Consider the following 69,638-nt stretch of genomic DNA (forward strand, 5'->3'; position numbering starts at 1 on the left):
GATTGCATATTTTGGATTGGATATTCGGACCAATGTGGTGCTCCATTCCAAACCATAAGTAGTATTTTATTGCTTTCCTTTATACATATTCATCATTACATTACTCATTTCCCCATAAACCCTTCACAAATACCTCATTATTATTGCATATTCAGATTCTACGCCAAATTTTACCTATAGTCACTCATACATATTACCCCCTTATCTTCAATGGTTCAATAGTTATAGAGGACATAAGAGTTACAGAAAACCTACAGTCTTCATTAGTTACAATACTCATTTCATTATTAACTTACTTGAATCATTACATTACATTCATTTTACATATATATTCTCACATACTAAACCCTTTACATACATTACTCATTATGTACTATGCCTATTGTACACATTACATCATTGGATCTGTGTGTACCTCCTTCAGTAGTGCTCATCATTACAAGTTGTTACTATGTTCACATCACCTTCCCCATTTTTACAACCTTCCTTCCCATAGCCAGGAACATTTCCCCATTTTTACAACCTTCCTTCCCATAGCCAGAACTCCTCATTGTCTGTGCTCATTCTCCTTTCATATAAGAACTGTCCTTCCCCCCTCACTTGTACCTGATGCAGAATTTTAGATACAGAAATTATAGTGCCCATTCTCATCAACCCATTGCCATTGAATCATTGCCCTTGCTTTACCCCTTCCTCCATTGCCCCAACCCTCTCATCCTCAGTAGTCAGTAGTCAGCTCATAGTACTAGCTCCTAAGATCAAGTAGAAATCAGCCACACCTTTTCTTCTTTTTCTTAGTGTTACTCTCATCCCCTTAGCATTAGTCAGGAAGGCAGCCTCATCAGCACCCTTGCATAGCTTACATTAGTACTAGTGTTGCTATCCATTTCCCTTCCAAGCTCTATTCTGCCCTTAGAGTAGTTCCACACCGGAGCGGATAGACAGGGCTGGACTGCGGTGGACTAAACTTGTGGACTGATAGCAGCGGTGCATCAGCAGGTGAGCCAATGCAGGCAAAGCGGGTTCCACCAGCAGGTTGAGCTGGGGCGGAGGCGTTGGCAAGAGACTGACTGACGGGGGCTAGACAGAGGGCATGGGAGGTCAAGTGTTGGAGAGGGGCAGAGTCTGGGATAATGATGTTGTGGTGGTAAATCCAGGTCAGGGACCCAAATTTACCGCACAGGTTTGCGGAGGCTGCAGACTGCGGATTCCGCAAGGCTGGTGTGGAGCGGTGTAGGGACTCTTGTGGGACACTAAATGTTTTTATTTGGTGAAAATATCCTCTGAGGGGGAAATAAATTGCTAATAGGTTGAAAGGCTATTGCAACTTACAGGTGGTTTGAAAGACCTGCCCCTCTAATGGTACTATGCAAATAACTAAGAGTCTTGTAATCAATTTTTATAAAGATGTGGCTGATTCCAAGATAGGTCTTAATTTTGTGTAGTAATCTCTATCAGACTTAGATACCTCAAATCACTATTCTTGCAGATTTTTTACAACTTCTGATGATGGGGAATAATATAATCCAGTGGTATTAATTATGTAAGATACAATTGTTGTTGATGATGGGTTGTTGATGAGAAGGTTGGTAATGATCTCTTCCTTAAACAATCTCTTGATAAGGCACTTTAATCAATACTAGAGCTCCTGGTTGCTACCACACTACTACTAGTAGTTTTTATAATTGTTGTTGATGAAGTTGGTAATAATCTCTTCCTGAAAATCTCTTGATAAGGCACTTTAATTACTACTAGAGCTCCTGACTACTACTACCACTACTACTAATTCAAACTTGACACTACCACTACTACTACCACTACCACTAAACTACCACTACCACTAACCTACCACTACCACTAAACTACCACTGTAACTAAACTAACCACTGTGACCAAACCTCTGTAGGCTGATGGGGAGAAAGGAAAAATTATAGTGGGGAGAGGCCCTCCTTTTATGTTTGAGGATGAGGGATTTCTGCTGCAGGAAGCTCCTTGTGAGAGATTTCTGCTGCAGGGGTTCTCACCTACACAGCCACAAATACAAATAACACAGCTTTTCTGTGCTAGATACACTTCAAATCCATAGCCAAACATCTATGATATACAAACTAACAAACAAATACACAGCCTTCATAAGTAGATTCCTGTGAAGGCTGGACCAGATACAACCTATCTCCACCTCCAAACAACACAAACTCCTGATAGATACCTTCTAACCCCACCTCCAAAAAACGCAGCCTCCTGATAGGATCTTCCCTGAACAAACAAATACAAAGACTCCAGCCAAAGATGCTGTGCAGCCTGTGTTAGATACCTTCTAACTCCACCTCCCTAATAAAGCAGCCTCCTGATAGACAGTTCCATGACCAAACACCTGCCTAAAATGCAAGTAACCTTGCCTGTCCAGAATTATGGGGGTCTGGGGCTCTCCTCCTCTGCCGCCTGTTCCTTCCTTCCTTCCTTCCCTTTTGAGACAAGTTACTATAAATCTTTTAATAAAATAATTCCACCTCCCTGCCATCTTACCTTTTCATGGTCCTCTGTTCAATCCCTGGTGAAAACATCCATCATATGTAATCCTGGTCTGCTGTTCCATCTGTGATAAAACCACCTATCCTAAACCACCCTAGTCCTCCATTCCATCTATAATACTCCATCCCTTCCATGTACACATACACTGCTTGCATGTTATATTACTTCCTCCTCTTATAATGAATGATAGCTGTGTCTGTGCTGTCACAATACCTCTTCAATGTGCTTTTTGGCATTGCCACGCCAATGGAGCACCACAGCGGCACAGCGCAGAGGATTTCTACAAGGCAGTGCACGGGTTTATGTACACGGTGCAGTGGCGGGAGAGCTGGAATCAACTTACGCAGGCCGGCGCGGACTGGCTAGTATAGGCTGTGACCTGAGGAAGCCGTGGCAGCCAAGCGGGCTACCTCAGCGGGCGTAGCTGGGGGGGAAAGTTACAATAGGGGAGGAGAGCCTCCTTTTATAGACAACAGTGAGGGATTTTAGCTCCAGAGGAGCTCCACATGGGATATTTTGGCTAGGTACATGATGGTTTTTGACTAGTACATATACTGAATGTGTGAATGTGATTGGTCAAGACTGTACATGTGATCATGGGTTGTGATCTGTAGGCTGAATCAGGGGATGTGATTGGTCAGTACAGGATGCTAGTGTAGTCATGCTGTAACCAGGTCACCTTCTGTTGTCATGCAGGAAAAGCGCATGCAGCTATCACATGCAGCTAGCACCTGCATGAGTGCCTGCATGTGTACACTGTATGTATGTAAGTGATGATGCAGCTGTATGTAAATATGTGTGTAGCTATGTATGTAACTGTGTGTGTATACTAAGTATTGTAAATTTAGTTTTTGTAACTGATTGAGGTTGTAAGGGGTGTTGTGAGTGTATAAGAGTATGTAAATTCTGAGTGAGTGCCCTTATGAGTGTTCTGTAAGGCAAGACTGGTGAATTTGTCCCTAGAAGCTGAATCTTGAGGAGTATTAAGTGATTTATAAGAGGATTAAAAGGGAGATTAAGAGTGAAACTAATAGAAATAAGAAAGAAAATCAGGAAATTTTGATTTTGGTATATGGGGTACCATAAAGCATACCACAACGGCATGGAGCAGAGTTTTCTCCAGATCACCCGACTTTACCCAGGAATCATTTTGGAGCGGTGGTGTCCTGCCATTTCTACGCAGCAACCACTTTTGTTCATCACAACATGCGGGAAAACGGGGGGAGCTGATGGACTAGTGCCGGAAAGTGTTGGATCTGCAGGATTGGGTGGGAACAGAGATGCGTGTGGAGGCTGAAGGTTTCTCTTCTTTTTGTCCTTTTTCAATTATCTTACTTCCTACTCATCACTGTACTTACAGCTGACAGACGTACTAGAGTATTACAAAAGTTTCTCTTTCCCTTTTGCTTACGGGACTACTATTGCGGACTTGTGCTTGTGAAGTGCGGAGCTTTACCTCTTGCGGATTATTACACCATAGATCAGGCTCAACAAGGAGCGCTGAAGGCTAGCAGAAAGTAGCAGTGCATAGCCGAGACACCAATAATCACTCAGCCCAGAAACACATATTCTTGAAGAAGAGGGATAGTGTTGATTTCTACCCACTAAAATTCTTGAAGAAGGCGGATAGTATTCATTTCTACCCACTAACCATCCTTTATTCTCACACCACCTGCAAAGATGCTTTGCCAAGTGAGTGTTTGAGAAGACAGCTTGATTTTGATTTTTCTTACCTTCAATGTTTTTTTTTGTGAAACGGTGGAGACAAACTGGTTCGCTTAGGTATTAAGTGTGCAATTTCACTTGATTGGTATAACTAGTGTTGTGTAGTGTAACTGGGGAGAAGCTCCTGGGAAGAATTGGCTGTGGTTTTGAGCCTGCAGGAGTTCCTTCTGCCAATCAGCACCTACAGGATTGACCTGTTGCCAACCACTACAATCATTATGTACTTTACATGCATGTATAGCAGTTCAAAGTCATGGTATAGCGGTTGTGTTTTTTTAAAGTAATACAGATTGTATTATTGAATTGAAGAAGCAAGTGACTTGGTATAGTTTCAAATTTACATCTTTGTGTCAAAATTTGTCTTTGAAAATGGCCCATTAGCAAGAGTTTGCACCATTATCTGGAATATAAGTTGGTTTGCATCAGTGTGTAATGCCACAATCAGTGAGGAGAGTGTTTTTTATGAGAGAATATTCAATGGAGAACAATTGGGCACCATTAGATTTACAATCTTGGCATTTTTCCACCCCAATGTGCATGCTTGCAGCCTAAATAGCAGGATTTTCACCTGGTTTTGCTGTTTTGCACCAGTGTGTAAAGCCACAATCAGTCAGGAGAGCATTTATTATGGAAGATTATTCAATTACAAACATTTGGGGACCATTCAATTTACATTTGCGGCATTTTTCCACCCCAATGTGCATGCTCGCAGCCTAAATAGCTGGATTTTCACCTCACCAGGAAAAAACAATGATCACTTGTCTGTAAATGAAATAAAAAAGTTCAAAGGGGCCTTTGTATTTTGCTATGTCACTTGTTGACAAGTGATAATTGTTTTTTCTTTTTTCCTGGTGCCTGTTTTTGCTGTTTTGCACCAGTGTGTAATGCCACAATCAGTGAGGAGAGCATTTTTTATGGAGGATTATTCAATGGAGAATATTTGGGAACCATTCAATTTACATTTGCGCCATTTTTCCACACCAAGTGCATCCTTGCAGCCCCAATAGCAAGATTTTCGCCTGTTTTTGCTGTTTTGCACCAGCGTGTAATGCCACAATCAGTGAGAAGAGTATTTATTATGGAAGATTATTCAATGGAAAACATTTGGGCACCATTTGATTCACAGTTGCAGAATTTGTCCACCCCAACATGCATGCTACTAGCTACTTCTATTCCAGATGATGAGGGAAAATGCTGCTAATGAGCCATTTTCAAAGATGCATTTTCACATGAAGATGTAAATTTGAAACTATACAAATTCAGTTGCTTCTTCAATTCAATAATACAATCTGGATTACTTTAAAAAAAATGCAACCGCTATATGTCAAACAACTATACCATGACTTTGAATCGCTATACATGCATGTAAAGTACATAATGTTTGTAGTGAACATTGAGGGCTTGACCCCTTGACGCGCTTCTAGAGCACTGTGGTGTGCCAAATCTGTTTCAAGTATCAAATTACATGAAGTGATGGTTGAATACAGGAGAAGGAGGTCTATTCTTAGATTTATTATTGCATAATTAGATTCTACAGGTCATTTAACCCCTAGTCACTCACTTGAACCACTAGGATAGCTCCACTCAGTCAAAAGTTATTTTGGTTAGATGTTTTTGATCCAACATAAGTATAGTACATTGGTAGTACACAATATGGTATTAGAGCCAACCACACCTGGGTCATATTTTTTGTGCATATTCAATTAGATTTAAGGCTAGAACCACAAGTTGGCCATATTTGTATGCATATTCAATTAGACTTAGGGCTAGAACCACAATTTGGCCGCCTTGTAGATAGACTATATAAGGAGCCCTTCCTCCCCTCTCATCTGAATTCAGCATGTGAATAGCAGCCACCAACCAACCAGTCACTCATTCATTTAACAGTGTGATCTCAAACATCCACTCACCCAACACCTGTGATCATAATCAGGTTCTTAAATAGCTTGTGTCATTGCACATCATCTACATTGTTTGATCTAAGTCTGATAGAGACTACTGCACATAGTGATCTCTATCAAGGTTTTGCCACCACAATAAATAAATTTTGTTGTCAGAATCCTTGTGTAGTACAATAGAGGGGCAGGTCCTTCAAACCACCCGTAACATAAATATTGCTTAACTGCAATATCATATTTGTTATCTCCCCCTCACAGAACTGCCACCCATCTCAAAGGAGTTCTCACAGCGCAGAGGGAAAGGCGTCAACTTAACATTGCTGGAGTGGTTGGCAAACAAAGGTGCAGGACCCTTGTTGGTCCAACAACGTTGGCGCGCCCGCCCCTCTTCACCAGGATGCTGTTGTGACAACCAATTGGTGTACTGATGGGCCTCAATCCGGCAAAGATTCCAAGAGAAGTGTGTCTTGAAGCAAATCTGACAAGCCCCAACGCAAATGCATGCATAAAACTGTTCAAACAACACCTTTCTGCATGGATGCTGACACCTTTCTGTTTCATTTTAGCTGCAGCATATGTGGCAAAGATTTAATTGACCCAGCGCATTGGCATTTCATAAAACCATTCATATATTGGTGGTGAAAGATGTAAGCGCCCGTTTTCTCCATTAGCTAACCTACTATGCACCAATGTTGAGCTCAGTCAGGACGCTGATTGCTTGATCTTTTGGAACTGTAGCCAACTTTTGTAACTTCTGCGGCAGGTCTTTCTCCAATCTTTCCAATCTGAGAAGGTTAGTGAAATCCATGTGATGAAGAAAAACTTCCGGATTCAATACTGATGATCATTTGTTGCACAAATCACTCCTACCCCAGGCATCAATGACAGCTTCATGTATTGGAATCTCAAATGCGGTTACCAGAAATACCCGGTCCCACCAGTGAACTCAATGCTTACAACTTTGGCTTGCAAATTCGGTTTTAAATTGTATTGAGGATGCAGAGACAAAAAATCCTTGATTGGCATTGCACTCCACCTTTCACCTCTTGACTCCTCTGGCTCTCCAGATTTGGAGTTTGCACACTCCACAACAAATTGGAAAATCAGTTTATGAATTGTGTTTTTGACAAGGAATCAGTTATAACGAGATGCCAGGAAACATAAACCCCAACAGCCCTCCCATCACACAAATAATGTTGGGAAAGTTCCATGATATTGTATACTATCACCAGAAAATTACTTCTATCTTTTTTATTGCCGCTCTTTTCATATCTTTTTCCATCTTTCACACTCATGGTATCGTCTTGTTTGATGAATCAGTCATCTCACCTAGGAGTTCTTCTACATTGTTTGATCCAATTTCTCTGTCTTTCAGGTATTGTGCACACCCTGTACATACCTCACTTCCATCATTAGAAAACCCGGTTTCACATAAACAACTCTTCCTCTTTACGATCCAGTTCTATTACCCTGGCAATTTCTTGAGCTTTGAACTTTGTTATTTTTTCACTCTTTTGACAAAATGACCAACTTGTGATATAAACCTGCTTTGCGGAACAATGTTATGATGAAGAATTTGGGGAAAATTCAATAGATTACTGCCTGGGTTTGTGGTTCGGAGTGGCTCCATTGCCTTGGTGCGGGACTCCAATCCGCCCATGAAGGCAACTGTCAAGGGTCGTTTGGGCTGACACTAAGTCTTGACATATTTCGCCAATCCGTGCTGTGATCCGACGCTTGCTGCGGACAAGCATGGCTTCAATTTCCGCTAGCTCTTTTGCAGACAGCTGTGTTGGGCGCTCTATCAATCATTCAAAGAAAGCAAAGTGTAAAAAGCTGACATTCAATATGAATATGCGCATCAAAAAAACTCATGATGTGCTTACTGATACTCCAAGTTGCGTGTTGTTGAGTTCCAGCTTGGACGGGGGCAAGTTGCCCATTTCCAGCTGAGGAATCAGAAAGGGGCTTGTCGGTTTGAGCTGTGTAAGGTAGGGAAGTCAGAAACAATTTGAATTGAAATAAAAGACACAAGTTTTGCTAACATTGTTGAGCGGCCATTTTGGACGGTGTGGGTGTGGCAGTTAAGTGGGGAAGGGCAGGGCACAGGAATATGGACACCCGGTAAAATATGCAAACTTTGGGACTGTTGCAAAGATATGAAAGGAGGATGAATCCACCTGAAATCACAAATTTAACCAAAAATGGGCGACCGGATGCGGTGAAACAGTGAGAAGTACGGAAGCCCTAGAGGGACACGCATCCGGCCACTGTTTTGAAAAATCAAAAAATGTGATTTTACAAAATACAGATGCATGAAACGTGTACCACATGTACACACCTTCCAACTTTGGGATTCCATGAAACCAGAAGTTGGATTCTTGAATCAATGGCCGGTGGAGATTGGTCATCGATAGGAGTCCACACCTCCGTTGATGCCCGGCCCGTACCGGCCGTCAATAGTCACTCGCCACATTCTTGATGACCGGTTTGTTCCGGTCGTCGAGAAGAAGATGTACTTCTCAAGATGACTGGTTTGTTCCGGTCATCGAGAGGAGTTATGTACTTCCCAAGATCCGGAACGAACCGGTCATCAAGAGAAAGATGTACTCCTCAAAACGACCGGAATGAACCGGTCATCGAGAGAGTGATGTACTCCTCACAACGACCGGAACAAACCGGTCATCTTGAGGAGTAGATTGATGGCCGGTTTGTTCCGATCATCGAGGGAGTATGCACTCCTCCCAATGACCGGTTCATTCCGGTCATCTAGAGGAGTACATACTCCTCCCGAAGACCGGTTCATTCCGGCCATCTAGAGGAGTACATACTCCTCCCAATGACCGGTTCATTCCGGCCATCTAGAGGAGTACATACTCCTCCCGATGACCGGTTCGTTCCGGTCATCCTGAGGAGTACATACTCCTCTCGATGACCGGTTTGTTCTGGTCATCTACAGGAGCGTATACTCATCTCGATGACCAAGAGGACAGCCCATTGAGGGGAGCCCTCAATGACCAAACGGACCTGCCATCGAGGGGAATACATTCCCAATGGCCGGTGTGTACCGCTCTGGCTGACCGGTCAGTACCGGTGACCAAGGAGTTGTTGATGAATCCGCGGTCCCATGGTACGCCTTCTCAAGCTCTCACATGAAAACATGAGCTCTGAGATTCATGGAATCCCAAAGTTGGAAGGTTTATACATGTGGTACATGTTTCATGCATCTGTATTTTGTGAAATAGCATTTTGTTGATTTTTCCAAACAGTGGCCGGATGCGTGTCCCTCTAGGGCTTCCATAGAGAAGTGAAATGTGACTGAAACACGGGTCAACCTGAGCTGGATACAGAAGCCCTGGACCGACACTAAAGATCGCCGTCAGGACCCGCGGGCGGGTACCTGGCACCCGTGCGCGGGTACCCGCGACCTAGTGTCGGGTACCCGCCCGCGGGTGCCGTGTACGGGTCCGGGTGCGGGATTTCTGGCAAAAAAGCACAAGGTACCCGGATACCCGCCAAAAATACCCGCGCCAGGCGGGTCTTCATGGCACCCGGGTACCCGCTTTTACGGTCACCGAGGGGGTTGATTCCTCGAGATGACCGGGACAGATTCTGGTCATCAAGGGGAATCAGCCCTCTCGATGACATCGAGAGGAATAGTACAGCCCTCTCGATGACCGCATCAAGAAGAATCAGCCCTCCCGATGACCGGGATCTGTCCTGGTCATCGGGAGGGTTGTTTTCCCTCGATGACCGGGACAGATCCTGGTCATCGGGAGGAATCAACCCCCTCGATGACCGGGACAGACCCCGGTCATTGAGAGGAATTGAACCCTCTAGGTGACCCGGACAGATCTCGGTCATCAAGGGGAATTAGCCCTCTCGATGACCGGGACAGATCCCGGTCATCGAGAGGAAACAACCCTCTCGATGACGGGGACAGAACCCGGTCATCGAGAGAAAACAACACTCTTGATGACCGGGACAGGACCCGGTCATCGAGAGGAAACAACCCTCTCGATGACCGTGACAGAACCCGGTCATCGTGAGGAACCAACCCTCTCGATGACCGGGAAAGAACCCGCTCATCGAGAGGGTTGTTTCCTCTCAATGACTGGGACAGACCCCGGTCATCAAGAGGAAACAAGCCTCTCGATGAGCGGGATCTATCCCGGTCATCGAGAGGAAACAAGCCTCTCGATCAAGCCTCTCGATGAGCGGGGTCTATCCCGGTCATCGAGAGGAACCATCACTCCTGATGACCAGGATCTGCCCCGGTCATCGAGAGTAGCGCTGGAACTCGCGGGGTACCCGAGCATTTTACCCCATCCCGGGCCCCGCCCGGCGGGTATGATCGAATGCCGGGTACTCAAATGATACCAACCGGACCCTACCCGCGGGTATTCGGAGAGTCCCGAGGGTACCCGGGTGGCTGTACGGTCCACGAGTATACCCGGCTGACCGAGGCTATACCCGACGGGATGGCGGGTATACCCGCCACCCGGTGAAAAATTCAGAGATCCGCCGCGGGAAGACAACGATCCACCCCCACCCAGTTGATCTATCCTCTACATGTGCTCGGAAAAACCTTGAACTCTCTATTTTTGTCAATCAATTAAATAGATTCTACTTTCTACCATAGTTACATCAAGAATGTTCTTGCTAATGACGGTGGTCGTTGCTATAAATAGAGCCTTATTTCTCCAGGTTGTACCAAAATTCAAAGATTATAACCCACGAGCATCAAAAGAAAAGTCGAAGAATAAATTTTAAATAATAACCTCGCAATCTATCTCCGCTCTTGTCTCTGTTTTCTCCGCTTAGTAATATTTATCATCATGAGTGATATTGAAGTTATTGGCTCCAATGATGCAATCCAAACCCCCGGTACTGCCACCGCCCCCTCTTCATCATCACCAACTCCAAACCAGGCGCCAGTTCAGAGAAGTTGGGTTTGGGCCCACTTCAAGCTCTTAAATGACGAAGGCAAGGTTGAATGCCAGGTTCCTGAAAAGAAGAAAAACGGTAAACCCTGCAAGCAACGATTGACTCAAGACGCGACCGCAAGTACGAAATCGATGAGTGAGCACTTGAAGCGTATGCATCACATCCTGCCGCCCGGACAAGAGAAGACGAATCAGTTGCTCCTTCCCAATCTTTTAAAGCGGCAGAGGGTTGAACAACGGGTCAGTTATCCATTTTTCTTTTTCTTTCTTGTAATTTTATCTTAGCTGACTTTGTGTTTTGACCAAAGCCTGTTCTGACGGCTAGTTTGCTCAAGCAGGCCATCGGTTATTTCATTGCTGAAGCTGACTTACCATACTCGATTGTGCAACGCAAATCCTTTGTTCACTTATTGGAATTGCTCAATCCCAGCACTGTCAACATGGAGTACGGCCGAAAGACCATGGCAGACAAGATCGAAAAACTGTATATTGCCCACCACAATCACATTGAGGGAATCCTCAAGGATATGAAACATCTATCATTCACTCTTGATGCGTGGACCTCACCCAACCAGAAGGCCTTCATGGCGGTCACGGCACACGGAATTACATCGGATTGGAAGGTGTTGGATGTTGTTATTGGGATGCCAACGGTCCAAGGTAAACCCATTTTTGACCGTTGATTCTAATATTTGTGACTATTCTGATCAGTTTCTAAAATTAAATCCACAGGTCAACACACCGGTGTAAACTTCGGAAACCTTTTTGTGGATCTAATAAGTGATATGGAAATATCTGATTTCATTGTCAGTGTCACGGCAGACAATGCTTCAAATAACTCGACACTGGCTCGGCAGGTTGAGCATCGATTAGGCACTTCAATTTTCGATGCTGATACACAACTCTTGGGCTGCATGGCCCATGTGATCAACCTCGCTGCCCACGATGGCCTCAAAGCCTTTGGTGCCAATCTTTCTGCTGAAGATACTGTTGAGAAAGAGGTATCGTTGGATCACATGGATCAGACTGATCAACACGATGAAACAAGCGGCACACTTATCAATCTTCAGACAGTTGTTAGTCGCATCCACGGGCTAGCAACCTTTGTTCGTGGCTCCCCTCAACGCCGAGAAGCCTTCTTTAAGGCTATGGATTTTGTTAATAGCCAAGGAGCAAATGAAGTTGCCTTCAACAGCAATGGAAAACGGAAAACCTTGATCCTCGATGTTCGCACTCGATGGAACTCGACCTACTTGATGCTGAAGCGGGCACTTGATCTCAAACTAGTCTGTACAACATTTTGTAGTTCTAATATCTCCCAAGTCGATGCATCCAAATTTTCCCTTCTGGATGCCGAGTGGGCTAAGGTGGCTCAAATCACCACCTTCTTGGAACCACTTTACGAAGTCACCAAAATCCTCTGTCGATCTAAATATCCCACTATCAGCATGGCACTTCCAATCTATATCTCTCTCATCAGAACGATCTACGGAATTTGAGGAACGTACGATGCTTTCGAGCTCATCCCGGCAGCCACTGAAATGATTGAAAAACTCAAGAAATACCTTACGCTTGCTTTAGAAAAGACTGCTCCAATCTGTGCCATGATTCTTGACCCGCGAATCAAGCTGAGTTACTTCAAAAAAACCCATTCGTTCTTGGTTGAACATTGTATCTCAACCATAAAACCGTCCGATATATTGAAAAACTTCAAATATGAGGCCCGTTCTTTTGATCGAAGTCCCAGCAAGATGAGACAAGGTAAAGCCTCAGAAAAGAAAACAAAGGCTGTCAAGAAGATTTCTATAATCGAGGCCGACATCTTTGGTCAAGGCCCTGTTGCAGACGACTTGATGGGGGAGATTCAGCAATATCTATCGGAGCCGAACGAGAAACAAAACACCGATATACTCTACTATTGGTCACGTCACAAGAACGTGTATCCATCTCTAGCAGCCATGGCAAAGTGTTACCTCGGAATCCCAGCCACAAGTGCACCATCCGAGCGCATATTTTCCCGTTCGAAAACCATAATAGGCTCGCAGCGTCACAGCCTTGGAACTTCTTCTATCAAACACCTCCTTTGTGTAAAGGAGTGGTACCAAAAATTTGATGAGATGATGGACACTAATTCAGTTACACTCAAAAAAGCCAAACTTGATGTCTCCGATAATGAGGACTCTGACGATGATTAAGACTCCATTGCTACTCTTCTGTTTTTATTACATTACTACTCTTCTGTTTCTATTACATTACTACTCAACTTCTATATGAACGTAAATAAAAACATTGCTTGTCCACTCGTGCCAACTTCCAGACCTTCTCACCCAAAACATTCGGGTATCCGCGGGTACATGTGAGGTCGCCCGTGGCTCGTACCCGCTGTACTCGACCCCATAATCGAGCATCAGGAGCCATCCCGTAGCCCGTACCCGCCGGTTCGGGACAGGTTATACCCGCTGGGTCCGGGTACGGGTTCCAGCGCTAATCGAGAGGAAACAACCCTCCCGATGACTGGGACAGAGCCCGGTCATCGGGAGGAACCATCACTCCCGATGAACAGTCTGTAGCTGTCATCGAGTGAGGGTGTTGGATAAAAAAAAGCAGAAGTACCCGCGGTACCCGCAAAAAGTACCGCCGGTACCCGCCCGCGGGTGCCGTGTACGGGTACGGGTGTCTGAATATCACAAAAAACACCGCGGGTACCCGGACACGCGGCGGGTACCCGGGTCCACTTGGCGATCTCTAACCGACACCAATTGCGCCAACAATTTCTGACATCCAATCCGTTTTCTGACTTTGAGTTTTAGTTTTTGGGATCCGAAGATGCCAGTTGCACTTCCCAAAATGGTATCTGTACAAATTATATAGAACATTTTGGGCATATCATAGATGCATACATATGTACATACCCAACCCCCAAAAACATTGCAGCACCGAGCTGGTCATCTTTCTTGGGGTAAGCCCACCTAATTCCAACCCTCAAGGCCCGGCATGGGATGAACAACCACCATCACTATCATGTACGGTTGTTGCGCCAAATTGCCGCTGAGGGCGCACCCGGCCAAACAAGGCTGAAACGCTGCGCTGCGCTACAAAAAAGTGGTCTTTTAGCGCAGCGCAGCGGGGAACCCCGGTGCGGTCAGCCCAAAAATTGGTAGCGCAGCGCGAATCCCGCTGCGCTACCGCTGCAAATAGCGGGCCCCCGCTTTTTCCCCGACCCAAAAAGTGGTAGCGCAGCGGGCAGGGCCGCTCCTTTCAGCGCCGCGCAACGGCCACCAAAGCAGCTGCACTGCGCTTTTTGGCTGGCAGCGGGGGAGCGCTACGTGGCCAGCTCAAAAAGCGGTAGCGCAGCGATGGTTTCGCTGCGCTACCGCTGAAAGTAGCGGGTCCCCGCTTCTTGCCAGACCCAAAAAGCGGTAGCGCAGTGGGCGGGGCCGCTACTTTCAGCGCAGCGCAGCGGCCACCAAAACCGCCTTTTTGAAGCGCAGCGCTTTCACCCTTGAGCCAAATATGAAGTCTTGGCACAAAAGGCTGGTCGCGCACTTGGCACTAATTTGGCACCAACACCCTTACCACCATGGCTAACCTATGTTGGCAGGGGAGTGCCAGTCAAACTGCCCAGATGATGTGAGGCCTTTCTGTCTGGATTAGAACATCATCACTGCAGCCAGGCACTGCTAGTTGTTTATTGCCCCGCATCTGCTGGTCCTGGTTCAAAAATCAGGCCACACGCAGTCACATCTACTTGACGCTGTCAGAATTCTGAATTCATCTTCCGCTCACATTATCTGTCTGGCAAAGTGGCCCCTGTTTGCTGTCCGCCCAAGTGGTTGAATCCTGTCCTGTCCTGTTGTCACCTGTTCAGTTACCTCAGTTACCTGTTCAGTACCCTGTCCCTGTCCCCTGTTCCTGTTCCCTGTCACCTGTCCTGATTTGTATGGCTGAGTGGCTATGACTTATCTCCTGTTCTGTCCCCTGTTATTGCTTTTAGGCCCCCCTTTGGATCTTGCTGGGGGGCTCTCTAGTTGTTTGGTTAAAGTCCGCTCCTTGGACATGAAATAAAAATCATCAAGTCTGAGCAAAACCACACAAGCCCCACCTGTGTCAACCATCTTGAGGAAAGCTCCTTGTTCATCAATCCCATCACCTTGCAACTCGCCTCTCAGTCAAGAGCTGAAATCTTAACAGACACTCGCTTTCACTGCTTTTTACCATATGTCATTGTATTGCTTTGCTACCCAAAATTCTACCCTCACTGCCTTCACAGTCTTTTTCAACACTTTGAATGAAGATATCACTACAACCAATTACAGTGAGCATTCTGGAGTCGATGATCCCATATCCCTGGGCCTAAGGGGCTTACAATCACCAAAGGTGTCTCAACAGACATCTTCTTAGTTACTGCAGGGGTCAAGATGCTCTTTGCCCTTGGACTCAGCTACCACCAATGAACATTTGCTATGTATAATTAATGGAATACAACAGCTAACCCACTCTGATGTCATTCCCTTCAGCAAGAACGGGAAATGAAATACAACAGCCAAGTTCTATTTCACTCTGTTGCCATTCCCTTCATCAAGGAAGGTGAGAAGGTGCAAGGCTTTTCTTCTCAACAAAGAATGTACGGCTGGCAAGGGGTGACACCTTTTTACATTGTGTACCTGCTTGCGGGGGCCAATGGCCTTCAGCCTCAAGGAAGGGGTACGGTGTCTTCTTGAGGTAGAGGACTTCTTTGGCAAGTGGATTGCCTGCGAGTGAGTTTGGTGGGCTATTAGGAAGATATGTCAGCTTACCGGCAATGCGGCATGGTTATCTGTGGTGAGAATGTATGAGGTCCCTGTTTGAATTCTTGCCACAGAGGACCTGCCAAGAGGCTGACTTCAATGCGGGTTGACATGGTGGGCGGAGAGCCATGAGCTCAAAGGTAACACCCCAAAGTTTTTTAGTTTTGGGTTATGTGTTGAGAAAATCTGTACAGATGCCAGCATGGGAAGTCCAACTGGCATCTTTGGATACCAAAGGTAAAGCTCAAAGTCAGAAACCAAATTGGATGGTAGAAATTGTTGGTCCAGGGCTTCTGTAGCTGGACCATATTTGTGGAGAAATACAAGTGAGGTGTATGGCATTCTGATGCCAGCACACTACATAGTGGTGGAGCTCAACGGTCTTTGGACAAGAGAAGCTCCGGTGAAAGAACTCATGCAGATTTCTTGGGATCATGCATGTTCGGCTTGTTGTGACTGTTTCAGCTGGACATAACCAAGGCATTCTTTGGTGGCGCATTTCAAAAGAGCTCAATGCCCAATGCCTTTTGCAGAAGCACATCATAGGGTGTCAAGGCTTCCTTAGCTTGGGTCCAACTCAGGTACATATGTTGAAGTAGTGAGCTTTTCCATGTCCTGAATGTTGCGTGCGGGAGGGTGCTTGCGCCCCAGATCGCTGTGCTTCCCCAAAGAGGGACTTGCGTTAAGTTTGGAGTGGGAGTTGTGTTCAGCTTGTGTTGGGAATAAGACACATGCTCTCTAGCCCCAAACTTAAAAAAAGTCCCAGCCTCTGTGTGGGCGTGCAGCATTTGGCTGGTCGCAAAGTGACCCCGACTGGAGGGAGGGCCTTGCGTACCAAAACAATTTTCTTGTGTGAGCCAATTCCAAGGTTTGGCTGGGAGCAGCCTTGTTTGCATCACCACACTCTCAACACTCAACATAATCTTTTTAGGTTTTGATATGTCATACTTCTACATGTTTGATACAATCCAATGAATTTTTTTTATCCAAGTTCAAGATTTTTAACTTTGATTTGGCTTGTGCCCCATACCGCAAAGACTGTGCGCAGTCATACTACTTCTTGTGGTCAAATTTGAAATATGAAGCGGGGAGAATACAACAATAAAAAAAAAGATTTACTTTGCGCACGGAGGGAAACTCATTGCGCATGGGAATTTCCGTTGACTCAATGTCACGTGACGTCGAGCCCCCCTCTGTGCGCGCTACCAGTTCCCCCCAAAAAACAATCCACACACAGGGGTGCTGCTAGCTTAACTAAGCCTCTCAAATGGAGGGTCCCAAAGGGACCCCGCGTCCCCGCGGGACGCTCTCCGCAGGAGAGGCATCTGAGTTATCTCCCAATCTGCGCGGTATCAGTTTGAGTTCTCAAGCGCCAAAATCTTTTGGTTTTTTTTTAAAAAAAAAAAAACAGCAGTTAGGTTTATTGAAAATTGGCTGTCTACAGATTTTAGGGCAGACAATGGCGCACATTATCCATCCCTCACACTCCCTCCAACAGATCAGCCTGATTTTATAAAAAAAATGGAAGAACAGGATAATAATTGTTTTTTTTTGTAGGATGGGACTGAAAATCCATCTGCATGATTTTCTGTGTTGGAAGGATATTCCATTTGTGCAAATTGGTATGTCCTTCCACTGTTACGCAAGTACGTAGTGGGAAAGCGAGTATAAATTATGGACACCCAGCCCCATCCCTTCAGTTGTTTCTCAAGGTCCTTGAGATGGGTGGAGACAAGGATACACTCTAAAAAAATACATCAACACTGGCGTCTAATAATTCTATGTATAGATACATTTGGACACAAAGGACCAAATACATGTGGGGGAAGGCAGCTGGACCCAATTATGGTTGGATTGCAAGGAGGGGTTGATTTACTGATGGTTGTTGAAGGTGACCAGACAGGCATAACAGAGCTGGTTCCGGGGCTAATCTTGCTTGAGCTGTTGGGTGACCGTTGGATTGTTCAAGTACTTGGCTGGCCCCTAGCTTAACTAAGCCTCTCAAACGGAGGGTCCGGGGGACCCCGCCCAGACGGCTCTCCGCAGGAGAGGCTTATGGATAATGTCTGCAGGATGGCAGGGAAAGGAAGGATATTCAGTCCCAAAATCACTAGAAAGTTGTTTAAAAATAAACCAAATATTTACAAAGAAAACTGAATAAACAGATTTCAGGGCAGTACTGATGCGCACCCTCACCCAACTTTCTGAGGGAAACACTCAAAAACTTATGGAAGGAATCTGTTTTGATGGTCAAAGGAATCATGTAGGATGTTTCATTGCTCTGAAGATCCATTCTTGGTTTTTCTGCAAATCTGCAAGAGTGAATATCATATCTGCAAGAAAATGTTACAATTGGGTGGCTACAGGTGCAAGATCTGCAGATATCTGTGGGTTTGTGAATCCAAGATCCACAAGCCATGAGCGTTGTGTGTCCTTGTTTTACATTTCTTCAACTTTTTATTTATTTTTGAAATACTAGTAGCAGGAAAACAGTTGGGATTGAGGAGATGAGACCAGCGCCAAATGAAAGCTGAGGTCCAGAAGTGTCATTTGGCTCTGGGGTAGGTCCGCAGGAGCTGAGGGGGAGGCTGGCTGAGGCTTAATATTTTCCCTCCAGCCATTGGCCATTTGTTTCCCAGCCAACATTTTGACATTACACACAAGTCCCTCCCTGCAGGAGGGGCCGCTTTGCAGCCAGCCACAGCTCCTCCCACCAGGGGGGGCTTGCTTTAAGTTAGGCCAGCCCCGCCTTTTTGGAGGATGAGGTGATCAAGCGCTTCCATTATTATTCATTTGTGTTTAGGGATGGCACTTTGCACCCGAGTACCCGCACCCGCGGAGCGGGTCCCCGGGTGCAAGAGGCAAGTACCCGCGGCCTGCGGGTACAATTGGGTCCTGAGATCCAATGATTGGGTTCTGAGACCCAATGATTGGGTCCTGAGACTCAATGATTGGGTCCTGAGACTCAATGATTGGGTCCCAAGACCAATTGATTGGGTCATGAGACCCATTGATTGGGTCTGAAGATGCATTAAATGGGTTCTGAGACCCAATGATGGGGTCCCAAGACTCAATGATGGGGTTGAAACTGTTTACACAACATTCAGGCAGGCGGGTACCCGGTTACCTGCCGTTTTTTTAGCAAAACTGAACACCCGCACCAGCAGGGGGGTACCCGCGGCCATCTCTAAGTAAGCTGGTCATTTCCATTGCATTTCTTAAAACTGGAGGGTGGTGGGAAATACATGCTCAAAGCAGTAAAATACCTGGAAAATACATAATCATACTCAGATGTTTTTCTTGAAGATCCAACTGTCAATGTGAATAATGGATCTGCAAGGATGTTTATCCCCTCAGGGGCCTTCTTCAAAAACTTCATATTTCAAAAATTTCTTGTCAGTTGGTTATGGACATTGAAGCCATGAAACCAGCACCATTTTAAAGAGAATATTCAGGTCTTTAACATTCCTCTGCGGTGAGAGGAAAGGTGCAGTGAGGTGGGAATAAGAGGGAATTGAAAAAAGCTCCCAGCCAAATGTGTTGAACTGACACAGCCAAAAAGTGGGGATAATTCACAAGTTCCTCTTTCAGAGGGCGCCCGCGCTGCCCAGGCGCCCGCGCTGCCCAGGCGCTTTAGGCTTAGATGCTTGCCCTCTGAAACGCGGGACTTGTGTTAAGTTAGGGGGTGCCGTGCGGTGACAGGTGGCCGGGTTGAGACACTCCGGCCATCCGGAGGAAACAATCCCCTCAATGACCGGCACAGACCGGTCATCAAGAGGAGACATCTCTCTCAATGACAGGCATTCTGGTCATCGAGAGGACACATCCCCCTTGATGACCGGTACAGATCTACTCCAGTCATCGGGAGGGATGTAGCCTCTCAATGACCAATCTATGCCGGCCATCAAGAGGGATGTAGCCTCTCAATGACCAATCTGTGCCGGTCATTGAGAGGGATGTAGCCTCTCAATGACTGGTCTATTCCGGTCATTGAGAGGGATGTGTCCTCTTGATGACCGGTCTATTCCGGTCATCGAGGGGATTGTTTCCTCCTGGATGAGCTGGTGGCGCGCACGGAGGGGGGCCCGAACTTAACACAAGTCCCCTGCTGCGGGGTGCGCCAGCCATTTGGCTGGCTGGTTGGTTCGCGAAGCGAACCCCCCTGCAGGGGGGACTTGCGCCTTAGGTCGGCAAACCCGCGTGATGAGTTTCCCACCTTTTGGTGGGAGGAAACTTCATCCTCAAGTTGCTCACTTTCCTTAAACATTTGAGGATGTTTGGGCAGGGTTTGTGGAAGAGCTGCATCTTCCTGTTCATCCCACCCAAACTCAGAATAAGTACACAATCTTGTGATTTTATAATGATTTTTATAAAATCACACTTTGAACTTTTTTTTGCTCCAACGAGCGGTTTGAGCACCCCGCGCACACCAAAACAAGTCCTTGGGAGCTGAAAACAGGCAGTATTCAAAAATCATTATAAAATCTGTGAGGACCAGTACAACAGGATACATAACACCAAAAGAAAGACAAGAAGCAGGCCTTCATTGTCTGCTAAGGAAATTAGGTGGATATGATCAAGGAAGCGGGTACAGGAGGAGGAAGTCAAAAAAGAGGGTTTTCCTGCGAAATCAAAAAACTCATCACGCGGGAATCCCGACTTACAGTATAGGCCTCCACTGGCGTGGACAGCTCTGCTGCTCGCTCCCGCTCCTGCCTGGAGGCCTAGTTGAGCTCAAGGGGGGCCCAACTTCACGTGACATTGAGTCAACGGAAATTCCCGTGCGCAACGAGTTTCCCTCCGTGCGCAAAGTGAAGCCAATAAAAAAATACTGAAAAATCAAGTAGATGGTAACCTGTCAGAAAAACCAAAAAAGAAAAAAAAATCCAAAGTGGAGTAGAAACCAGGAGAGAAATAATGGTGTGTATATCACGTACGGCTCACGCAAACTTTGTGTCTTGGTGCATAAGCCTCTCTGGTGAGACTGGGCTGCCGCCCAGACCAAACTTAACCCAAGTCCCTCGCTGCTGCGGGCGTCTGGTCTTGCAAAGCAAGCCTCTGATAGCCCTTGGCAGGAGGTACTTGCGCGTTATTGACCCGTTTTGCGGGGGCTAGATTTTAAATTTAGGTGGCAGGAATTTTCAAACCTTTATAATTCCTTGCTTCTGTAACATTTTGTGGAATAAATTACCTTGGGTGATAGCCCTGCTTCTTGCCATCCTCTCCACCAAAGCTGTGCTCAATCATGATGATCCTTCCTCTCCAAATAAATTTCCCCATTAAATACAAACTTGAAATCCATTGGACTTTGTTTACAGAGGGGGTCCGTGAATATCTAAGCAGGTCCAAGCGCACAAGCATATATACATACCGGTCATCTAGCAATCTAAATGTGAAACCAAGATCACATAATTCTGAGGGTCTGTGCGCTGCGGAAATGAAAGAAATTACAGAATTGGCTAAGATTCTTGGTGACTCTATACATTGCATTTTTCTTATTTTAATTGTAGTAAAATACTGGTATGGAAAAAGATAGAAAAAAAATACCAAAATTTTGCTCAGCATGTTGGGTCTTGAAGGAAGTAAAATAGGAGCAAAATTTGAGCAATACGTGATCAGTGGAATTAAAAAAAGGAAAAGTGGTGTGAAAATTTCATTCTAGCCACGCGAGCTTGGGTCGATATGGTGTAAGCCCCTCCTGACGGAGGCTCGCTTCGCGAGTTCAGCCTACCCCCCGGGGGCCCGAAGTCTCGAGGGACTTTGTTAGGTTCGCGCCCAGACCCGCTCACCACAAGTGGCTTAGCTCGCTCTAGCCTCAGTTTTCTTGGTGGCGGTGGCACAGACTAACCGACCGCGAAGACGAATTCAAAAGAATTACACCCTTGGTTGATTAGTGGGAATCGATGCCAATTTGGGCCGTGTCCTCCGGCCAAGAGCTGGCTTGTCCCCGTCGGCCTTAAGCCTAGATTCCGATACAAACCTCGGATTGACGCATCGACCTCAGGATGCCCTTCATCGGGGGTACAGCTGACTGCTGCTTTGGTGCTAGTGCCCAGTATGAAAAGCACTTCTAAGCAGCCATTTGGCCCTTTCCTGGCGGCCGTTTGAAAGAGACCGTCGACTAAATCGTTTACGTAGTGGCAATTTGGAGATATACAGCTAGTGCCGCTTGGAGGGGCCATGAGTCGGGTGTCAGTGCTTCCGCTCAAGCCACGGTCGCCGAAAACTGCCTTGTCTGAATGCAGAGCTTTTCCAGGTTAATCGGTCAAGTTGAGCCCTGGGAACATGTGCATGAGCCAGATATGGCTCAACGACTGATGCCATGGCCCAGCTGATCGGCAGGGACTCAGGGAGGGCCGCTGCAGCGATAATTCAAAAGCCTCGTTACTGCTCACTCGTTGGAGACATACGATCCTTGAGCCCACAAACACTAGCCAGATTCTATTACCTTTTATATTCATCTCGAATAACTCTCCAATCAATCCACGTTCCTTTCTCGCACGTGACTAAAACCCTTCAGCGATTCACCTCCACCAGCGTTTTAACGGCGACACAATGACTCCATTCACCAGCAGCCTGATTGCCCTCGCCATCCTGAACACCGTTCAAGGCGCCCTATCACCCATCTTCCCCGTCCAGGGCAGCACTTGCGCTGTTCTCCAGTCCTGTCAAATCAAATGGCAAGACGATGCCAGCCTGCCCTCAACGACCACCATGGGCGAGACCACTATTGACTTGGTCATGGGCAGCGCCTCCAACTTGGTAGCCGTCCAGAACCTCGGTGGAGTCAGCAACCCTTCCGTTGCTACTGCGATCACCTTCCAGCCCATTGCCGGTCTTTCCCCAACCGAGAAGTAGTAAGTCGTAAATCAAGCATCTCCTCCTCTACACGCATAGCTGACTCATTTTACCGCTTTCCTCCAGCGCCGTCCGATTCATTGCGAAAGCCAATGCTACCCACCCGATCTTCTCTACATACTTCTCAATCACTGGCGGATGTGAGTTGCATAATTGTCTAACCAGACATGTGCACCAGACCTTGAACATTGCACTTTGTTTCACTTCCCAGCCGGCACCGCCACCCCTCTGGTCACCCCCAACTCGGCACTTGCTGCGAGCAACCCCCCGTCATCGAGTGGACCTGCCCCGATCATTGGAAGCAAAGCCCCTTCCGGCTCATCTAACACGAGCGCCTCCACCAATGTCATGAGCACTGCCAAGAACGACACCGCCGCTGCCAACGCCGATAAATCGTCAGCCAGCCTAGTCGCCTCTTCCCTCACCGCCGTCACTGGAGCGGCCGCTCTCGTTGCTTCCGTTTGGTTCTTGTAAATGTCTCAGCGCGTAGCAGAAGATGGATCACATTCATTATCTATCCTCCTTTGAAGATGTCCTACAACGCGTTTAACATTGCTACAGGTTCAACATTTGCCTTCTTGCGATCCAGTCAATTATCTCATATTTTGTACTACAAACCTGTTCAAACGCAACTCGGTGTTTTCTTAAATACGCAATGCTTGTAAATTCCTACTCGCCTGAAACAGTTGGAAATATTCCTCTTGTTGATCGGTGCCAATAATTGTCTGTCCGGAGCTTTTCTCATGCATTGTCAAGCCGAAACGCCAGTGAGGCTACTTGTATGTGACGACCCAATTTTGCAAAGTCCACGCAGACTATCCGCGTGCAACAATTGTTTCCTTGAGTAACATCGTGGGTATGGCTTGACAAAATACCATAAGTAAAGGCCCACCAGAACAAAATGACTTTTTTCCTTGCAGAGGTGAAAGCAATTATTTTGTTACTTCTTGCAACGAATGAAAAGATCGCATCACAAAGAAACAGAAAAACGTTTTTTTGTGAGAAGACAAGCACAGACGGTGTACCCTGAGTAACCCCCTTGACCTCAATTAAGCACACATTTTTCTGAATGCAAGTATACGTCGATGATCTCGCATCCCCTGCAGATTGGTGGATAAATCTCTATTGCATTCATCATCATCTTTCCTCCGAACCGAGACAAACAAAAAAAACACATCGAGAAAATAAACAAATAACGATGAGTGACGCAACGACGACTGGAATGAACCGAAAATGCAATGCGAAGGATGACGATGGGAAGAACAACAACAATAATAATAATTCTAAACAAACATACAATGGAGTATTACAATGAGGTGATCAGCAAGGACTCGATAGAATAAAAGAGGGTAAGAAAAAGATAGTGTGGGGGTCAGAGTAAGCAAAAGAACACACTGGAGAACGAGTGGAGATGAGAATAAAATGCCACAAGAAAACCAAAAACAAGGGAGGGTGGAGATTATTTGAACGAGAGATGGCGACTTTCGACCAACATCAAGCTTTCGAAGCGTTCGTCTTCAGAGGGGAGACCGGAAATAGGAAGAAGATCGACGGCGCGACTCTTGCTACGACTCAGAGAACTAGAGAAGGGATGATGATGGTGGTGGTGGTGGGAGGCGAGGGGGTTCGAGGATGGGTTGTTGGCGTGGATCCACAGCTTGGTGCCGAAGATCGACGGCGAGAGGGGCTGGACCTCCGGCTTATTCTTGTCCACCGATCCGCTCCCTTCCCCTTCTTTCGCCTCCACACCGTCATCCGCTTCTTTCTTCTTCCCTGCCGTCCGTCTTTGTCTTCCCTCGTCGTCCATGGACACCCATGATGAGGGCGACTCTGTGGGCAACACCGTCGAGCTATAAGCACACCCGACAAAAGAAAACAGCAAAAAGGTTGAGTCGGTGGGAAGGAAAAGATTAAGTAAAGGGTCTGGGGAGATGCGAACCTAGAGTGTGTGAATGGGATCGAGTCCAGACTGCCTTCGGAGGTAGATTGATTGAAGGTCAATTCGGGCGAGTCGATGGTCGTGGATCGAGAGGGGCAATCGGTGGCAGGAGAAGGACTGGATGTGAGCAAGGAAGAGTCGGAGACGGAGTGGTCGAGGAGCGGTTGATGATCGGAGGCGAGATGGGTGGTAGCAGACTGATACTCGATCAATGGACTCATCACGTTCGAGTCGAAACTCGAGCTGAAGCCTGACAGCATCACATCCCGGATATGTTTGAGAGCGCCTAATGCGAGGCCTTGGCTAGAATCCACCGGCTGATAAGACACTTTGAACAGGTTTTGCTCGAGTGCATCGACACATAAACCGAGCGCTTGGCCAACTTCTTGGTTGGCCAGACACTGGGTATGTTGGGATTTGAAACCAAGGCTGGAGTTCTGTTTGGCGATCGTTGGGCTGAAAGTGTTCATCAAATTTAGCGGTGATTGGAGGGGAGCGGCCGTAGACGATGCTGGTGACTCTGAGACTAGAAGGCTGTCCAGCGGGATGGTTGGAGAGTAGCTCTTCCGCAGATCGACTAGTGCACCCAAGAAGCTCTTACTTTTCGATAACGATTGCGCCTTCTTGGGGCCGATTGGTGCGTGTTGTGAAGCGCTGGGCGGGTTAGCTTTGCTAGCATTGATCGGATCAGATGATTGCTGAAGCGGTGTAGGTTGCTGATTGCGACTTGATATGTCTCGAGGTTGAGTGAGCGTTGATGATGCTGGGGCGGGTTTGCGTCTCATGCTAAACCAAGAATCTGATTCTGAAGCCGAGGAATGTTCGCCCGCAAACAGCTGCAAATCGAGATTTTGCCGGGTGATTGACAGAACTGTCTCGGGGGTCGGGAATTGGTCAAGTAAGATAGCTTGGTAGAGTAATAAGTCGATCTTCGAATCCCCATCTGCCGGCCGAGGGAACCTGAGTATCAGCTGTAATGCGCCACTGTAGTCTGATTCTAGAAGACCATCGCGTATTCGCAGCAACATGGCAATGCAGACAAAGCCTGCTAATCGTAGTGAATTTCCGTCTTGCGCGAAGATGCCGTCCCACAGTAATAAGCTCTCTTGATAAGTGAACTCTCTCGTGAACAGCAGCCTCAACCACCGGATCCCCCACAGCTGGGGCTCGATGTCCAGCTTTTCGAGGTGAGCCCACAGTTCTGGATCGGCATGCTTAAGATAGACGTGGAAGATTGAGGCACATTTATCAACGATGGGATGGACTAGCGAATCATCAGCAGAGGTGGTGTTGGGGGCGGCTGGATGGATCATAGCAAGTTGAGATGGCACGAAGCCGACCGACGTCAATGGTGTGGTCTGGCTGTTAGGAAGATCTTGGAGCGGTATGGACAGGTTAGGGTCGTACCAACTTTTCATCGGCCGCATGAGCAGTGAGAAGAGGCTGAAGGCATCATGTTCTAGGTGATCTCTGGATAGGACTTGATGTATCAAGTCGGGGTTTTCTTCACGAGGAGGTTCTAATGAATCCAAGTCGAGTGTTTCCAATAGGAGCCCGAGGATCTCATGCATTCCTTGTCGGTATCCAAGATCTTGATGAAGTTTACAGTAGACGTGAAGGATGTTGACGAGCATGACTTGTGTGCGCGATTGTCGAAAGTAGCTGAGTTCGGGAAAGGTTCGAATGACATCTTGCTTGATTGTTTTGCGTAACTAGAGTGCCAATACAAGGACGGACGGAAAGCAGACGATCTTCAGAGGACAAGGTAGGTGATGTATTTGGATGGGCAAGTTTTACTGACCTCGAGGTCGCGTAGCCACACATGCCAAGGGTTCTGTACGGAAGATGTGGTTCTGTCAGACAATCAGTGAATACCAAATACAGGGAGAGGGAGAGGAATAGGGGCCAGATGACATACATCCTCGTGTTGACTCAGCGGGTTATTTACGCCAAGATCTGTGAGTTGAGAATCGGCAGATGGGGGCTGAGTGGAGAGGGCTTGATGGGCCCGAATCTGATGATCTGGGATCGAATCCTCTAACCATAGCCCATCTGGGGCTCTTAGGAATTTCTTGCGAAGGATTTCCCAATCTGCTCTAGATCTTTCCAAGCCGAACGTCCAGCTGCTGGGATTGGATAGCTTGGGTTGAGGTGGTGGTGTGGGTAGCTGTCCAAGGAAAATCTGTTGATGGTGGAAGACAGTTGATGTTAGCCGCGCGGAAAGCCAGACACGAGCGACCCGAAACCGACTGACCCTCCAGTAGACTGATCTGAGGATGGTGATCTTCCCTCGGAAGGCTGTCCGCTTGAGCTGGTTGAGGGAGATCGACGGGTCCGCGAGAAGTTCGCGCCATGTCGAGCTTCAAGACAAATCTCAGTGTGCCGGCCTTTGCGAGTCTCGATGGAATATGTTCGCTTACCGTATCAGCGCTGGCTCTGGTCGTGCCCAGTCCATCCTAGTCCATCCTAGGTATTTGAAATCAGCTGGCGTTTGGGGAAGGAGTGCTCCACCACCTTGGCTCAAACCACCCGATTCACCCGGGGGTCAAAACAGGGGGTTCCACACTTCTGCAAAGTGTGACACGCTTTTGACACCTTGGAAAACCGGGGGCCGTGTTGGGCAGCGTCATATTACGCAGTGTAATGTTTAAAAACATGCTACCCTTACTGTAATTCCGAAACAGCTTGCCCCTGCCCGGGACAAACAACAAAATATTTATTTTGGCAAAAATAATCAAGATTTAAGGATGGCTAATGGGCAGCCCGGCAACATCCAAACAAGGGGTTTGAGCTATTTCTTGAACAGGCCTCTCATCTAAGTAAATGGTCTAGAACCCCAGAGGCTCAAAAAAAATGATTGGCGCAATTGGAGCCCGCAGGTGGCCCATTGGAAAGCCCACCCATTAGCCATCCTTATCAAGATTCCACCCCGTCAGGCGGAAGATATGGAAGATACAGACGTGCACAGCCAATGGAGGACTTCCCATCGATCTGGGAACACCTCCCAGACCCAGATCTGGCCCAAAAAATCCAGATTTTTGGTGGGTCCACCGGGGAACCCTATTCCTAGAAATACACTAGGGTCTTTACACATCCTAGATCAATCCCACATACAGTACCAACCACCCTTTCCTCATCTGCCACTGTTGTGCCCTACAGTCCAGATCTGTATGGCTGTATCTCTCTCTCTTGTCATCTCTCTCTCCCCCATCCACCCATCCTGCCTGCCAGAATGTGGTGGTTCAAATGAAAGATAAGATCACCCTTTTCCCCAAAATTTCTCAGTCTGTCCCTCCAACCACTCAACTCACTCAAATCAATGTGGTGACAACCAAACCCAGTCCTACTCCTTTTTCTTTGGATCATATTGGGCCTGGCTCTTTCACAGATATGTTAATGTTTGGCTGTGATAAAACAGGTGCACCACTTGATAATGGCAAGTGTACTTCCTTTTCCTCCCCTTTTGTCTCCTTAAATTCTCTCTCCCTTCCAACATCTTCCCCTGCCAGATTCTTCTATACAAGTGTATTGTCCTGGCCTCCCTTCTGTTGTTGCTATGGCTTTGGTGGATTTGGGCACTGGCAATTTGTTTATTAAACAGGACCTTGTAAGAATAAAGCAGCTAAAAATAACCTCTTTAATCATCCCTTTTTCTTGTAGAAGCTTTGATAGATCTCCAGCTGTCTCTGGCAACATCAAACAGTGCTGGATTGGCAGCATAGACTCTTTGGATTTTTTGAATCACCATTGATTATCTGATTTCTCTCTTAATTTTGTTTCTCTATCCTCAGTTGATGTAATCCTTTGTCTGCCTTTGGCTCCAGGCCAATCAAGCTTGGTTTGGTGGTGCCAATGGACAACTATTTTTTCCCCTTCTCATTGTAATTATTGTTTTTCTCTATCTACACAAACCCTTAATATCACTTCTATCACTAATAATTTATATTTTAGTCAAGAATATCTGTTGTTGTTACCTCCTTCTATTTTCTCTTTTGCTGATGTTTTCACAATAGCTGGTTTGCAATCACTACCACCTGTTTGACCTCAATTTGAAAAGAAAATTCAACTCAAGGAAGGATGTACTCCACCATTTGGAGGATTGTACAACTTAAGTGAGGGTGAAAACAGACAATTGTACATGTATATTGATGAGAATCTTGCGTAGCCCTCTGGGCTACAACAGCTAGGCCATTAATTCTACCCTGATGTTGGGCTTCAAGCTGGGATTACCCGGACGTTGGCCGCGGGGCCCGCGGTCATCACCAGATCCAAGCAGCAAAAAGTGTATTGACAGCAGGACTCCCGCCGCGCGACTAAATGGCGCCGTGGTGTACTGGGTATCAGCTGCGGAGTCAGATATGAAATGCTGCTCTGTGCGCCAGCGCACCAGCAGACTCAACGCCCTTGCAAGCGGGCGTCGCGGGGGTGCTTCTCAGAAATTACCAGGACCTGTTGACATTCCTGTTGGGGCGACGTTCGCGTCTGACCGACATCAACCGGGGCATCAAGCTGATGCCAACCTATGCCAACCATCTCCTAACATCCCCCTGGTGTCACAGGGTGTCGCACTGACATCTTGGTGACAACGATGTCAGGGCCGTACGATCGCGCCGGTGGTGTAGCCCCATGAACCGGGGCGGCGAGGCGCGCAGATTTCTGCCGCGACACGCGCCAAGTTGACGTAAATGGAGGACTTCCCGTCAATCTGGGAACTCAGATTTTTCTAGATTTTGCGGGGAAATCTGGGCTCGATTGTCCCAAATCCTAGATCTGCCTAGATTTCCCTGCAAAATCTGGGAAAATCTGGGTTTCCAGATCGGCGGGAAGTCCTCCAATATGTACGCCGCCGCCGCCCCCGTCTCTCGCTACCCTGGTACACTCACCGGCGGTGAATGGACCCCAGCGGGCTTCACGGGCGGCGTAATGCGCTTGAGCTTTTCACCGCCCGAGTTGGCTTGCAACGCCCCATTACAGCCTCACGTTACAGCCCCACGTGCGGTGGTCTCTGCCCGCGTTGCCCGCGTTGCCCGCGTTGCCCGGGTGGCTAGTTCGGACCTGTTCGGACTCGGACATCGTTGTCGGTTCGGTTGAACATTATTCAGCCTTACAGTCATACTCGCAAAGCACGTGTTTGAAGAGACATGTTGTACACCTCCACCGTCACCCTGGGCAACAAGTCAAGAACCTTTTTGCCGGAGATGTCGACGATCAGCTGGCGTTGAGCCCGCCGATGTATTCGAGCCCTTCATTTAACAGAGCTTGAACCCGAGAGCCGACTCCTCCATCGGCCCATCTGTGCATGTATGGGTACAGCCTCAGGTTGCACTCAATGGACTACCTATCGTGGCGAGTCTTCGGCGTTCAGCACTGCTCGAAAAATGTCTTCATGGAGGGGTGAGGTTGTATGTAGTAGCATGCTATCCGAACGACATCATCCTTGGCCTCACTGCTCTTCAGCGTGTCTTGCCCGAGAGTTTGTCGAGCATAAATAGAAGAGGACTGGCCACCATTCTTGAGCCTCCATCCTCATCCCACAGTACTACAAGTTTCCAAGGAATCCTATATCTGAAGCGCCAAAGCCATTAAAACCGTTTAGCTATTTTAACTTGATCGAAATCTTCATATTGAATCATGTTCTTTCAAACCTCTTCGAGACTCCTCTTGGTTTTAGGCATCGCATTATGTCTCTACACAGCTGAGAGCTCGGCGGAGACAGTTTGCAGCAAATGGCGGCAAAAGTTGCCGGCCGGTTCGCGTAAAATGACAGTCAAAATGGTAAGTAACCAGGACATGCATTTACTGGATACCAAAATGTAGGGGGTCTTGACGATTTTAATCGAACTTTGCACAGATGAAACGAAATGACAATCCCGCCGGAAAGATCCATAGTGGCCGATTTCGCAACCTACCGGTAAGCATAGTTTGGGATTGATGAACAATTACCAAATTAGTGTCAAACCATGGAAAGCTTCTAATCCTTGGACAATTTCCAACTTGTAGAGCAAGAAGTTACGGGTGGTCCCGCAGGGCGGCGTGAGTTTTCTGTTCTCTGCTTTAGTTTCACACCTCACTTTTTTTAATTAATGGAGAGCCTTTCGCTTTACTAACACCCCACACCCCACTTCGTAGGCTTGTCCAGGAATTGGGTACCCCAAGGAAAAGATGGGGGCCTGTTTGTGGGCTGGACTGAATTCAATCGAAGGTATAGAACCAGGGTTACAATCTGGTTGGGTTACCGGGTGGGTCACCTATCAAGATATATCGTCTGTCTGGGGAGAAACTTACAATTTTGCTCTCTATTCCCGTTTTTCTTTGTGATCAGAAGCAACCCCGTAAACTGTGGTCATAGGATGTGGGTCTTTCAGTCGTAGTTTGACTCATACATCAATATAATAATCGCTGATGTGGAGTCCGGACCCTGAAAACCTTCACAGCTTTGCCAACAAGGGTAACACCCGTGCCGAAGGCACAGTCGTAGATGTTTGCACTTTCGACGAAAATGACCGCAAACTCACCATCGAAGAAGGCTGTTCCATGATATATGTCACGCGTGCTGTAAGTGATGTTTGATCTTCGACAGTTCCTTCCTTCCTGCCATAATACTGAGTTATCCTGACAATCTTTATCCGCCCCAACCTCGTTAAAATAGATGTTTCGTGCGCTTGGCGGGAAGTCAGGTGCAGATTCCATGGTTATTGACAACTGGGATTTGTGAGTAACTTTTTCCACAAGACTTTTTCACCTCTTGTTGCGTTGTCTATAGAGCACAACTCAAGTACTGATTCCGTGGTGGTTGTACCCAAACTTTTAGCATCGATGCACCTAAATGAAAGCCGCGCGTTTTCCACAGATGTCACAAGTCAACCAATTTTCACGTTGATGACTATTTAACTAGTTGGACAATTATCACAACAAAAACAAAGGCACATTTTGCTGTCTTTGATATGTTGATTCTATATGTTATCTCTCAGATCTTTATATAACCGGACATTGTGGTTTTGTATCAATTTCCGATGGATTTGTTCACTGGAATCAATCATTATCTTTTAGGAATTGATATTTAGTTGGGCGAGTTTGCCCCTCGAGTCCCAAGCAATCCAATCATATTGACTGGTAACAGTGTATACTTGCAGACTCTTTTATCTAGGTCAAGCTATCCAATCACCTTGACCGTTTAAACTTTTTCATCAAGAAATGCTCTCTAGAGCAAAGCAAAATGAAGATTTCAGTCGCCAAACTCAGTTGAAGTTTATGAATAAGTCCGATTTTCTTCGTTGTTTACATGCGGAGAAGTTAAATATGACCTATGAGTATGCGCATCGAATCCTAGGGTCCAGGGCCCATGACAACATCATAAAAAACCTGACTGATGTGGGGTGAAAATCTCTTTGCACATGCACGCGGACATGTGTTTAAGAGACTTATGCCAGGGCCCTCCGAAGGGGGGACTGTTTTAAGTTAGGTCCAGTCCGTGAACCCTGAGCCGTCGGCGACTTTGCTCTGGATCTCTCGATTCAAAGCAAAACGCGGGCCGGAAAGGCGGAGCTTTCCTGGTCGGCAGCTCTCCCTACTCCGGATCCCCAAAGCCCTCCCACAAGCTCCCACACCACGACTTTGTCCAGGGTTTGTGAGTTCGCTCTCTGAGTGAAGAACTCTTGATCACCACCCTTCCTCACTCCCCTAAAAAATAGACCGTGCAACACCGATTTAATCCAATCCTCCAAAGACAACTTCCTATCTAGTTCAACTCTCATCACCGTCGCTTCGCTGCGACGTTCTCGCGCCTCCGATTGAGACCTGATGCTTTTTTAAAGAGTCACCAGAAAAGCAATTTTCCTTCTTCCTCCCGTTTCGTTTTGCACTGGGCAGAAGAGTCAGCATGAGTTTAGTTTCCAGCATGCTCACTTGTCACAGGCCGCCAAAAACATTGGTCAATATGGGGGTCGAACCCATGACATCCGCATGAACCACACGAAGCGGGTGGCCTTCTTCAGATGAATACGGCGCTTTAATCAAGTGATATTAGTACGGCGCTCTAACCAACTGAGCTAATCGACCACCGGATGGCAGGGAAGCGTTGTATGGACTATACAAAGACCTTTTCAGGTTGCGCCAGGGACCATACCGAGATGTGCTGTGTTATATATGCAAAGCGGCTGATCCTGGGGTGCAACTTGGTTGGTAACCCTGGAGCTGTCAAGAAAAGAAGCCAACGTGAAGCTTTGAATATTTCGTTACAGAAAAGAGGGAGGAAAAACTTATCGTTGACAAAACCAAAACAAACAAAGACAAAGATAGATGCCAACAAGGGAAGAAAAGGGAAGAGGGAACGAGATGCTGTTTCAGAAATGGAGATAGTGGGATGAGGAGGAGTTCAACGGAGCAGCCAAAAGAGATTAATAAATAAGCTAAGGAACATAATATTATGAGGACGATGATGACAGGTCGTGGTGAAACTGAAAGTACACAGTTGTGTTCATTAATCAACATCATTCATAGATACTATTGATCTTTAATGATGAAGAGAAATAGTAGAGGATGTCGGATTGGAAAAGAGGGAGCGGCAGTTGCAACGTGGATAAACGGGAAGGAGGAATCTGGCGATTCGGGGGAGGGGGATATCTGGGTCAAGATGTCGAGCGAGCAGGGAGAGATGTACGTAAGATTCACGGAATAAGGGGAGAAATAACTTAGAAAACAACAACAAAAGAATCAAATCTAGATCCGTCGTCAGATTCGTCGCAAAGAAATCAAAGGGGGGAGGTATAGGTTGAGGTATTTGAGGCGCTTGAGAGTTCGTTTTCTGTTTCGTCAAGGAGAACAAAGAGAACTGATAACCTGCTCCTGTCTGACACAAAGGGTTTGTGAGAGAGAACAAAGGCCGAGAGGTTTATGCTGCTCGGGCTGGGGTCGTAGCCGTGCTCGCGGCCGCGTCGTTTTTGCGCTGGGTGACGACCACAATGGCGATGATCGCAGCAACAATAGCCACTGTAAAAAATCATACGGACATCAGTAAGGGATGGGCGTGTGGAGTGACTAGGGGGAAAGCCAAGACAATGAAAAATTTACAAATCAAGATAATCACAACTGTGACGGACGAACGTGAGAAAAAGGAAGGAGAGTAAAAAGGAGAATGGTGTGGATTAGTTTCTGCGCATGGTCTGATGAGGAATAGAGATGAGAGCATATTCTTACAGAAACAGATCCATCGTTTGCGTCGAGCGGAAGCAGCTGAGTCGCGAGCTTTTGTTATGTGTTGACCGCTAAACGGATGAACAAGCCGAACCGGAGATGAGTATGCACGGGAAAGACTGGGACAGGACTTTAAGATGACTCAACGCTTGTTCGACATCACGCTGGATCTCTGCAGCGTTGTTCTCGACGTTCTGGACCAGTTGGTCTTGCTCCTCGACCATTGTTGCCAACTGCACAATCGGGAGGGAGCACAAAAAGATGCATCAATGGTCAGCAAGGATTGGACGACGAGATGTTGAGATGATGTGGACTGACGTCGTTGAACATTTCCATCAGCTCAGTGATTGTCCTCTCGATTCGCTTGACATCTTCGTGCCGTTCCTTGACTTCATTGAACGCGGCTCGCGCGTCTCCGTATCGATTCGAGGTCATCAACTAATAAGAGGGGAGGGAAAAAGGTTCTTGGAATCAGGGTCTGGGTGACGAAGCCCCATGGATCCTGGAAGGGGGAGATAACATACGGCCTGTGAGAAGATCTGTCCGCCATCATCGCTGTCAACTGCTTGTCGAATCTCTTCTGGTGTTGCATCCGGCTTGACAATTCGGTACTGTCGTTCCATTCTGGCTTTGTACTTCTGTCGACTTTCTTGTTCGACGGATTGATATCTTTGGTGTAGATCAAACATGAAGGCCAAGTATGTTAATACGTGGAGGGAAAGAGTCGATGAACGGCATTGATCTAAGGGTCACGACCATACCTCATAATGGAATCCATGAAGCGTTTCTTGAGTGCGCCGACCTGGGTAGCGCGAACATTGGCATCACCGTTGTTGATGCCTTGATTGTTGGAGATAGACGATTGGAGAGAGTGGATTCGGTTCTTCAAGTTGCGGGTCAACCGAGAGGTTTCGGAGGTGAGGGCGGCTAATTGGTTGGAAATCGACTGGTGTTGTGAGTCGTCTAATTCGGATAATAAACGATTGTGGAACTCTTTGACTCTATCTACATTTTCATTCACTGTCCGGATCCCATCGTTGAGCGAGGAGACCTGCAGGGTGGGGGTTTGGTTTGAGGGGGAGAAAAGGTGAGTAAGCGGTTGCTGGTTTTTGGCTTTGAGTGATGGGGGACGGACTTCATCCATAAACGAGGACATGTCCAGATACTTTTCTTTCATTTCATAGCTGTCGATATTTCCAGACTCTTTCGGCGAGTGGCCGTCGTGGCTGCCAGGAGGAGATATGTTCCGTGGGGCAGGTTTGCGGTTGGAGGCAGGCGTGGCCATCGCAGGCGGTGCAGGTTGCGGAGTGTAGGCGGTGTTCTGGTTTGCCTGGGAGTGGGGAAACAAGTGTTTGTTAGGAACACATGCATTGGCAGACACGCTGTTCGGAGGGTGGACACGGGCTTACTCTCATCGCAGCGAGTCTGTCCCTGGCCATGGTGAGTTGTTGGAGTGTTGGTTGGTATGGACAGTGTCGGTGGAGTGGGTTGTTGAGGTTGGCTGAAAGGAGAGGAGGGTGGGGTGGTGCTGGGTCGTGGGCGGGGCTGTGCTCGTACTTGAAGGACTGCAGGTGTGCTCTCTAAAGCCATAGCGAGCACCTGTCGCTACTGACAGTCAGTCCTCTCTCTAACCCCATACCGACCAACCAAACTCCGGGCTTGACAAACCCCGAACTCATCAAAGTCCTTGTCCCCCATAGCATCGAGATCTCTCCCGCAGGGAGAGGACGACTAATCAGGGCATTCGGCCTGAGAGAATCTGCAAAGTTTGGTGGTGGACAATGTCATCACCACCTGCGGACTATACTAGTGTTTACCCAGTTTTTTTGGTCTTGATGGTTGGGAGCTTGTATTTTTCTGAATCTAACTGTCTATTCAGAATTTTGGGAATCCATCGCCCTTGCACCACAAAAAATATCCAAAATTAGAGATGCTTGGCCGCTTACAGGCAAAGGAGGTGTGTTTTTAATTAAGATTTAATTGAGGTGGGAGAGAGAACTGTAAAAGTTGGACAAGTCTTCAAGAAGTCACTATTTTCAAAAAAATATTGAAAAAAGAGAAAACTTGGGGGGAAGCTGTTGTGACATAGATGTCACACGCATCTCCTAGACTTGCCGCAGCACAAACCATACTCCTCATCCCGCATAAACCTGAGCTGTGGAGTGGTTCTAGGAGCAATCTACAGAGTCTTGACCTTCTGAGTCACAATAGGTTATGAGCCCATAATCTCTAGCTCTCAAAGATAAAAGCCTATACAACAAACCTCACAAGCCGGCAATTTGACCTGACGGCCACATTTTTTTGACCGGTAGCTCAGCTTAGAGCATAATTGACTGACATTGGAAAGATCTGTGTCACTTTGTTGTAACACTGTGGGGTGTTTTTTGGTATAGGTAGACTCCGATTTTTCCCTTTTGACCACTCTAAACGGTGAATATCTGCTAACCCAAATAGGCTAAGAGGACTAGCCATCCTGCTGATTACAGAGGTGTGGCCCACTTACTGGTGCATAAAGGGAAAGTTTTGGGAGGCACTGTTGTACTCCCTCTTTTAAAATTTGTCTCTTATACCTTGAGATCCTCACAGTGTTACGGTGAGTGTTATTTGTCTTTTTTTGATCAATCTCTCGCCAGGGGGGAATCTGTTGCACTTCCCACAGAGTGCCATACTGTGATTTCTTACGGTAACTGTTCCAGAATTTAACTGCTCGTGATGTGTAAATGATACCTGAAGGGAGTTCATCTCCTGTTGAACTCATGGTGATGTTTTATCTAACCATTATTGGTTAGATTTGATTTTGATTGAACCAACCAAAGGACTAGAAGATGGGGGAGGAAAGGTAGAAGAAAGTCATTGTACATCCACACCAGAAAATATTTGTTGCATTATCCAAGCCACTTGTAATCCAAGCCAACAGTTCCTTCAATATGATCACACCCTTGCCATACACAGTGACAGCACACCCAATCAACTTCTTCATTTACCGTAAATCTCATCTGTTATGTGTGGCATAAGCAGAGTATCTGAGCAGCGTCTGTCATGATCAGGAGATTCAAAGACAAATGCAACTCTCCAATCTGTTTTGCTCAAGTTCTGAAAGATTGGGAAATCAGCAAACTGATGCAGCTGATCTGCCTTGCAAACATATTACTACATTTGTCAGTGAAAATGTAGTAATATGTGTGTGCTGAAACCAAACTGATGCCCGCAGGACCAAACCATGGTGGGCTGCCAGGCTCAGGGAGAGCCGGTGGTATTGCACAAGATTTGTCTCAAACAGTGGTTCCAGTGTGCGTGGAGGAGGGGAGTTGAATGGTTGATGAATGCTGCCTGATGTCCACCCTGATGTTCGCGCAAACATCAAGGTGGACATCCACCACACAGCTGCACGCTGGTTTTTGGAGCCGGTTGCTGCAAGCCCCCAAACCAACTTACTTAAATGTCACCTGTGACATGTCATGACTTGGGCACATAATGTTTACAATAAGTTTGTCAGAGCCGCCTGCCTACAACAGAGTTTAAAGGCTCAGTCAAGCCTTTCACTGAGTACTACTATTCTCAGCGTAGTCCGTATACAATACCGGAATGTCTTGGAGAGAACCTGGATTCTAGGACCAACAATTGTATTGCAATGCTAGCTCAGTAGAAAGAATCAGTTGTGGTTCTCTACTATGTACAACTAAGAATGATGAGAGGTAGGATGAAAGGAGATGGAGCTTACCTAGCTCAGTGGAAAGAATCAGTCGTGGCTCTCTACTGAGCTAGGAGGGTGGTGGGAGTCGCGGACTAAGTGTGCGGCTCTGAGGTCGTCCTGTGATAGTGTTGTGACACCCGTGTGGAGCGCGGTGCTCACACAGAGTCACAGATTTTCACACATTGGAGGCGTACACAGTCTTTTAAGAATCAGTTTGTGGTGGAATAGCCGCCTGCATCTGCAGACTTCTAACTAAAAATTCCAAAGCTTAAGTGAGATTTGAGAATAAGCCCTCCAATATTGGTGATGATTTAAACCAGCCAACAGAAGAGCCAAATGATCAATAAACACAAGCTGGATTCATCCACAACTTTGCCTAATTCTGCATTCCGGGATTACTTTGCATGGCAGAGGAGTAATTTGTGTGTATCTGCTGGTTCAATCACAAATCAAGAAGAGGTGTCTCTTACACAATTTGGTCCAGAACTGATCTTATCAATGCTCAGAAATTGCCATTCTCATGTCTTAAAGGCTGGGTCCCCTTCAACTGATCACTAATTGAATATTTGATCAGCAGAGCAGTTGATCATAGATTAGGCTACAGTTACACTTGCAATACTGTGGAAATTTACACAAGAGTTATGGTCAACTCTAGCATCACATCAGTACCTGAGTCTGATGGAATTACGGTGTGGCACTCTGTAGGAAGTGCAACAATTTCCCGCCTGGTGTCTACAACCTCAATTTTTTCTTCTTCTTCTTTCACGGATTCTTTTGAGACCGGGTGTGAATGTCAAGGTGGGACTCAACTAGTAATCAACAATCAGAAAGAGACAACAACTTTTTGTTCCAGACAGAGGCGCTTGAATGGCCAACCTTTTTGACTCGGTGGCTGGGCTCATGGCCGGTGTTGAGACTCCAACTGCCCAGGGTCCATTTCTCTCCCTTTCACACATCTGTCACTATTTTTTCCTCCCTCCAGATGAATATGCTTGTTCACCTTCTGCCCACAACTTTTCCCTCAGTTGTAATAGCTACAAAGTCTGCTAATCTGGATAATCAAAATACCATCAGTTCCTGCGCCTTTTCCCTGAGACCCTTGAGTCTCTTGTAGTGAGAGCATTTTTCCCTCTCAAAAACTAGCAGCTTAGCCCTCTTTGAGGGCTTCCTTGTTTTGTTCTCCGCCTCAAGAGGCTTGTTTTTCACTCTTCCCTCCAGCTCCAAGTCCAAAATTTATCAGCTGGGAACAGGACTGGTGACAAAAAAATCAGAGCTGGATCTCCTTCAACTCGACAACAACCAGCGGCTGGCAGACCCCAAGTTTGAGGACAACCACCACATCTAACTCAAGGTGCCGGTGTTGAATAAAAAGCAGGACGTGTAGATAAAGTTGAGTGTCCACCTTCCTTCTAGAATAGTTCTTGGCTTGTTTGGTATTTGTCACTGAAACTCCGCAACATATGAATCCCTTCAACACTCCTCTGTGAGTCTGATACAATCCGCCTATTCTACAAAGGGTTCAACTGCTCCGCTTCCGCACACAAGAACCCCGCAAAGGTATGATTTTAGGGTAGGTAAAAACTCTCCGCACGCTTGTAATCCGTAAAGTGACACACAAGAAAACAGCTACTAAAATGTTGGTACCGTAAGAGTAGTAAGTAGAATGCTGGAAATTCCCTCTCAGAGAAAAGCCGTCCCCTAAGGTTCCATATCCCCCCCACTCTGTCCGCCTTGCCGTCCTCCATTACTTCTCCAATGCCTGTTCTCCCGCACCCCGCGACTAGCCTCCGGAGATAGTATCTACCCAGCGCTTCCACCCCAACGTCACCCGCTGATGACGTCTGCTTCCGCTGCCCCAGTTCACCTAACTCCGCGCCACTACTAGTCTGTCCGTGCGCTTGATACGCCGCAGTCCTACTCCAACTCTCAGCTAAATCTCCGTCTAGGCCGTGGCTTGAACCCTGGTTCCCTGCACCCGTGTCGGTACCCCGGTCCGCGCCCGCCTCCGCCTGTTGACTTTCCGCATGCTTTTGTTTGGCCGTACATTCAAGGTTCCCTCAGCAGCATATAAGCACGTGTGCCTTTCTACTCTCTCAGAAATGCACAAGCTTTCCGATGAGCTCAGCCGCCCGCGCTTTCCGGCCATGCTGCTTTGTGTGCATTTTCTGACAGACCACCTATTTATACCACCACACTGGTGATGGTACGGCAGGCGGTGTGTGAATGAAAGCTGATTGGCTGGTGAAGAATGTCTGCTAACCGCCTCCTTCAAGAATATTGATGTCCGGGCTGTGTGATTGTTGGTAACTCGGCTCCGCACTGCTACTTTCCGCTGGCCTTCAGCGCTCCTCTACTGAGCCTGATCTATAGCGGAATAATCCGCAAGTGAATAAAGCTCCGCACGTTGCAAGCACAATAATCCGCAAGTAACTCTCGAATAAGGATAAGAACACAGATATTCTCTCAATAACTCTTGTACGTCCGTAGTTGTAAGTACAATGATGATGAGTGTAATCCGTAATACAATAGGATAAAGATCTTCCAATTCTGAAAAAGAGAACCAAAAAACCCTTTTCCGTCCTCCCCTCCGCACACATCGCCGTTCCCACCCAATCCCGCATGTCTGACACTTTCCCCCACTAGTCCGCCTACTCCGCCTGCTATCCCGCTTTTCACTTTCCCAGACTCCGCTCCTCTCCAACGCTTGCCCTCCCACCGTCCTCTGTCTAGCCCCTGTCAGTCGTTCTCTTGCCACTGCCTTCACCCCGGTTCCACCCGCTGATGGAACCCGCTCAAGCTGTCATGGCTCACCCGCTGATGCGCCGCTGCTACCAGTCCATGTGTGTAGTCCCGCCGCAGTCCAGCCCTGTCTTTTTCTGCTCCGATCCAAAATCCGTGATCCGCAATCCGTGCATTCCAATCCGCGCGTGACTTTCCGTAAGCTTTCCTAGCGTGCTTTCCTGACCTCATCCTCAGTGCTTATGTCACCGGAATGCACCATGCCTGAGCGGCTTTGTGCATTCCCCGCCCGCGCTATCCCCGCGTGGACATTCTACCGCGCTTGCCTATATAAATCACCACAGCGGAGGATTGGCCAATCCGGGAGATGATATTGCCTGTGCACAACAAGATTTTCTAGCAGCAAAATTTCAACTCAAACAAGCCAAGCTAGTCAGTCAAACGGTGTGGTAGATGGAAAGGTTCCACTACATCAAAAATAAAAAAATTCTCTGTTTTCTTTTATTTACATAGTATTCATCAGGAATCATGGACTATGGCGCAAGGACGGGACTTGACAGGACTAGAAGTTACATTCCAAGCTACATATACACCTCACCTCCTATTACAACCTCATGTTTACATACACAACCTAGCTGCTGGACAGCTACACATACTCATCTACACTGCATAGTATGTACATGCATTCTAAATTAGTGGATCTTCACAACTGACAGCTGCAGGTGACATCATAGAAGTACCACATTAAATCCCTCATGTTCTGACCAATCATAGTCACTCATTCAGTTTCCCTGCAGCTAAAATCCCTCATACATGGCCTCCTTGTAGCTAAATTCCCTCACATTTGTCTATATAAGGAGCTCTCTTCCCCCCCTCAGTGGTCTTTTCCTTAGTTCATTACTCACCAATTACAGTCAATCCAACATTTACATAAACAACCTTACATACATTTAACAACCTACATACATAACAACCCTTACAATAACAATATCAACAAATTATTCAGTGTCATCAAGAAGCTCATCTTGAACCAACCAACCCTATCACTTCATTAAAACTTGCCAAGCTTACCTTGGTGGGTCTTGTTTTCTGGTAGTATAGAAGGGCAGAGTTTGCACCTCCATCATCCCCTTCTCCATTCAGCAAAAGGTTCTCAGGAACACTTTTGAGTCGTACAACGGCCAAGTTAATAAACAATTGCTGGACCACGGAAAAAAGACTGGTGGCAAATGGGAAGAACATGGCACAATGGTTGAGTGAGCTCAAGGAAATTGGTACAGTGGGTAGACAATAGTATACACCACATCATTTTTGGACTATAGAAGCTTAACCAACCAAATTCAAGTCACTAGTATTGGTGATATGGTCCAAAATAGTCTTCAAAACACAAATATCAAAGAATAAAAACAAAAAGAAAAGTTATGTAATTAATTACAAAAATTAAACAAGAAAACCAAAAAATGCAATAATTTTCTCAAAACAATTTGAAGGTTGAGGAATGATAGTATGACATCTGAAATGAATGATGATAGGTAAAAAATTAGAAAAAAAATGATTACATGTGGTATAAAAGATGTGTGGAATGAGTCATTCATCAGTATACCTGACATTCTGGCACTGTAATGTCCCCATTTTGGCTGCAGATTGTCCACCTGCCAAGTCAAACCTTTTTTGTGTCACATTTTTTCATTTATTATCATTCTCTTCATGTTCCATTCTTTCTTTCTGTCTATTCACCTTTATCTGAAAAAAAGAATTAAGCTTGCAAGAAAAACTTGTGTTTTTTCAACTTTTTTAAAAAATCACAACTTGGTTTTTCCATTTTTATTTTCTCATATTCATCTATGTAAGCCTGTTTTGAACCATCTCAAGAGAAGGTTGATTCTCTGCTTGAAGTTTTTTTTGCTGCTGCGCAAAGTAGGTCTGTTTTTATTTTTATTTTTATTTTTTTTACTTTTACTTTTTTATTTCACAATCATTTGTAGGAACTTATTTCCCCCCCTGTCACCAATCTCATGACTTCAAGGCTGTGGCCTGAGCTTGTTCAAAAATTTAGAGCCAAAAGCATTAGATAACCCACTTTACATATCTATGATGGATTCTGTTAATCCAGAATTGCTTAGGTTGTATTCAACTCACCGTTTTATGTCACCCAACTTTGAGAACCCTAATTTTTGAAAGAATTTGTTTTGCTACATTTTACATACAGAAGTACATAAACATAAGCCGGCTTAGTTGGGGCTCCAACACGCTTCTTGTCCAAGCTTAACTAAGCCTCTTGTGGTGAGCGGGTCTGGGCGGCAGCCACCAAACTTGTGTGAGCTGGACATGATATACACGCCATTATTTCTCTCCTGGTCTCTATTCCACCCATTGGAATGTTTTCTTTTCTGTTTTTTCTGACAGGTCACCATCTTCTTGATTTTTCAGTATTTTTTTTATTGTTGTATTCTCCCCGCTTCATATTTCAAATTTGACAACAACAAGTAGTATGACTGCGCACTGTCCTTGCCTTATGGGGTGCAAGCCAAATCAAAGTTCAAAATGTTGAACTTGGAGAAAAAAAATTAACTAGATAACTTCAAGATTCTATGGTAAAAATAATACAGAAAAATCAACAAGAAGTAGATCTATGACATATCAAAACCTAGAAAGGATCTGTTGAGTTTTATGAGTGTGGTGGTGGAAACAAGGATGCTCCCAGCCAAACCTTGGAATTGTCTCACACAAGAAATGTGCACTAAGGCACAAGGCCCTCCCTCTGGTTGGGGTTGCTTTGCAACCAGCCAAATGCTGCACACCTGCACGCAGGCTCAAGCTTGACAAAGCCTCTCTGAGGAGGCGCAAAGCGTCTCCAAAGGAGAGGCTTACCTCTAAAGTCACACCATTGGCCCTACAGACTTGAGAATTTCTGGCAAAAAAACACATATTTTCTTTTCAAAATGTTTTTAAAAATGTAGTTTTTAGGCTTTGTTTGGAGCCGATATAAATATAGGTGATATAATCATTGGTTAATTCAATGAAAACTACAAAATTCAACATAAAGCCTCCAAATATTCTTTCTAGGCAACGTACAATACTGGTCTCTTCAATTATGAAGTCAGATTCAACTGATTCAGCCATATTCAGTACTGTAGTACCATTATATTGCTTTTGACCAAAACAAAGCAATATAATGGTATTATGGTGCTGAAGATGGCTGAATCAGTTAAATCTGACTTCATAGTTGATGAGACCGGTACTGTAGGTTTCCTACAGAAAAAAATTGGATTCTTTATGTTGAGTTTTGTATTTTTTATTGGATTTACAAGTGATTATATCACTTATATCTATATTGGCTCCAAACGGGGCCTTAGTTTAAAACAAATCTGAGTAGACAGACTTGTAGCCTGCAATCTCAGCTTCCATTTCACAGTTTTTTACCTAGCTGACACACATAATTACTAGCCCACTCCATCTACTGTGAAGTGGTTCTGGAGTGGTGATCCAACAGTTTTTGGGCTCAAAATTTGAAATTCCCTGAGCCCGCGCGGGCTTGAAGGGGGGGATTGTGTACAGAAATCCACCATGTAACACCATTTACAGGATGTTTCTTACCAGGGGGGATGGATACGGGGCAGTTTGAAGTGGGGTAAAATAAGCTAAGAAGCTGGTGATTGTAATGGTGCCAAAGGCAAGGAGAGAATCAGAAGTCTAGAGGGTGATGTTGAGTTTTTGACCAAAGGGCCCAAAAAAGGGGCGGAGAAGTGGCAAGGATATTCTGGACAGTGAGAGGAGGATTTTCTCACTGGAACGGCTCAAGGGCAGAAAAAGAAGGAGAGAACCGATGGGTTGATTGCTTTGGACTAGGCTATGGTTAAATAGACTATGTACATGGCATCAACTTGTGGTTTGAGAATAATAATGAATAAAATAATAATGGATTTGAAACTTCTCAACTCAGTGTAACATGTCAAAAGGTACATTGGTATCCCCATCAGAGATGCGCGCAATCTAGAGGATAAGCAGTAAACAAGGAAAGCTGACAGTCTAATCTGAGCAGGGATCAAAGTCTACAAGATCAGTAAGAAAGAAGCATGACCATGAATAAAAGACAGACCACATAGAAAGGGGGCAACATAAGTGTTGGATAGCTTTGATCTGAAAACAAGTCCATAGAGGAGGATAAAGTAGTTGGAATGGAGGGAGAAGGGAAAGTAAAGGGGTTTTAGGGATGAGTGGAAAGACAGAAATCCAACAGGGGATATTGGGGAAAATGGGGGAGCGTGGCATCCTCCCTGCCATTTTTCTCAATCCTGTAGGGCCAGACATGCGACTTCAGAGGCAAGTCCCTCCTTCGGAGTTTGCTACATACGCTCCCCTGAGGAGGGTACAGTTGCCCGCGGCATTCTACTGTACAGAGCTGCCCACAAAACTTGTTGGGCTACGCGGGGGAAAACCCCGACTGGGTTGGGGGTCCAGCACTCTAAAAGAGTACATTTTTGGAGTCTAAAGAGTTTGTAGATTCCAAATCTAAAGTGGCAACCAATTTGGTCCAGCCAATTTTTATTTTTTTTGTTCACAGCCCATATTTTGGGACCCACCTCCAAATACGGGCATAAGTACATGTGTATGGGGTCCTAAACCCATACTTATGCCTCCTGGTTGGGCACTAAACCCACAAATGAAGGCAGAAACTGTCATGCAGTGCTTTCAGGAGTGCCTGGTGGGTCTAAAACCATAGCTGGGACACCATACCATGTCCCAGCCACCCAAAAACATGTGAAAAAACTGTATTTTTTCCAGGTTTTGGGCCCCAACATTTGGGACCGGCCCAAAACCTTGTACAGTTAAGGTGTTCAAAGTTGAAATCATAAAATTTCCATTACAAAAAATCATAAAATCATAAAACTTTCAAATGATCATTTCTTATGTACCATCTTAGAAATGTTGCTCTAACTTGAGTGTTTGGGTGTACATATTTTTTTCACCTCAGAATTTTATGATTTTATGGTGTTATGATTTTATGCAAGTCAACTTTGAACACCCTAAGTAGAATGCCGCGCGCAACTGTACGCTTGTGTTAAGTTCGACGCAGGCTGGGACTTGTGTTAAGGTCTCGTCAGATTCACACCTGCTCGCGGTGCAAGCAGTCCATGAGTTCTTATACATTCCGTGACTCAAGGGAGTCCTGCCCCATGCACACCCAAACCCTTGGGTTCATGTATCCGTTTCAGGAAAAGTAGGGTAGCGGAGGTGCACATTCTAGCCTGATGACTACTACATAAATAGGTAAGTCTGTGTCATATTCGCTCCACCCATCCACTCAAACACGCACTTCGGGCCGCTTACACCCAACAGTCCAGTTGCCCGCGGTTTCTTGAGCTCCATCAGGATGGCGGTCCTATCAAGGAGAATTCTTTTTTGTGTCGTGTTGTGCACCATAGGCATAACGCACCTTGCGTTGTGCAGTCTGGAGGCAACTGCACTGGATCGCGTTACTGAGCAACTTCCGTCGTGCAGTCTGGAGGACGTTGGTGAGTAATCAATGCTTGTATTCGTGGCCCACCAAAAATTGAAATTTCCAAATAATGACTGTCGACCTGTTTGACTTGAATCCTTGACCGATATTTTAGCGCCCATTGAGCATATTAATCATGCAGAATCTAGCAGTGGGAGTTACCAGTTTGGCCGTGTTCCAGAACAATTGCAGGAAACTCATAGTGAGTTTTTTTGTTTTACCTGGCCGCCTCCAGGCGTTTGAGGACTTCCCGTGCAATCTGCCCGCAGATGTCCGTTTAGACCCAAAAAGTCTAGATTTTTGCAGGGAAATCTGGGCTCCAGATCACTTCTGGGATGAACGACTTCGCTCATGCTTGAATGCCTCTTAATTCAGCTGGTCTGAGCCTGTGGAATTCGATGGCCAAGCTGCAAGACGAAATTGTTGAACTACTTCAGTTTGAGCACGAATACTATCCCGGTCCCCTAAAGATATCCATGCTACCAGCCCCTGAACAGGTCAAAACTATAAACTCTTTTTTCAGAACCTTTTCCGACCTGGAATCTCTCAACAAGTCACCGACTCCCTCAGAAGCAGAGATCATACTCAAAGTTTTACAATTCTTACTCCTTATGCGGCTCGAAATTCAGCGAACTCAGCGAGGCGCCTCCGCGGTCACCGAAAAGATTGAAATCGCCAAACCAACGGTTGTCGTCGACTTGGTTGCGTTACATACCAAACTCCTGGTGCACAAGCTGGGGAACAACTTCTTCGACTCCTTTGAGTCAGTCGTCCCCGACATAACGTTTTTGGAATCCGGCGCCGCTATGGGGTACTTTCGTGGAGCAATAACAGGTGAGCTTTTATTTTTATTTTATTTTCTTCATACAACTTCTGCTGATCTCAATAATTTTCTTATTCCTAGCCCTCCCCGAAGAAGATAAGCAGTCAGCGGTCCACGCCGTCTTGACCACTATATTAGCACATGAGCGGGAAATCTTTCCCGAAACAGTACATCGAAGCACCCAGTTTATCAAGATTTGCACAGGATTTCGGAATTCCAAACTCCTCCTACCGGAACATATCGCTACCCTCGTAAACATTCTTGAAAATCCTGAAGCAGCGCTAGGCAACTCAACAGGAAGAAGAATTCAATACCAACTTGTCTTTTACCTCTTTGATTCCATCAAACGTGACACAAACATCATGATAGAAGCCTTGAAACACAGCTGCGATCGAGGGGTTTTCCAATCTAAACTTGGGTTCATGGGAATGTACCTGAAAAAATACCGGAATCGATTCCTAGATGGCAGATATAAGCACACAGAACAAGAATTAAGCCCAATGGGCTCATTGGCCAGAACTTATGAGCCTTTTCGCAACTGGATTTTTATAGTACTTCATGAAACATTTGGGCACAAAACACATAGCGAGCTACACGAAGAAATAGGAAAGGCACGATACGACCTGTGGATGCGCGACTTGAGTAACGACGAACTTGTCCAACTTCTACACGTGTTGCCCAGCGATCGATTCTGGCATTACGTACACGCCACGAAGTCTGGACTAACTGAATCTGAACACGGTCACTGGCCAACCTCAGATATCATCCGATTGATAATTGATTGAAATTAGATTCCCCAGGCTTGATGGTTTTCAGCCAAAAGCCGTCCTCCCTCTGTCTGAAATACTTCTGAAATTTGTACCCTCAGAGCGTCCTACCGCACCCGAGGATGCTGCTCAGCTTAGGGTCTTGATTTGCTTGTTTTGGTTTGTTTCTTCCCAATTTTCTGGGATATGGTACATCTAATCCTCCATGACTTTCATCATCGGCTTTTGAGCATGAAATTTCAATTTCCTGCGTGATAGCTATTTGAGTGCACCTTTTGTTCTAAATGTTACTGGCAAGTTTGACCACTAAATGCGGAGGATTTTATGTGGAGCTATTATAAACGTGATTGCAAATAAATTCCCCTTTTTGGACAAACTCAAAAAGGCGACGCGCACGAGAAATTACACAGAACATATTTTGAAAAACAAAAATTGCATGAGAGGGTTGTATACAGCTGTTTCTTTCCATTTTGTTCTTTCATCTAGTAGCACACATGCATACATGATCCTTATGAAACAAGTCAATTTGAAATGTATCATAATCGAAGCAATCATTTGGCTCGTTTAGCCTTATCAGCTTTCTTGAGTCGAATCTTCAGTCGGTCTTGTTTCTTTTCCTCTGATCTTTCTTCTTGTAAGCTAGCAGTAATCCGAGCAATCTGTTGCACCGTAAACACACATCAAACGAGAACACATTCGGGTTGTTGTCAGATTATGTTGGTTTGTGTTTGGAAAAAGAGAAAATAAGAAGGAAGAGACGGACCTTAGATTTATATTCGGCATCGGCGAGATCTTTTTCACGCGCTTGAGCGCTAGCCAAGAACCTACTATCCTTACGCAGCTCACGCATCGCGCCCTTCTTCTCCCTCTTGACCAAATTCTTAAGTTTATTGATCTCGACTTGATTTGTATCAGGATTGAACCTCTTCTGATTTGGATTGAACTGAGAGTCGAATTGAGGGGTCTGAGACTTGATGGGGATCGGCCTATGGGATTGGAGTTTGATCGGATTCAACGATCGGATTCGGTTCAGAGCCTCTATCTTAGCCTTGATCGACTCGATTGACTCTGAGATTCGCGTGTTTGTCTCTTCTGTAATGTTTCTTGTATCGATTGATTCGAGTACCACTAAGACTGACGAGAAGACTTCCGGGTATAAGTTCAGCGATCCATACAGATCTGAGAAATTGCTCAGCAGTGAGATGACGACGTCAAATGCGTCAACTAAATCTTGATCAGAAACTTCGCGCGTTTCTTGCTCTGCGTGGGTTCTTGCAAAGAGCGCAGTAAAGTCAAGCGGTCGCGGTTGCATCTCTCCAATCTTCTTTTGATGAATTGGGAAGAATACTAGTTGGGACCCTTCGAGCAGTGGGATTAAGCATTTGATCTCTGAAATTGTTTGACTTGTCTGTGTCATGCGCAAGACGGCCAGGACAAGGAAATTGATCACCTCAGGAACAAATCTTTTGGAATAGGTTTCGTACTGTAAACCGGAAAAATTAAGAGAATGTTTGATTAGCCTCTTATCGAAGATCATAATCATTGCGAAACATACTTGCCTGCAGGATTAAGGTGCATAAGAACAATCCACTCATCAAATCGGTGTATTCTTTGACTCGCAGCTGACTGAGGTATTGATTCATTAAGAGTAGTGCAGGAGCAGCTACTGGGTGACTAAAGTCCGAAGTAGACCACAGGAGACCGATCAGCCGGAAAAGGATCAACTCGGAGGCCCCGGGCCATGCCGAGATATTTGGGTGGGTAAGGGCGTGAGACAAGTTATTCTGCATCAAGACGAGCTTTGAGGCAAAGTGGGAAGCCGCTGTCTGGGTATGAGATTTGCAAAGACTGATGATGTGCGGCAAAAGGCCACTAGTTACATCGGAAAGCGACGTTCCAGGTGGAGGAGGCTGAGAGGAGATGTAAATCAGGTGGTCGATCAGGACGTCGGTGAACGTGGCCAGCTTCTCTTTGTTGCCTTCTCCTAGTGAAGGATGGTGTAGGACCCGGATACGTTCGACCACTGTTGGCAGGTTTGAAGAGTCGACGGAGGCTGAAGACAGGCTGGATAGAAAATCGGCATGAGAGCTAGGACATGGGTAGATGTAAGCCAGCTCGGCCTTGGAAGAACCAGATTTTTTCAAGCTCTTGGAGCAGCTTTCGGTGGATACCAAGGACTGGATATTTTCCAAAGCAAGCTCGGGATTGTCGTCTGCCTCATTATCTTCGTCACTGCTTGAATCAGAACCGGCCGAGTCGTCAGTCTCCTCTTCTTCGGTTTCTTCTTCGGCAGCGGCCCCAGCTCCAAATGCCCCGTCGGGTCTCAGACCATCGCCCAAATCCCACCGAGTACCGTTGGTCTCCTCAAGAGGGAAGAAGTCATCCTCCAGGTCGTCTCCTTCTGGTTTTCTTTTCCGGTTCTTTTGCTTCTTTCCGGTACCCTCTTCCTCTTCATCTTCGTCGTCGTCTTCGCCTCTCATTCGTTTGAGACGTTGTATCTCTAGTTGTCGCAATCGTTCGGCTTCCTCGAGTGCAGCCTCCTCTCCAGTCTTCAGCCGATCCGAGGGCACCGCCCTGGCGTCAAAAGCCAATTCACGGACGAATCGGTCGTAGGCATCCTCTTCCTCATTTCGTGAATCTGGTGAAGATGCTCGACTGGAAGAGCCGATCAGGGTTTCAAGAAGAGCCCGGTCGACTCCGGATCCAGCGGGGTCTTTGATTGTGCTGCTGGCTTCCGTCCTTGAGGCAAGTACACGGGGATCTGCTTGATCGGTTGGACCGGTTTCCGGATCTTGGTTCGTTTCCGTAGCTTGCGCAGATATGCCGAGTGGTATTTTCCTGCGGTTAGAAGGAGCAGGAGGTTGAGAGGAGAGGAGGAGCGAGCGGATTTCGTTGAGATCATGATTAAGGTTATCGCGTAGTTCATCATCCTTCTCTTTCATCATTTGACGCTGATACTTGTGTGTCTTGGATTTGGTGATGATTTCGGACATCACTTCTGCCTTAGTCTTCTTCTTCGGAGAGTGTTCCTCATCCAAGCCTGAGTCAGACCGAGTGGCCTGATGGGTATGTTGGCGTTTGGTAAAAATCGACTCTGGCTGGTCAGCAGCGTTGGCATCATCGTCGTCCTCGTCGTCCTCGAGGTCCAAAGTTTGACCGCCATGGGTCAGAGGAGTATTGTCACCCAGATCGGCCTCGTCATACAAGCCTTCGCCTCCATCGTCTAGATTAAATACGTTACGTTTCCTGGAACGTGATACTCGATCTTGCCTCTCCTTGGTGAATCTTTCGAGCGCCTTTTCTTCTGGGGTCAGTGTCGAATCACCTTCTCCGAACCGCTTGTCCAAGAATTGAGACGATTTGTGTCGATTGAGAAATTCGGGTAGCAGTTTCTCTTCTCGTCTCTGATGAGCTTGTGTAGCTGATTGACTAGGCTTTCCAACCGTCTTGGTCACCTTGCCCTTCTGATTAAACTTTGATGCATTTGTTGCCTGTCGCTGAAGTTGGTTGGCCGTGGGGAATTTAACTTTGGAAGTCTTGAGATCAAAAACGTTTTGGCTGGTGTGAATTTCCTAGTAAAAGAATGGATTCCATATGAGTCATCATGCGAATACTGAGCAAGGAAGGCCGAAAGCAAGAATGAGACGACCCACTGCGAGTTTTTTCTGCCTGAATTCGGGGTCCTTGAGTTTGCTTGAAATCGAGCTCTTATTCTTGTTGTTAGATTTGAATGATCCAGCCGAGTTAGATCTTGATAGGCCGTATTTCTTGAGTGACTGCTTGAGTTGGTTGAGCTGAGAGCCCTTCTGTCCGGTGCTGGGCGCCATGGTTGATGGTGGGTGGTCTGGCTGACCGCGCTGGACGGGCGGGTCCATATTTTTGAGGAATATGCAATATCCCCACCACATTATGCATATGTAGGCTTTGTCCGCGGCCATCCCCCCGCTTTGATCCCCTCGGGTTCGGGCTCTTCGGTCGACTCAGCCAGAAGCAGCGCGCCGAAGATGAGGGCGGCCTGGATATGTCATCATGTGCTGGAGGCAGTGCTGCTGCTCCAGTTGCTGCCGCCGCCATTGCCTCAGGTGGGGCTGCTACTGCGCCTAAGGCCGAGGAGAAAAAGAACGAGGAAGAGAAGGAAGAATCAGATGACGAGATGGGCTCCGGCTTGCTCGACTGTATGTTTGGTTCATCAGCTCAATGATTGCTATTCCCCGACTGACTCCCAAGTTCCCTTGAACGTCTGCACTCTCCAGAAACAATTGCTATTCTGCCCAAGTGTCCTGCAGGTGGACGATAAGTGTTGGAACCTGCCCCGTCGTGGACGGTGGCCGACTCTAATCTTGTACGGCACCTGCCTATATGAAATGAAACCTTTGTTTTCCCCACTCGGCTAAGCCTCCCGAGGGGACCGGCGGTGCAGAACACCCCCATTCTCAGTGACAGGCTGATGAGCTATCGCCGTTCAGTCACATGAGAAGTTCAGAAAACTGGTGGCTTCGGCCAACCTGTACACTCATCATGAGACGTTGAGGTGCTGCGGACATAAATATATGTGATCTAGCAGCACCGCTACACCACGGGTGAGCTTTTAAAGTTTCAATCCAGAAAATATACCGGCTGATACGAAAAACCGAAAAGGGATCGGAAATCTTCCGGTATCGGTCGAAGAACCGGTACTTATGTCTCATTCTGATCGAAATTTGGGTTAATAAACAAAGCGTGCTGAAATGTAGATACCAATCACGCGGCCTGCCCGGTGGTGCTGGACCAGCAAGAGGTCGCTTGTTCAAGCTTTTCTTCTGATGGATATTTACATAACCCACTGCTCATTTTGGCCTTTCCACAGCCCTAAGAGGCCCGGAGCACAACCGGGTGAATCGGAAGGGACGACGCCGATGGGAATTCGGTCTTGAACCGAGCTGGTTGGGAATCCGAGATATATTCGAATAGTACATTTTTCCGGACTGCTTTCTGCCGTCCGTCAAGCGACGGTCCGCCCTCGGACGGTCCGCCCTCGCAGACAGGCGAACCGAAGTCATTCCGGTTGCCAATCAAAAATGCGATGCACCCGTGATGTACCGTCGGTTCGCAGCCGTGAATTGTACTGCAACCGGCTCAGGTTTCTTCGGTACGATTCTTTAGTATCGAAGAAAACATGTGTACTACAATTGACGAAGAAATCGACATAATGATGCAAATATACGTCTGCGTACAGACTCTGGCACAATGCCAAAATTGCGTGTTCCGCTTCGTTTTTTTTGTTGAAATGACACGAAACATATTGACCCAAGTCCACCGTACATAAAAGAACTACACCTCGAACCCACTTGTTTGAGCTCCCAGCGTCAAAGCATCTGTACTCTCAAGTAACTCCGCGCTTGAACGACGGGCAATTATCCCACTCTTACACCCCCAGGGGGGAATTCTGACTTACAAATTCAGTCCCCTTCGCCTCGGCCCATATCGCCAGCTGATTCACTCCTTCCAAAGCACCGGCTCGAACCCTTTGCTGGCGGCGTCCTCTTGAATATAACCACATGTCTTTCTCAAATACCCAGGGCAAGGCAGAAGGTATTCCGTCCCCTCACAATACCTCAAGTATCGACAACATGGAGAAGACCGTTGCATCGCAAGATAAGGCAAAGGATACTCCCGACGATGAAGCATATTCGATAATTGCGCCTTCCGAGGAGGCGCCCATTATACCGTACAACGTCAAAAGTGGTGATCCCCTTCCCATCGTGCATGTTTTTCTAATTTTTATGAGAAGAACGGCTTGATCAGCAAACCAAGTGACTGACACTTTATAAATTATCTTCCTTATTACTCAGCCAGATGGTCTTCCCGAAGAGGGAAATCAATTCACTTTTCGAGCGGTAGCCGTAGGGTGCCTTCTGGGTTCTGTGGTCCAGGCTAGCAATATGTATTTGGGTTTGAAGACTGGGTAAGCTCGCCTCCACTGAGCAAGATTTGATTGCAGTCTCCGTCTCGTTGGGAAATTGGATCTGGCTGACCATAGCTGGGGATTTGCAGGTTTACTTTTGGCGCATCTCTGTTCGGCGCACTTTTTGGTTACGCGTTATTGAAACCTTTGTCCAAGTCGAAGATTCCATTCTTTGGTGGCTACTTTGGTCCCAAGGAAAATTGCACCGTCCAAACTGCGGCTACTGCAAGTGGTGGATTGGGGATCTTATTTTCTACGGGAGTGCCTGCGATGTATCAGTTGGGATTATTATCCCCTAATCCGAAAGGTAGTGTTCCTAACTTAAACAAATCCGGGCGTGGCATTCGTTTGATAGAATTTGTTTGGAAATTTCACAGATGATATCGCCAAGTTAATTTTGTTTGCCATGGCTGGTGCCTTCTTCGGAATGGCCTTTGCCATTCCTTTACGGACACAGTAAGTACTCGAAGGTTTGAGTACCCAAGTGAAGAATCCTACAAACACTAACCCATGATGTACCTTGACAGTTATGTTTTACGCCAGAAACTCCTTTTCCCAACTCCAACCGCAACAGCCATCGCGATTCAAAGACTTCATTCAGGACCCGAGGGAGAAGAAACGGGCAAAAAGCAAGTTAAATGCTTGGCTCTAGCGTTCTCTGGCTCGATGTCTCTGCGCGTTTTGAGTCAGTACCTTCCCGGAATCGTATGGAAATGGCACTGGGGATGGTGGCTTTATCTAATGGGTAAGATTATCTGCCTAATAAATTGTTGAACATGATCTAACATTCTTCGCCCCGGTCAACAGGTGCAAAACAAGCTGTCGGGATCGATAACTGGACATGGGCAAGTATTAAGTTGAATACAAAACTCGTAAAGGACTCGCACTGACTATTGATTTACATTCAAATCTCAGTACTTTGAAATTACCCCAGCCTTCCTCGGTGTAGGGATTCTGACTGGACTCAATGCCTCATTATCGTTCTACCTTGGCTCGCTAATCGCCTGGGGAATTATAGGACCTATTCTCGTTGCTAAAAACATCGCATACGGCTCCCAGAGATTCCCGGACGTATACCCAGAAATTTATGATTACCAATCTCTTAGTTCCAGTTTCACCACCGCTACACATCCATCAGCAAGGTATTGGCTCTTGTGGCCAGGAGTTTTGCTTCTGATCGTATCATCCTTCACTGAGTTGGGCCTGAACGGCAAGAAAATGGTTATGGGTATCTGGGAAATAGCTCGGACGGCTTTCAACACGGTATTTCATCAGAAGAAGACAAACGAGAAGGCTTCGTCTGACGATCGAGACACGTTGAAGGACCCCGCCGCTGGACATCTTGTTCCCCCAGTAGCCTGGGGATCACTTCTAGTCGCATCAATCATCTTGACCTGTCTCGTCATGAAGCTCAAAGTCAGTAAAAATACCTCCGCAATTTGGTAGGGGTTGAAAATATGTAACTGAAACTTGATTGCTAGTTTCAAGTTCAACTGGGAATTACTCTTTTGGCAATTTTTCTCGGATTCTTGTTTTCGTTTATTGGTGTCCAGTCATGTGGAGATACCGACATAAACCCAATCAGGTCAATCTTGGGTCTCTTTTTCTGGATACATACAAATATTTACATCGGTCTGATTCCGTTCTTTTTCTGTTTTATTCCACAGTACTTGTGCAAAAGCTTCGCAGCTCATCATTGGTGGTGCCACGCATTCGTACGCTATTCCTAAACATGCTCTCACAGTCAATCTTCTGTCGGGTAAGTCGATTTCCAAGGGCTCTTTAACCTTGTCACAAGGTTCTCAGGTAAACACTAGGCTTAACATTTTCGTATTTGCCAGGCATGATTGCAGGGGCTGCTGCCAACCAGACCACGGACATGGTTGGTGATCTACGAGCTGGGCATTTGCTTGGTGCCAGTCCAGCAAACCAGTTCTACAGTCAATTTGTGGGGTCATTCTTTGCCATAGTCCTTGCCCCCTCACTATTTGTTCTGTTCAGCCAAGTGAGTACAAATTTCTCTTCAGTCTGAATACCAGGCTGAGAAGTGTTCTGACGTTTGGTTCGATCAGGCTTATCCCTGTATCATCGACTTGGAAGCCAAAACATGTGAATTTGGCGTACCTTCAGTCGGAGCTTGGAGAGCAGTTGCTACAGCAGTGACAGCCAAAGGAGATTTGCCCATCCCGAAATCATCGGCCATATTCGCGGTGGTCATGTCGGTAGTTGGCATGCTTTTAACAATCATCAAGTACAAATTTGTCCCTCGAAACAAGAGGAAATTTATACCCAATATGAACGCTGTCGGACTTGGTTTTGTCGTCAACTTTACTGGCTATGCTAGTGCGATGGCTTTGGCATCCATACTCACTTACTTTTGGAAGAAAAAGTTCCCTCGCACCTATGAAGGTAAGCGTATTCCAATCTACACATTGTTCTTTTTTTTGCTTGCTCACATAAACCTTTGTTTATCACATCAGTCTATGCATACTCCCTTGCCGCTGGATTGATGTCAGGCGAGGGTCTTGGTGGTGTCTTGAATGCCATGTTCTCAGTAGCAGGAATTGGGGGCAAGAAATGTGAATCCAAGAATTTCGTTAACAGATTTTGCTTTTTGTACTGACTATCCCTCAAATACCGCATGTAGATGGTTCGAGCGCTCTTTGCCCAGGGAAGCAATACTGTGGTTAAACAATATATACTTTATGAAGGAAGATTTGTTAAGCTACTTCAATACATGAGTCTTCAAGCCATTTACGGGGATAACCAAATTTTGCAGGATTCTTGATTTTGGATGTTTATATCTTGGTCTATAGTGTCCAACCCCTTTCTCTCCTTCGATATACGTACCCAAATCAACGACGTGTAACACACTTATGTACTTTTCCGGTCCAGAGTGACAATTATGCTATTTTTAGATTTATTTTGAAATGCCTTATCAATCATTCATTTTATCTTATCTTGTCAGAAATGATGGAACCAATTCTGGTTGATTATATGTATGAGGGAAAATTATTTGTCGGACTGCATGAATGTCACGACCCTATCGAATATTGGCTGTGTTAGGTGGGCATGCCCATTTTGTCATTTATCCTTACGACCAATCATCTAGAGGCTTTTGCTACCAAAGAAATACAGTTGAAAAGGGACGCATCGCGAAAGCGTGTATTTCAGGAAAGTAGGCTCCACAGGAAACAAATGCTTTTAAACTGAAGAATAAAGTCACTCTCCTGCAATGACCAACTCTGAAAGCAAGGCAGATATAGATTACGAAGGGAAATGAACAGCAGTGAGAAGGGGAAAGAGGCTCTTGAACACACAATATAAACAATGGGAAACTCAGGCAAAGTAAAACTCTAGAGAAGAGGCGGAAAAGAAGGAAATCAGGAAGATTGTTTGTTAGACAAAAGAGATCAAAAGATGGCATTCTGAAACCAGAAAAAAAGGAAGACATACGGTCGTTTTTCTTTTTACTTTGGACTTCCAAGATTCCCGACAAGAAGTGTTCATGATGAATCTCATTAGCTCCTTCTCTCAGCGCAATCATCCCAGCCTCAACCGCCACCGCACGTAGTTGGGCGGCATTGAACTCGTCTGTCGATCGTGCTAGCTCCTCAAAGTTCACTCCTTTACCCACATTCATCTTTCGGGAATGAATCTAACATCACAAGGATGCATCAAAAAACATATTGATCAGTAAGGCCACAACTCTGCAGAGGATGGCGGGAAGATTTACCTCGATGATTCGTGCCCGGGCGTCTTCGGTCGGCAATGGGAACTCAATCTTTCGGTCTAAACGTCCCGATCGGAGCAAAGCGGGGTCAAGGATGTCGATCCGATTGGTCGCTGCAATGACCTGTCAGCAGAAGAAAAACAATCACTAGAAGAGATAAGCGTTGAGAAGTGATATGAAGTCTGGTCGGGTGGGAGATTACTTTGATCCGATCATCACTGCCGAAACCATCCAGTTGGTTCAAAAGCTCTAACATCGTTCGTTGGACCTCTCGATCCCCTGATTTTTCACTGTCGAACCGTTTGGTTCCGATCGCATCAAGCTCATCGATAAAGATGATTGCTGGTGCCTTCTCTTTGGCGAGTTCAAAAGCATCCCGCACTAATTTAGCACCATCTCCAATGAACATCTACAATTTAACTAGTTAGGATCCCATTGTTACTGAGTAGTGAAGTCTTTCAGTCGGTTAGTCGACTCACTTGTACTAGCGATGGGCCAGCTAGTTTCATGTAGCATGCTTTAGTCTGGGCCGCACATGCTCTAGCCAACAGAGTTTTACCAGTTCCTGTTTCCAAACGTTAATCGAGTCAGCGGAAAGATGCGGGGGATATATGTATATATATCAGCTGATGATCTCTTACCAGGTGGTCCATACATCAAGACACCCTTGGGGGGTTTGATGCCGAGCGTTTTGAACTTGTCAGCTTGTTGCATCGGTAGCACGACGGCCTCGACGAGTTCTTCGATTTGTTTATCGAGTCCACCGATGTCGGTGTACGTTTCAGTCGGACGTTCATCGACTTCCATAGCCTTGACTCGAGAATCGTATTCAGCCGGAAGAGTATCTAAGACCAGATAGCTGTCCTTGTTGACCCCGATCAGATCTCCTGGCTTGAGCTTATCCGCATCGACAAGACCGATTAGCGGCAAGAAGATCGTCTGTCGTGTCGAGGTTTTGATCACCGCACACTTCCCCTTGCGAACGGAATCCAAGTCTACCTGGGCACCCTCTTCACTTTCATGTACATCTGGATCGATATCTAGTATTTCTACCACGTTGGCCACTAGGAAAGGGAGTTGCTTGTTGTTCTTGATCTTATCCGTGTTGTCTTTGATTTTGTCTAACATCATCGTTGCTTCATGTGATAATGTCAGGTTTTCGGACCTCATGATCTGATCAGTTACGATGGAGCGAGCAAAACAATGAAAATAAGTTTGCGCAACTTTGCCTCTGGTGTCAAACAGGTTCAACATGAGAATGTTTGACTGACCTTGATCTCATTTTCTAATAGTCTAGTTCTCGTCATAATCTCCTCTGGAGAAGCTTTCAAGATTTCCGGATCAAGCTGTACAACAAACCGAGTGGTCAGTTAAAATGTTTAGATGATCAACCAATCAAAACATGATGTGGTTACTAAACCTCAGGCTCGGCATCCATTTTGACATCCTCGGACGTTGACTCCTTGGCGGTGGATGAGGAAGGTTGTGGGTTGTTGGAATCTGAGGCAGGTTTGGATGAGCTTGGTTGGTTTTCTGGAGGCGGTTGGTCGGACATGTTCCTTGTTTACCTGGCCTTCAGCGTTCGACTGATGATGGATGGAAGAGGTTATCGTTTGTTGGGTTGCTGGATGGATGACGATGGTCACCAGTCGGCCACTCGGGTGACGCGCGGCCTAAGCCAAAAACCGATTACGTAATACGCACACCCAGTCGGAGCTTTCTAGGGTTACCACTGAACAGCTCATCAGCCAAAATGTTTGCCATCTATTCAGTAAGATAACATAGAATTCAATGTTGAGAATGCGCATCTAGTGCTCATCTCATTTTTCTGTTTCCTGCCTCAATCTCTCATTTCACTTTCATGTCACATGTCTTTCACTTCTTCTTTTTCATTCTCACTCGTGTATTTAACCTGGGGCAGCTTGTGTTGGAAAGCCTTTCTTCATCCTTTCCAACACACCATCGACTCCTCTCTGCTGTCCCAGGTTAGTCATTTCTCTCTGTTTCTTCTTCTCTCTTTTTCTCTTTGTCATTGAAATAAATCATCCTTTCCAACACACCATCGACTCCTCTCTGCTGTCCCAGATTTATCTCAACAGGTTATGAGCTCCAGTTGCACCTAACCGGCGCAATTTTTCCATCTCGCTACCTTCGGACTTCTCTGTGTTGTACATCACCTAAAGGATCACCCCGGCCTCTTTCGTCCTCTTCTCGAAATGGCTCAACCCGCTGCCCCCGCTGTTCCGGATACTTCCGACTCATCTTCCTCTCTGAAGGTAGCCGGCATTCCCCAGCTCTCGGCACCGGACTCCTCTTCCAACTACTTGGACTGGAGCTTTGTGGTCACCGTCCACCTCTCCTCTCTAAATCTCGCCTACCTTCTCAAGCCGGTCAAACTCGAAGACCGTCCAGCAAAGTGGGCCAAGGACAATGCGGATGTGTGCTCGTTCATAGCTAGAACGGTACACCAGGACAACCTCCGTCTCATCCGGTCCTTTCCCACCGACGCCACAGCCATGTGGGAGTCCCTTCAATCCGCCCACATCGACTCCACTGCCGGCGGCCGAATCTACTGGTTGAGGAAGTTGGTGACCATTTGCATGTCCACCGACGACGTCGAAACGCACATCAAGGAGATGGCCGTCTGTGCCGAACGCCTCAACTCCCTCGTCACTCCCGACAAACCTCTTACGGTGGACGACATCCATGCCGCCGCTCTACTCGGTTCTCTCCCGGTTGATTGGTTGCACTGCGTATCCTCTCTTATGAATGAGGACTCGGTTACTTCCTCCCGCATAGTCGCCGCTCTCAAAGCGGAGTCTCTTCGACGCAAGTCCCGTGGTGAAGAGGATCTTTCCATCTCCGTCTCGAAGGCTAGGGCCGCATCTACCTCCAAGGGCCGTCCCGCCCGTGACGAGAGTCTTTTCTGCACGTTCTGCCGCATCAAAGGACACGACCTTGCCGTATGCGAGAACGCTGCTCGCATCCTAAGCGAACATCAGCATCCCAAGGGCCAAGGGAGCGAATCTAAACGCCGCTCCGACTCTCAGAAGGATTCCTCCAAAACCGAGGGCTCTCGTCGCTCTTCCTCCGGCCGTGGCCATCGATCCTCTCAGACCCCCGCCAAAGCTGGTCTCACCACTGTTGTGGAGCTCGGGAGCGACTCGGACGATGAGTCGGACCACTCGGGTTCGACCTACGCCGGCAACGTCACGGTCCCAGGCGTCTCTGACAGGGCTGTTTCCTCCGTGGCATCCGTCGACGCTAACATCGACTCTGGGTGCTCGATGAACATGACCCCCCATCTGCACCAGGTGTCTCGCCCCAAGGTTTCTTTGGTCCCTGTTCGTCTCGCCAACTCCTCGGTTGTCCACGCCACCCACAAAGGGGTCTCGACTCTCCCGATTGACGTCCTGAAGTCCGTTAAGACTCTGGTTGTCCCCAGCCTCCACGAGCCCCTTCTCTCCGTCGCTTCCCTTTGCGACTCCTCTCTCCGCATTGTGTTCACTCCCACTTCGTGTGACATCTACGACGAAGGGGATTTCGAGGTCGTTGGCTCGGTCGTGGGTCGCGGTTATCGCAAGGGCAACCTTTACTACTTGCCATCTGCAGAGGTGACGTCAAAGTCTGCATCCGTGGCTTCCCCTCTTGGGACTGACAGTTCTCTTTTGGACTACCACATTCGCCTATCTCACATAGGTCTCAAGCCTCTTAAGCACCTCCTCCGCCTGAACAACATCAGGCTCTCTTCGATGGACAAGATTGCCGTGCAACGCTGTCCGGTCTGTATCCAGTCGAAAATGCATAGATCTCCTTTCTATTCTTGGTCTCTTTACCGCTCTACTTCTCCTGGTCAATTAATCCACTCTGATGTTGGCTCCTTCGAGGTTCCCTCCCGTGAAGGCTATAAATACTTTGTTTCCTTTATCGACGATTGCTCTAAGGCTGTCTCTCTTATGCCCATGAAATGCAAAGGCAAAGTTTTCAAATGTTTTAAAATCTTCAAGGCATCTTTCGAGAAATCCGGCTCCCACAAGGTTTTGTGCCTTCGCTCCGATAATGGAGGCGAGTATATCTCAAAGGCTTTTGAGTCTTTCCTTCTTGAAAACGGTATTCAGCATCAAATGGGTCCCCCTCACTCCCCTCAGCTTAACGGGGTCGCCAAGAGAGCTAACCGGACTATTGGAAACCTGGTACGCTGTCAGCTTTTGGGCTCCAAGCTTCCGAAATCTTTCTGGGTCGACGCCCTCCGTCACATCCTTTACTCTCTCAACTCTGTCCCCGTTTCTACTCCTTCTGGCTTCGTCTCCCCCAACTCCGTCCTTGGAGTTGACTCCATTCCTTTGGCTGACATTCACCCGTTCGGCTGTTTGGTCTGGTACAAAGTACCCGAGGCGAACCGACTTAAACTCGACCCGAAAGCTCGGGCATCTCTCTTCTTGTCCTATCTTACTGACAGAAACGGGTTCTGGGTTCTCGATCTGGAATCCAGGAAGGCGTTGAAAACTCGCGACGTGCTGTTCGACGATTCGGTGTTCCCTTACGACCATCGTCCAGTAGGCCCCCCACCCACAATCAACGTAGAAATCCCGTGGTCCCCCCCCTTGAAGCCGTCCCCACGCCCTGAACCCGTTCCCCCTTCAGCTCCCGACCTTCGTCCCTCCATTCTTGAGTCCCCACCTCTGAATGTGCCTCTGGGAAACAGGTTCGACAGAAGGCTCACGGCCTCTATTCACGCTCTGCTCAACCAGCACCGCGGTCCGGCTTCATCCGGGCCATCTTCACCATCTGAGGCGTCATATCCTGGTGGCAGTAAGTCTACTCCCTCGCCAATGAGTCTTCCCTCGCCGGTCCTCCGGCCGTCTTCCCCTCCCTCTCTTCTTCCTCTTCCTCCCGCTGCTTCTCCATCTCCTGGAGAGCAAGGTGGCTCACTTCCTGTTCAGGTTAGGTCTCCCGGTCCCCAGCCGTCAGCTGCGAACCCTGCTCCCGCCGCCTCGCCGCCTTCTCCTCCTGCAGTTTCAGACCCCATCCCTAGTTCGCTTCCTCTTCCCCCTTCTCCGCCTAGGATCCCTTCCCCTCCTCCGGTCCGCCGTTTGAACAGGTCCAGAAAGGCACCCGACCGCCTTGGAAACTGGTCCAAATCGGCAACCGCCCCGGAGGATGTCGACACTCCGAAAACCTGGCGCCAACTTCAGCGTTCTCCCAACAAGGACCGCTGGCTGAAAGCTGCTAGTGAGGAGTTTTCGTCACTCCTGGGAATGGAGACTTGGAGTTTGGTCCCCCGGCCAGACAAACAAAAGATTATCAAATCTAAATGGGTTTTTAAAGTCAAGCGCCGTCCGGACAAGACTATTCAGAAGCTGAAAGCTCGCCTGGTTGCTATGGGCTACACCCAAGTTCAGGGCCTCGACTACGACGAGGTTTTCTTTCCTACCCTCCGCATGGAGACCCTTTGCCTGATATGTACCCTTCTGGCGGTCCAGAAGTGGAAAGGTCGCCAGGTCGACTTCAAAACTGCTTGCTTAAACGGTCGACTGGACGAGCCGATCTACATGGAGCAACCGGTCGGTTTCAAGGACTCGGCTCATCCTGACTACGTGTGCAAAGTCTCGAGGTCGTTATACGGTCTCAAGCAGTCACCCCGGCAGTGGAACCAGGAACTGCACTCTGGTCTGGTGGGTTTGGGTCTATCTCAGTCTCGGTACGACCCTACTCTCTACTTCCGTCTGGAGGCCGGCAAACTCATAGCAGCGGTTACTGTACATGTGGACGACCTGACCATCGTCGGCGAACCAACCTACGTGGATTCTCTCATCAAATCCCTTGGCGCTCTGTTCACGATAGGTGCGGACAAGGAGTTGCACCACTTCTTGTCGATTAAGATCACGAGGGATATTGAAAATCGACTCCTCTTCATGTCACAGTGCCACTACATTGAAGACTTAATTCCTCGGTTCCTCCCCAACGGTCCAACCTCTGTTTCGACCCCCACAGATTCCGGTTTCAAGAACCTTCGCCGGAGACAACCAAATGAACAACCTTCTCCGGGACCATACAACCAAATCATTGGGTCCCTTTTATGGGTGGCGCAATGCACGCGTCCGGATGTTTCCTTTGCCGTGAACAAGCTATCACAATTCTTGAAGGACCCCTCCGCCTCTCATTGGACAGCAGCGGTCAGGGTTCTTAACTATCTAGTGTCCACCAAACACCTTCGTCTACGGCTCGGCGGGTCTCTTGTCTGTAGTGGGTATTCCAATGCAGATTGGGCTGAAGATAGGGAGGATCGTCGCTCAACATCTGCGTACACATTCAGGATTGGTGATGGTGCTATTTCCTGGAAATCTCGGAAACAAGCGACTGTCTCATTGTCGAGCACAGAGGCTGAGTATAAGGCCTTGTCTGATTCCTGCAAGGAAGGCATTTGGCTTCGGAACATCCTCACTGAACTTCGCCTTCGTCCTCGAGAAGCGTTGCCGTTCCATGTCAACAACGAAGGGGCCGAAGCCCTAGCCAACAACCCCGAACATCACTCAAGAACAAAACACATTGATGCAAGGTATCATTTTGTTCGGGAATGCGTTAAGGATTCAAGAGTCAAGATCTTCCATGTCTCGACACACGACATGCTAGCAGATATGCTGACAAAACCCCTCTCCCGAGTTCTTTTGGAAAAACACCGGGCCCGGTTTGGAGTTGTGTAGTTTTTTTTTTTTTTTTTTTTTGTATCTCCAAATTTTTTTTTCCCTGTCCTCAGTAGCTTCATCTCTTTTCCACTTGAGTTCTCAGCAAGAGGGGGTGTTGAGAATGCGCATCTAGTGCTCATCTCATTTTTCTGTTTCCTGCCTCAATCTCTCATTTCACTTTCATGTCACATGTCTTTCACTTCTTCTTTTTCATTCTCACTCGTGTATTTAACCTGGGGCAGCTTGTGTTGGAAAGCCTTTCTTCATCCTTTCCAACACACCATCGACTCCTCTCTGCTGTCCCAGGTTAGTCATTTCTCTCTGTTTCTTCTTCTCTCTTTTTCTCTTTGTCATTGAAATAAATCATCCTTTCCAACACACCATCGACTCCTCTCTGCTGTCCCAGATTTATCTCAACATTCAACAGAGTCATTCCAGGTTGTCTCCTAGTGATGCCTGCACGCTTCAAGTAGATACTTTCAGAGCCAGATTGGCACCCCTCAAGAGAAAATGTAAATTTAGGCAGAATATGATCAAATCATATATACCAGACTAGTAGGATGATATTAGAAATATGGTATTCACAGATTTGAGTAAAGGAAAAGTTAAAATTAAAAATATCAATGGAGGACCAGTAGGACTGTTGACAATAAAGCTACTGACCTGTGGTATTTATTATTGGATTGAACACTTTGGAAAGCATCAAATCTAAGGCATCAGTTTTCCATTTTTTGTGCTGCAAGGAGATTTGGGGAAATGATGTCATATCAGTACAAAATAGATAATATATATGACAGTGGATTAACAAACTGGGAATGAGCTGCGTTAATGTCATAACGGTAAAAGTGAAAACTAAAAGTTAAAGCCTTGAGAGGGAGGTCAAAATTCCTCCCTCTCAGGGCTTCAAGCTGGGTTTTGGTGATGGTCAGCTTTTGTCCTGTGAGCTTAACTTGAGAGAAATAAATTCTGAAATTTTGAATGTTTGCACCATATAAATATGGTACATGAGGCCCTAAAATGGTCCTTGGTCACTTAATCTTAAAAAGTGTTGGTATATCATTGGTGGGCAGCTCTGCTTCAGAAGCAAGATCCTACAGTGGAAGTATGTACTCTTTCAAAATAAGCCGCCGAACCTTGTTAGAGTGTTGCAAGTTTGTTGTAAAATCAAACCGTTGGCATATTTGAACCGCGCAGCTTCCTTATTATGGACTTGCGGCAGAACACGGCTGTCCTTGTGTCAAAAGGGATACAGTCCCAGTGTCATTAGGAGCACAGTGACGATGATACGCACAGGAGGGTAGAGAGCGGCGGATGTCGCTTTGGATACACTCCACGGTGAGCAGCAGGGCATGTCATGATCCACACTCAGTCTCTGGCTTATATCCGAGGAAGAAAGCCTTTCGGTGCAGAGCCCTGGGCTCCGGGAGCCTTCAGGTTGTGGATAGGCAGTCTGCCGGCAGCGCCCGTGCTGCATGCACAGCCACCTCGCCCCCAGGGTGGACTTGTGTTCCGAGCGGTGCAGTACTTGCACACATATAGAAAGCTATCGGCTATCCCGTCACCTCCGCCGACAAATACATAGTCCAAGGGGAGGCGACTACATACCGAGTCCCATTGATCCGAGCAGCAGCGGCAACCGGCCAGGGAGTACACAGGATATTGCAATGATGTGCTGCCGGTCGGACCGGCCTGGACATGTGCCCGGCGCCACGGTCTAGACCTCGGCCGGATGGATGGATACCCGCGACGGTTGACCGGGGGTGCTTGTGCTGGAGTGACACAGCGGAATGCGGACAACTCGAGGAGCCAAGACTTGTGTTTTTCCGCTGGGGCCTGCTCCGAGACGGATGTCCACATGTGTGGGTCCCAACCACAGCCATCTGGGCTTTGCTAATCAGCCCGAGCTCTGGCCATCAGCAGCAGGCGATGAGCTGATTTCAAATTCCGGATGGGCAGTCGCCGGAAATCATCCCTCAGCCTGTTCTTCTCATGGGTCCATGGCCTGCGGCTCCCATCTCCCATGCATACACTTCCCCATACACTCACACCTTCATCATCCGCAACATCCCAAAAGAGAGCAAAAGAAAGAAAAAAAAAAAAAAAAAAAAAACAGAGAAGCCTTCTTCCGGATCACCAGCACTGTTTATCACCAACGGACATCCCCCGGGACTCGCCTTATCGCTGCTGCTGGGATTGACCTTCCCTGGATACATATCTTGCCAGCACAAATACACTCTCCTGCCCAGTCCCACACCAAAAGTCCTGTCAAACAAGAAGGCCAACAAGCGAGAGACGTCTCTACCTCCCTCCTCCACCAAATCAACACCGCCCAAATAACCCCTCCGGTAGGCAAACATCACCGTCGACCCCAAGGAAGGCCACCAACCAGACCACGCCGAGTGAGTGTCTGCACGTTGTGCGCTTCTCCCTCATACATACAAACACAAACTGAAAACAAACAAAAATGCGCAGGTACATAAAAAAAAAGCAACTTTCGCTATCAGAACCATCAGGGATCTGGGAAGAAAGAGCGTTGAAAAATCATAAAATACCCTCCAACTTTCCCTGTGCCGAGGAGATACCATCCCACCCCAGCTTGCACATCTCCCCATCCCGCCCATCGTACTCCGACTGCCATCTTTTTTCATAAGTTGCCTCCCCGCCCGAACAAAATAAACTAGCGTCATGGCTAGAGAACGTATTATTACCCTGCGCGTGGGTGCTTTCATCTCCCATATTGTGGTTGGGAATCCCTCCAGTCAAAATCAGTGATACTTTCAAGCTGACCCGTCTGCCTCACAATTCGCGGGTTTTGATCATGACAGCACCTATCGCAAGAGGCCAATGGATTATTACCCCCCCAGGCACTAGCAATGCAAGCAGACAACACCAGAAGGCAGAGCCGCTTCCAGCCCTCGGGCGGCGAGCCGGATGCCACAGACGGCCAAGATGTCGAAAGACTCTTGAGTCCCACAACCCATGCCCGACGGGCTTCGCGGACGCCGGTGTTGGTCGTCGATGACTACTCCCCTGGATCTGCCCACGACCACCAGCAGCCCGGAGAAGGCGAGAAAAAGAGGAGCATGTACCGCGGAAGCAGCAGCTCCGCTAAGTCGCAGCAGGAGGAGGAGGACGACCGCAGAACTCTGGAAGGCGACTATGACCCCCTCATCAAACACTTCTTCGGCGATGGTCCCATCGTCGCTTCCGGCCGCTTCGATACTCCTCCTGAGAAGGCCAGTCTCCCTCACCCTGCCGAAGCGTTGGACATGGGCCAATTCATGAACAAAGTTGAGCGCCCGTTTCTCTTGCCCATCCATAGGCTCCGCTCTTTGAAGAACCCGAACCGCTTTCCAGTGGCTGATCTTCTCCTACCAGGTCTCCCAACTATCTACACGGATAGACGCGATAGAGATCGAACTGTTGGAAAACAAGCCGAGCTTCTCGAACGACGCCGCGTTCCGAGCGGCTCTGTACGACAGGATCGGCCAAGAGGTGGTCCAAGACCTGGTTGGCCTCCGGAACACCTATCGTCCGAAGTCGCCCCAGTCTTCCGAGGACTACGATCGCCAGTCGATCGAGAAGAGGAGGCGGACGCTAAGCACGCCTGAGATCGAAGACAGTCTTAAGGTCGAGCAGATCCACGGGCTGACGTCGCGAGCAAAATCGCTAGTCACTGGGTAAGCAAGCACACACACACATACACAATCGTGAAAAATAAAAACCCCTGCCAATCCACTAACGCTTTCAAACAAAAACCCTTTCCAAACATCCAGATTGATTGCTCGTTTGACAGACGAAAAGCAGATCATCGCCAACCAGATCGAGTACGAATGGACGAAAGAACTCAGCGGGGGCGGGTCGAAGAGCAGCAGACACAGCGCGGTCACCCTAGCCGACAACAATAGCATCGACTCGAGCAACTACCAACTCTTCTCGAAGCTCACCCAAATCGACGCCGATCCTCGGTCGTCGAGATTCTACTCCGACGAGCTCGAAAAGATCCTCAACTTGGCAGTACGCCTTTTCTTCTTCTGATCTAGTCAAGTGACGCGTGGTGCTCATATGGCGCTGCGCTCTCTTTTGCGGCAGGTTCGGTCTTCTACTTCCTATCCAGAAGCACGGAAATCTAGCCTGTTCATCAAATCAAAGGTCGATTTGTTCCTGCAGATGCAAGATGAACTGCAAGAGCTGAATGAGTATCTGAGATGTGTAAGCATTTGCTCCCTCCCCCTGACCGACCCCGCTCCACGTCTGCAAGAGTTGGTTGATTGGGATTTCCACTTGATCCAGCTGTCCTGCAGTCGCGCAAGGTACGCTTCAGACGAGAGCGCAAGCGGAGACGATTCGTCGAGCGTGAGCTTCAGCCTAGACGGGATCGACGAAGCCGAGTAAGTCGCTCACGTCCCATCCCCAGCAGAGATCCGCGAGCCCGCCAAGCTGAGCATAACCCTCGTCTCCAGCGACAAGGGCCCGGCGCAAGGGGACAGGAAGGGGAACAAGATCCGCTTCAAGATCGGCGACCGGCCCTCGAAGAACAAGAAGACCGAGAACATCGCCGACCTCGAGAGTAACTCGGCCTCCTGCCACCGTCTCTCCTACGGCCCGCACCTGTCCTACGCCATCCAGGATAACCGCTCCTGCTTCTCCAGGTACAAGTTTGCTATCCTTTGTAAGTTTCAAACTGTTTCAGTCTCCTGCCCGCGCACCCACCCAGGCCTCCTGCCAGTAGTCTCACCCTCTTGACGTCCCATTTGTTTTCATCCATATGTGCCACTCTTCCTCTCGAAAATCCAGGCGCGGGTTTAGCTTGTGGTATGTGTCTCCATTCGGCTCTGATTCCCTTCATCACATTCGGTGCTCATGTCTTCTACTCTCCATTTTCTCTTTTCTTGACTCACTTCCATCGCACCAGTCCTTCTCATCTGCATGGGGATGCTCATTTATTTCAATCTGAAGGCCCACAATGAATGACCGTTCTTTCTTTTCTCTGCCCATCGATCCGACCAACATAAAAACCTTGCTCTTTTCTCTTTTCCGTCCTGCTTCTACATCTTGGCCAAATTTCTACTTTCTCAAGCTCATTAACAGACAATTATCGCATCCTGCTCTCGCCACACCTCTTTATTACTCTGTTTTTAATGCGTTATATGCATTTTTTTTTTTTTTCTGTCTTTGGAACCACAGATTTACCACCACAGAGATCCTCGGCGGGCTTTTCATTTTTAGTACACATTTTTTTATGATATCTACATTATGAATAATCCAATATGTATATATTTCTTGGTTACCCCTTGTTGACAGTTGAGCAAAAACAATCACATTTGTGGTTGTATTTCTAACCAAGTCTTTTATGCTCGTTTCCATTTAAAAGTACGGGCTCTCTTTGCTTTGCGATCTGGCCTTTTGTCCACAATCAATAATTCTACAGTCCTTCAGAGACTTCCATGATATTGGAAGATGAGTCCTGATTAGATTTCCGACCAACTCCCCTCAAACAAGGTTTAGGTAGTTACAATTCAGGCAGTGTTTATTAGTGGCCACATAGCAACTGTTGGCTGGTTAACCGCCGTTACTTCACCTGTAACATTTGTTTTGCCCCAACATCACCTTTGATCTTTTTGTTTGAGGCCACAGTGCTATCCACAAGGTAAAATAGTAGTTCATATACCAGTCTACTGAAGGGCTTTCCCCCTTCGTGGAGCCTTTTCACTCCCAGGTAACACATAAATTACATTATGTATCTAGATTATCCTATGCAAGTCCTTTACAGTATGAAAAATATATGAGTATTTGTGGTGGAATCCAAAGATTGATGGAGAATTGACAGGCCCTTTTCCGTTTCCAGATGGGATGAGCTTTATGCAGTTCTAAA

The 69,638-nt window shown here is 47.0% G+C and overlaps 11 protein-coding genes across 11 annotated transcripts in view; 6 read left to right on the forward strand and 5 right to left on the reverse strand.

Moving 5' to 3' along the window:
* Positions 1-22,443: 22,443 nt before the first annotated feature.
* Positions 22,444-23,220, forward strand: PtA15_6A782 (uncharacterized protein; the record flags this gene model as incomplete). The annotated part of the gene is made up of 3 exons (XM_053170522.1): positions 22,444-22,745; positions 22,813-22,886; positions 22,958-23,220. 3 exons carry the CDS (start codon positions 22,444-22,446, stop codon positions 23,218-23,220), a joined length of 639 nt encoding a protein of 212 aa, XP_053021705.1.
* Positions 23,221-24,205: 985 nt separating this feature from the next.
* Positions 24,206-27,140, reverse strand: PtA15_6A783 (uncharacterized protein; the record flags this gene model as incomplete). The annotated part of the gene is made up of 6 exons (XM_053170523.1): positions 24,206-24,596; positions 24,686-26,397; positions 26,487-26,519; positions 26,604-26,867; positions 26,940-27,045; positions 27,106-27,140. 6 exons carry the CDS (start codon positions 27,138-27,140, stop codon positions 24,206-24,208), a joined length of 2,541 nt encoding a protein of 846 aa, XP_053021706.1.
* Positions 27,141-29,311: 2,171 nt separating this feature from the next.
* On the forward strand, positions 29,312-29,776 carry PtA15_6A784 (uncharacterized protein; the record flags this gene model as incomplete). The annotated part of the gene is made up of 2 exons (XM_053170524.1): positions 29,312-29,360; positions 29,589-29,776. 2 exons carry the CDS (start codon positions 29,312-29,314, stop codon positions 29,774-29,776), a joined length of 237 nt encoding a protein of 78 aa, XP_053021707.1.
* A 681-nt stretch (positions 29,777-30,457) lies between these two features.
* PtA15_6A785 (uncharacterized protein) lies at positions 30,458-31,515 on the forward strand (the record flags this gene model as incomplete). The annotated part of the gene is made up of 8 exons (XM_053170525.1): positions 30,458-30,460; positions 30,537-30,596; positions 30,686-30,718; positions 30,815-30,887; positions 31,008-31,017; positions 31,120-31,240; positions 31,335-31,396; positions 31,497-31,515. 8 exons carry the CDS (start codon positions 30,458-30,460, stop codon positions 31,513-31,515), a joined length of 381 nt encoding a protein of 126 aa, XP_053021708.1.
* Positions 31,516-33,575: 2,060 nt separating this feature from the next.
* On the reverse strand, positions 33,576-35,316 carry PtA15_6A786 (uncharacterized protein; the record flags this gene model as incomplete). The annotated part of the gene is made up of 9 exons (XM_053170526.1): positions 33,576-33,673; positions 33,755-33,772; positions 33,881-33,948; positions 34,025-34,110; positions 34,196-34,315; positions 34,402-34,546; positions 34,639-34,928; positions 35,013-35,207; positions 35,287-35,316. The coding sequence occupies 9 exons, from the start codon at positions 35,314-35,316 to the stop codon at positions 33,576-33,578; spliced, it is 1,050 nt and encodes a 349-aa protein (XP_053021709.1).
* Positions 35,317-46,169: 10,853 nt separating this feature from the next.
* PtA15_6A787 (uncharacterized protein) lies at positions 46,170-47,418 on the forward strand (the record flags this gene model as incomplete). Its single annotated transcript, XM_053170527.1, has 2 exons — positions 46,170-46,644; positions 46,715-47,418. 2 exons carry the CDS (start codon positions 46,170-46,172, stop codon positions 47,416-47,418), a joined length of 1,179 nt encoding a protein of 392 aa, XP_053021710.1.
* A 533-nt stretch (positions 47,419-47,951) lies between these two features.
* PtA15_6A788 (uncharacterized protein) lies at positions 47,952-51,275 on the reverse strand (the record flags this gene model as incomplete). Its single annotated transcript, XM_053170528.1, has 4 exons — positions 47,952-48,059; positions 48,164-48,883; positions 48,960-50,972; positions 51,054-51,275. 4 exons carry the CDS (start codon positions 51,273-51,275, stop codon positions 47,952-47,954), a joined length of 3,063 nt encoding a protein of 1,020 aa, XP_053021711.1.
* Positions 51,276-52,937: 1,662 nt separating this feature from the next.
* Positions 52,938-56,035, forward strand: PtA15_6A789 (uncharacterized protein; the record flags this gene model as incomplete). The annotated part of the gene is made up of 13 exons (XM_053170529.1): positions 52,938-53,141; positions 53,232-53,344; positions 53,434-53,651; positions 53,722-53,800; positions 53,872-54,089; positions 54,152-54,189; positions 54,260-54,760; positions 54,826-54,929; positions 55,012-55,103; positions 55,186-55,349; positions 55,417-55,753; positions 55,825-55,923; positions 55,992-56,035. 13 exons carry the CDS (start codon positions 52,938-52,940, stop codon positions 56,033-56,035), a joined length of 2,211 nt encoding a protein of 736 aa, XP_053021712.1.
* Positions 56,036-56,683: 648 nt separating this feature from the next.
* Positions 56,684-58,632, reverse strand: PtA15_6A790 (uncharacterized protein; the record flags this gene model as incomplete). The annotated part of the gene is made up of 8 exons (XM_053170531.1): positions 56,684-56,700; positions 56,801-57,002; positions 57,081-57,200; positions 57,280-57,486; positions 57,557-57,642; positions 57,719-58,250; positions 58,349-58,423; positions 58,498-58,632. 8 exons carry the CDS (start codon positions 58,630-58,632, stop codon positions 56,684-56,686), a joined length of 1,374 nt encoding a protein of 457 aa, XP_053021713.1.
* A 7,816-nt stretch (positions 58,633-66,448) lies between these two features.
* Positions 66,449-68,737, forward strand: PtA15_6A791 (uncharacterized protein; the record flags this gene model as incomplete). The annotated part of the gene is made up of 9 exons (XM_053170532.1): positions 66,449-66,478; positions 66,589-67,053; positions 67,142-67,443; positions 67,540-67,780; positions 67,856-67,975; positions 68,057-68,154; positions 68,227-68,435; positions 68,561-68,578; positions 68,679-68,737. 9 exons carry the CDS (start codon positions 66,449-66,451, stop codon positions 68,735-68,737), a joined length of 1,542 nt encoding a protein of 513 aa, XP_053021714.1.
* An 896-nt stretch (positions 68,738-69,633) lies between these two features.
* Positions 69,634-69,638, reverse strand: part of PtA15_6A792 (uncharacterized protein) — a gene marked incomplete at both ends in the record, with an annotated part of 794 nt that continues 789 nt past the window's right edge. The window contains one exon of the mRNA XM_053170533.1: positions 69,634-69,638. This exon is cut by the window's right edge and continues 229 nt beyond it. Within this exon, the coding sequence (XP_053021715.1) occupies positions 69,634-69,638 (5 nt within the window).

This window comes from Puccinia triticina, chromosome 6A (genome assembly GCF_026914185.1).
Source record: "Puccinia triticina chromosome 6A, complete sequence".
NCBI lineage: Eukaryota > Fungi > Basidiomycota > Pucciniomycetes > Pucciniales > Pucciniaceae > Puccinia > Puccinia triticina.